Source organism: Centropristis striata, chromosome 15, assembly GCF_030273125.1.
Source record: "Centropristis striata isolate RG_2023a ecotype Rhode Island chromosome 15, C.striata_1.0, whole genome shotgun sequence".
In the NCBI taxonomy this organism is placed as follows: Eukaryota; Metazoa; Chordata; class Actinopteri; order Perciformes; family Serranidae; genus Centropristis; species Centropristis striata.
The window spans coordinates 2,871,103-2,943,191 of NC_081531.1; the positions used below are offsets into that span (position 1 = coordinate 2,871,103).

At 39.6% G+C, this 72,089-nt stretch overlaps 3 protein-coding genes and 1 non-coding gene across 4 annotated transcripts; 2 read left to right on the top strand and 2 right to left on the bottom strand.

Moving 5' to 3' along the window:
• Window positions 1–11,869: 11,869 nt before the first annotated feature.
• Window positions 11,870–11,943, top strand: trnat-agu (transfer RNA threonine (anticodon AGU)). The gene has a single exon. It is a non-coding gene; the product is annotated as a tRNA-Thr (tRNA).
• Window positions 11,944–16,634: 4,691 nt separating this feature from the next.
• On the top strand, window positions 16,635–18,274 carry LOC131986908 (E3 ubiquitin-protein ligase TRIM35-like). Its single transcript, XM_059352049.1, has one exon. The coding sequence runs from the start codon at window positions 16,746–16,748 to the stop codon at window positions 18,138–18,140; it is 1,395 nt and encodes a 464-aa protein (XP_059208032.1). The 5' UTR covers window positions 16,635–16,745; the 3' UTR covers window positions 18,141–18,274.
• A 3,216-nt stretch (window positions 18,275–21,490) lies between these two features.
• Window positions 21,491–29,856, bottom strand: vtnb (vitronectin b). Its single transcript, XM_059351221.1, has 8 exons — window positions 29,666–29,856; window positions 28,394–28,510; window positions 27,472–27,729; window positions 27,148–27,287; window positions 25,353–25,509; window positions 24,087–24,245; window positions 23,692–24,012; window positions 21,491–21,831 (listed from the first exon to the last, which is right to left on the bottom strand). The coding sequence occupies exons 1-8, from the start codon at window positions 29,730–29,732 to the stop codon at window positions 21,695–21,697; spliced, it is 1,356 nt and encodes a 451-aa protein (XP_059207204.1). The 5' UTR covers window positions 29,733–29,856; the 3' UTR covers window positions 21,491–21,694.
• Window positions 29,857–29,992: 136 nt separating this feature from the next.
• LOC131986958 (uncharacterized) lies at window positions 29,993–59,556 on the bottom strand. Its single transcript, XM_059352098.1, has 16 exons — window positions 56,641–59,556; window positions 56,125–56,337; window positions 55,373–55,931; window positions 55,088–55,173; window positions 54,630–54,737; window positions 49,898–50,046; window positions 42,192–42,315; window positions 40,856–40,951; window positions 39,423–39,468; window positions 37,924–38,105; window positions 37,419–37,638; window positions 36,675–37,016; window positions 36,238–36,323; window positions 35,780–35,887; window positions 33,518–33,673; window positions 29,993–33,162 (listed from the first exon to the last, which is right to left on the bottom strand). Exons 1-15 carry the CDS (start codon window positions 56,797–56,799, stop codon window positions 33,614–33,616), a joined length of 2,538 nt encoding a protein of 845 aa, XP_059208081.1. The 5' UTR covers window positions 56,800–59,556; the 3' UTR covers window positions 29,993–33,162; window positions 33,518–33,613.
• Window positions 59,557–72,089: the final 12,533 nt, after the last annotated feature.

The window sequence follows — 72,089 nt, forward strand, 5'->3', positions numbered from 1 at the left end:
TATTATTACATATTTAGACAACTCACTGTCACATTTAGCATAGAATTAGTAAAGTAGGATGTAAATTATATATAAAAGTATATATATCATTTTAAATTCATTTATTTATTGTTTTTGCTATAATTTTTACTTTTATAAGTTCAGTTTTTATTTTAGTACAATTTTTATATATGTTTATGTATATAATGCAATAATAACATGAGTGTAAATAAATAAAAAAACAAAAGTAATAAGAATACTTTAATATGATTTTCTTCTTTGCAAAAGCAATTAAATAAAACAATTTTAAAAATACTTTTCGTTATTTTGAGCGTGAAAAAAATATTTTCTGAAAATATTCTAATACCAAAATTTAGGAACCATTAAAATGACGCTACATGATACAGTAAGGTTATATTTAAACTTTTTCTATTCAAATACTGTAAAAAACATTTTTTAAATCACAAATATGGTGCTGTTAGACAATAATATATTAGTAAAAATGTACTAATAAATGTAGTATATATTCTTATAATTAGTTATGATATAGAAGCTGTCCTACCATATTTCCTCTGTTGCAGATGTTTCCCTCTTTCATCCGATGCCAGAAGTCACACTGAAGCTTTAAAACTCTGCAGCATGTGATACTCTCTGACAGAAGCATCCGCTCTGATATTCCTGGAAATCCTGGAATTACATTTGTGTTCCCTCATCCCTACGGGATCGCCCAAGTCCCTGAGGAGCTGAAAGTTAAAAAGTTAAAGAGTTAAAACCCAAAATAAGACCAGAGGAGTTTATCTATTCGTTTATCTTTGTAAGGTCAGATGGAAGCAGGGGGAAACTGTTAGCCTAGCTTAGCACAAAGACTGGAAGCAGAGGGAAAATGTTAGCATAGCTTAGCATAAAGACTGAAAGCAAAAGGAAACTGTTAGTGTAGCTTAGCACAAAGGCTAGAAGCAAAGGGAAACTGTTAGCATATTTTAGCACAAAGACTGGAAGCAGAGGGAAACTGTTAGCGTAGCTTAGCACAAAGACTGGAAGCAAAGGGAAACTGTTAGCGTAGCTTAGCACAAAGACCAGAAGCAAAGGGAAACTGTTAGTGTAGCTTAGCACAAAGACTGGAAGCAAAGGGAAACTGTTAGCATAGCTTAGCACAAAGACTGGAAGCAGGGGGAAACTGTTAGCGTAGCTTAGCAAAAAGACTGGAAGCAGGGGGAAACTGTTAGCCTAGCTTAGCACAAAGTCTGGAAGTAGAGGGAAACGGTTAGCATAGCTTAGCATAAAGACTGAAAGCAAAAGGAAACTGTTAGTGTAGCTTAGCACAAAGGCTAGAAGCAAAGGGAAACTGTTAGCATATTTTAGCACAAAGACTGGAAGCAGAGGGAAACTGTTAGCGTAGCTTAGCACAAAGACTGGAAGCAAAGGGAAACTGTTAGCGTAGCTAAGCACAAAGACTAGAAGCAAAGGGAAACTGTTAGCATATCTTAGCACAAAGACCAGAAACAAAGGGAAACTGTTAGCGTAGCTTAGCACAAAGACTGGAAGCAAAGGGAAACTGTTAGCATATTTTAGCACAAAGACTGGAAGCAGAGGGAAACTGTTAGCATAGCTTAGCACAAAGACTGGAAGCAAAGGGAAACTGGTAGCGTAGCTTAGCACAAAGACCAGAAGCAAAGGGAAACTGTTAGTGTAGCTTAGCACAAAGACTGGAAGCAAAGGGAAACTGTTAGCATAGCTTAGCACAAAGACTGGAAGCAGGGGGAAACTGTTAGCGTAGCTTAGCAAAAAGACTGGAAGCAGGGGGAAACTGTTAGCCTAACTTAGCACAAAGTCTGGAAGTAGAGGGAAACGGTTAGCATAGCTTAGCATAAAGACTGAAAGCAAAAGGAAACTGTTAGTGTAGCTTAGCACAAGGCTAGAAGCAAAGGGAAACTTTGCATAGCATATTTTAGCACAAAGACTGGAAGCAGAGGGAAACTGTTAGCGTAGCTTAGCACAAAGACTGGAAGCAAAGGGAAACTGTTAGCGTAGCTAAGCACAAAGACTAGAAGCAAAGGGAAACTGTTAGCATATCTTAGCACAAAGACCAGAAGCAAAGGGAAACTGTTAGCGTAGCTTAGCACAAAGACTGGAAGCAAAGGGAAACTGTTAGTGTAGCTTAGCACAAAGACTAGAAGCAAAGGGAAACTGTTAGCATATTTTAGCACAAAGACCAGAAGCAAAGGGAAACTGTTAGTGTAGCTTAGCACAAAGACTGGAAGCAAAGGGAAACTGTTAGCATAGCTTAGCACAAAGACTGGAAGCAGGGGGAAACTGTTAGCATAGCTTAGCAAAAAGACTGGAAGCAGGGGGAAACTGTTAGCCTAGCTTAGCACAAAGACTGGAAGCAGAGGGAAACTGTTAGCATAGCTTAGCATAAAGACTGAAAGCAAAAGGAAACTGTTAGTGTAGCTTAGCACAAAGGCTAGAAGCAAAGGGAAACTTAGCATATTTTAGCACAAAGACTGGAAGCAGAGGGAAACTGTTAGCATAGCTTAGCACAAAGACTGGAAGCAAAGGGAAACTGTTAGCATAGCTTAGCACAAAGACTAGAAGCAAAGGGAAACTGTTAGCATATCTTAGCACAAAGACCAGAAGCAAAGGGAAACTGTTAGCGTAGCTGAGCAAAAAGACTGGAGCAAAATTAAACTGTTAGTGTAGCTTAGCACAAAGACTAGAAGCAAAGGGAAACTGTAAGCATAGCTTAGCATGAAGACTAGAAGCAAAGGTAAACTGTTAGCATAGCTTAGCAAAAAGACTGGAAGCAAAATTAAACTGTTAGCGTAGCTTAGTACAAAGACTAGGAGCAAAGGGAAACTGTTAGCATAGCTTAGCACAAAGACTGGAAGAAGGGGGAAACTGTTAGCATAGCTTAGCATAAAGACTGAAAGCAAAAGGAAACTGTTAGCGTAGCTTAGCACAAAGACTGGAAGCAGGGGGAAACTGTTAGCATAGCTTAGCACAAAGACTGGAAGCAATGGGAAACTGTTAGCATAGCTTAGCACAAAGACTATAGGTAAAGGGAAACTGTTAGCGTCCATAAGGTGAGACAGCTGGTAACTGTAGTTCCGTCTGTTGCCAAACTTTCTGTAAATACTTTAGACTTTAAATGTTATTATCTATGTAATATATATGTAATATATGTAGTTCAACCATATTATTTTCTGTTTATTCAAGTCTTAAACATGAGCCAGCACTGTAATTTAATTTGTTTTGAATGATACATCATTAAATCTGAATGTTTCTGTCTGGAAAATGAATAAATGTAATAGAACAGATTCTTTAAAAGGTGTTTTCTGAGTTCCTGCGGTGTGTGTGTGAGTCACAGCCACCCGTCATCGCTCTGAGGGAATATTTCTGTTTCCTGACCTGTAATATCTGTTTATTCTGTAACGATAGCTGCACTAAATCATGTCTGCAGGATCTTTTATCTGCAGCCGAGCTGGACTCACACCCAGCTGTCTCGGGTTGACAGGAAGTGTGGACACATCAAAGGGCGGGCTGAGGACGGTTTGTGTATTGTGAGGACGCAGGTGAGGAAGAGGACGGCGTCATTCACACCTGAGTGAGGAGCGAGGCAGCGCTGCTCTGTGTGCACACCTGAGAGCTGCACACTGAAGCATTGAGAGGACCGAGGACAGTTTGTGTATTGTGAGTTGATATAAAGAGTCTCTGCAGGGACCTGGTTATAAAACTAACTCTGTCATCTGGGGCTTAATGATGTTTCACTGAAGGTAAACCAAAATGATACGAGAAATATGATTCAAACTCAACGAGACAGGCAGACAGACAGGAGGACAGACAGGAGGACAGAGAGACAGACGGACAGACAGACAGACAGACAGGAGGACAGACAGACAGACAGACAGACAGACAGGAGGACAGACAGACAGACAGACAGACAGACAGACAGAGAGACAGACAGACAGACAGACAGACAGGAGGACAGAGAGACAGACAGACAGGAGGACAGACAGAGACAGACAGACAGACAGACAGACAGGAGGACAGACAGACAGACAGACAGGAGGACAGACAGAGACAGACAGACAGACAGACAGACAGACAGACAGACAGACAGACAGGAGGACAGACAGACAGACAGACAGACAGGAGGACAGACAGACAGACAGACAGACAGGAGGACAGAGAGAGGACACAGAGACAGACAGGAGGACAGAGAGACAGAAAGACAGGCAGGCAGGCAGACAGGCAGGCAGACAGGCAGACAGACAGGAGGACAGACAGACAGACAGACAGACAGACAGACAGACAGACAGGAGGACAGACAGACAGAGAGACAGACAGGTGTAATAACTCTGGTGTGTAACTTTTCTCCTCTGCAGGTTTTTGTCTCCTGAGTGAAGTCGAGTCATGTGACTTGGATCAGTCGAGTCATGTGACTTGGATCAGTCGAGTCATGTGACTTGGATCAGTCGAGTCATGTGACCTGCTCGCTGACTAGTAGTGGAGTTCTGCCACCTGGAGGCTTCTCCTCCTCTCACTCTCTAACCCGAAACATGTTCATTTATTTTAAAAAATAACAATTATATACATATACATTAAAAAGGTTATATATATATATATATATATATATATATAATTTAAAGCACCTATATAATATATATAATTTTTTTTTTATATATAAAAACCTGAAAAATAAACATCAAATAAATTATCTATAATATATATACATACATATAAATGAATAAATAAATAAACTGAAAAATAAACATAAATTAATTCATTTAAAAAACAATAATTATATACATACAAAAAAAATAAAAAATATGATAGTACATATATAAATAAAAGAATAATAGATATTAATAAAAATATAAACAAATGTATTTCTTTAGAAAAATAACAATTATATACATAAATATATATATATGTATATATATATATATATATATATATATATATATACACACATATATATACCTGAAAAATAAAAATGACATTTATATATATAAATATTATATATAAATGTATATATATATATATATATATATATATATATACACACATATATATATACATACATATATATATTTATATTATTTTTTACATAATTTAATTTTTGTTTATTTTCGGATTTCATGAAAAAAAAATGCCAGATTATTAATATATAATAAAATATACATGTATTATTATTTATTATTTAGTTTTATATAACAGTAGATATATTGGTATAGATTAATCTGTCCTGCAGTATATAAAATCAATAATTATAATTACCATTCCCCATAATTTAGTTGTTTGTTTTCTTTTTTTTTACTTTAGTAACATTTTAGTTTCAGGAAAAAAATAAAATAAGATATTCATTCAGGGGTCACATGACCTGCTGAGTCACGTGACTCTGCATCATCAGCTGATCGGTTTCAGTATCGATCTGTTATTGACCTGATGAGTCATGTGACCAGCTGTTAATGTGGACCAATCAGTGCTGCTTATACACGTGACCTCAGGGCAAAGTAACTAAGTACTTTTACTAAAGTACTCTGCTTAACTACAATACTGAGGCTCTTCATTTGAATATTCCCAATTATTTTAATTCATTATTTTACTCTAAAACATATAAGTTGTTTATTTACTGCACTACATTTATTTTAAATAATAAGTATTAATAGAAAGTATATCACCAATCTTTACTCATTTTAATTACATATAAAATATATATTATCCATATAAACCAACCAAACCATTTATTGTGTGTGTGTGTGTGTTTTGCGTTAGAGTGCGTTTTTCCGGTGTTTTGATGTCAGAAAGTGTCCCGGTTTGTCACCTCACACACACACACACACACACACACAATACACGTCCGTGCAGCCGCTGCAGGAGGCGGCGACACACACACACACACACACACAAAATTAACCATTAAATTGACGTTGAAGTCTGTAAATTAATATAATGTTACATGATTTTTTTTTTTTTACAGTATTATTGTTTTTCTAAATCGTCTTGAATGTTAAACTGAATCTACGTAAAAAATACAACAACAGAAAATACACATAACATTTATTTTTGATTACAATAAAACTCCAAAACTTAATTTAATGTTAAAAAAAATATATTAAAAAATAAATCGTAAAAAACGGTTAAAAGTCTGGTAGCAAAATTTGCTATATTAAAATAAAAATACAACAAAAAATACCCATAACATTTATTTTTGATTACAATAAAATAAAAATAAAAACCCTACAATTTAATGTTAAAAAAAACAAAACAAAAAACAAATCATAAAAAAAGATTAAAAGTTTGGCAGCAAAATTTGCCATATCAAAGTAAAAATACAACAGAAAATACATATAAAATATATTACAATAAGATACAATGTAACATATATATATATATATATATATATATATATAACAACAAAAAATATCGTAAAAAATTATTTTTATTACGATAAAACTAAAAAACTTGTTAAAATATATATATATATAAATAAATCGTAAAAAAAAAAAAAAAACGCTAAAAAGTCAGGCAGCAAAAGTTGCTATATTAAAGTAAAAAAAACAACAAAAATAATAAATATAAAATAAAATATACATAATAATGAATAAATAAATGTCCATAACATTTATTTTTGATTACAATGAAACAAAACAAAAATCTACAATTTAATGTTAAAAACAAAAACAAAAAACAAATCATAAAAAAAGATTAACAGTTTGGCAGCAAAATTTGCCATATCAAAGTAAAAATACAACAACAGAAAATACATATAAAATTGATTTTTTTTACAATAACATACAATTATATATATATATATATATATATAAAAACTGTAAAGTCTGGCAGCAAAACTTAACATATTAAAGTAAAAGTACATTAAAAAAATGTCAGTCAAACAAAAAAAAAACTACAATTTAATGTTAAAAAATAAAAAAAACAAACATTAAAGTAATAGTACAAACAACAAAAAATATCGTAAAAAAATATTTTTATTACAATAAAGCTAAAAAACTTGTTAATATTTTATATATATATAAATCGTAAAAAGTCAGGCAGCAAAAGTTGCCATATTAAAGTAAAAAACAACAACACTTTAGTTATTCTACAAATATGTTTTTAAATACAGATATTTCCTGTATATTATCTGTATTTTTAAATAAATGATCTGTTAAATAACCAGACCTTCTTGTCATTTTTTCCCCCATGTTAAACTAATTCCAGTGGTTGTGTGAATGTTTCTCTGCTCCTCTCAGTCTTCAGTGTAAACGGGCTCATTAACGAGTCATCCGGGATCGATCAGACACCGATCAGCGCCACATCAAAGGCACGCGCTGGGAAGCTTCACCTGGCCAGGTATAAAAGCCTCCGCTGCCTCAGGCTCCTCCAGTGTCCAGGTGAAGCCGGAGGAAACTGTCTGCTGCTGGTTTGTGGTTTGAGTAAAAATGTCTTTTGGTTTGGATTTTAGCGGCGTTGACCCGTTTTACTCCGGACACTTGTGGTCCGCTGCGCGCTGCTTGGACACCAGCAGCACCGAGCTTTACGCACAGGACTCCAGCAGCGGTGAGACACTCATTATACATTTATTTTACTGGGATTATTTAAAGTGAAACAGCTCCAAACAGCTTTAGAGAAAAAATATCTACTGTCCTCTTTTATTTTGGTTGCTTAAACATCAGGGAATGTAAAGGGTTAAAGGGCCTTTTCTGTCGTCAGTATCCATGGAAATAATACAATATATCATCAGGAGAAGTGTCCTACACTTAGTCCGGTTTGAAATGTATATACATTTATATATGAAATAAATAAATCACTGTAAAATATGATTTTAGTCAGTAGTAGTCAGGCGGAATTTCCGTCAGAATTTCGGCGGAAATTATGAGATAAAAAGTTAAATTCAAAATTACGTGATAAATAGTTATAGTTATGAGATAAAAAAGTAAAAATTATGATAAAAAGTTTAAAAATGTTTCGATGAAAAGTAAAAAATTATGAGATAAAAAGTAAAAATTTTGAGATAAATTCTTAATTATGAGATAAAAAGTTATAATTATGAGATAAAAAGTTATTATTATGAGATTAAAAGTCATAATTATGAGATAAAAAGGTATTATTATGAGATAAAAAGTCGAAATTATGAGTCACAATTTTCAATTTTAGGAATATACTGAATATACATTTATTATAAGAAACTAAACTACACATTAATATGAAATATAATGATGCCAGTCCTTCAGAAATCTTATATTTTTGTATTCTTCTGACTTTATTTCCAATTTGGACATTTTTTATTGGATATTCATAAATGTGTTAGTAAAAATAAACTGTTTGTTAAACTTCTGCACCCATGTCCAGATTCATTTAGTGTATAAAGCTGATAAACTAACATGTTGTCCTTGTTTCTGCAGCGCACCATGACGCCGGCAGCAGGACGCGCTCCGACACGCTGCGCCGCCGGAAACGCACAACTTTCAGCAAATCGCAGCTGAGCGAGCTGGAGAGGGCTTTCTCCGTCACACAGTACCCCGACATCAGGATGAAGGAGTCTCTGGCATCTAGAACAGGACTGCCCGAGTCCAAAATACAGGTAAGACACGAGTGTTTCACACATTTTTCGTGCGTAAATGTTGGATTTAGACCCCAGAGACTGACAGGAACCTCTGACAGGAAGTAGAACCAATCGGGTATCTGGTACGGATCGGGCGGTTACAGAAGGTGTGTTTCCATCAGGTACTTTTACCTCTAGTGAGCCGCCCAAGAGCCACCCAACTTCACCAGTTAGCGGCTCAGATAGCAGCTCAGAAAGTACCGGCCTCGAGTCGGTACTTTCTGAGCTGCTACTGATACTGACACGCTGATTGGATACGGTTCAGGTGGCGATTTCGCACATACGTGATTCATTGTCAGACTGGTGCAGACTGGACGCTGAGGGGTTAACGTCTCCTGCTCTGACTGCAGCTGGGAGAGACTGCTGCAGGAGGACTGGGCCGCTTGTGAGTGCTTTGGGACGGCGCCTGCTACTCGTTAAGAAGAGTAGGAACGAGTCTCCAAAAGTCTCCAATAACACCAGGAAAAGTCTCTAGATTTGTCACTAGTCGCTTTTTTTGAAAATGAGTCTCTAGAGGGTCTGAATAGTCGCTAAATATAGAAACAAAGTCGCTAAATTCCTGCGTGGGAACAGAGGCCGAGGGGAACTATCTAGTGGGCGGAGCCAAAACACCCAGTACTCAGTGGAAACACACCTTATACTTCAATATGTACAATATGTGGAGAAAACTGTTTTTGTCTCTTTCTGATCATTTTGTGACTTTTTTGGTCATTTTTTTGTTTCTCTTTGAGTCTTTTTCTGATCATTTTGTGTCCCTTTTTTGTCATTTGTAGTGTAATGTAAACAGTTTCACAGCTTTTAAAAGCACCTTCTTCCCTCTATCCTGAATCTCTGATAACGACGTGAAAATAACCACGTCGTTCTTCTCAACAGGTCTGGTTTCAGAATCGACGCGCCCGATATTTCAAGAGCAAGAAACCAACCAGAGAGGTCTCCAGACCCTCCACAGACCCCCACCGTCCGTTCTACTACCCCCCGACCCCCAGCCCCCCCGTTCCTGGCCCCGGCCCCTTCCTTCCCTGCTCCCAGTCTGCCCCAGTCCACCAGGCTCTCGGCCATGCTGGGCACTCAGTCCCTGCCAACACCTACATCACCTATCGCTGCTGACGAAGCTCCACCCGAGCTGGGTCTGGGTCTGGGTCTGGGTCTGCCAGGAGTCCGCCAACACCACCAAACCCCAGATTACCACCGTGATGCGAGTCCACGCGGCGGGCTCGGGGACTGGCACGTGACGGAAGACTTGGAGGCGTTCCTCCGGGACGCACATGGACCCGTTGGGAGCCGCTGCGCCGAAGTGGCACATCCTGGACCGAGGGGGGACGTCCAGAGTCCGCTGGACCACCAGAGCTTCTCCAGCAGCGGGGGGTCCGTGGACCACCTGTCAGACCTGTCAGACCTGTGCTTCCAGGACCTGGGCGACTTCAATCTGTCGGACCTGGACATTTCTGCAGCAATGATTGATTATCTTCTGGGTTAAAAGACCCAACATATTTAGAAGAAAGTTAGATATTTATGACCACTCTGTAAATACATTTAGCCATAATATATGATGCCACTGCCCCGAAGAAAGGACTTTCCTATGTTAAAGAATGTATACAGTTATTTACAGATTGTAGATTTTTTTTATATGAGCTTTACAAATTAAACAAATTTTATTCTACTTGACTGTTTTTTTCCCTCTGCAACTTTGCCGACATGTACGCATCATAATAGTCCGGAAAATCGAGAATATTTGGGTTTGAATACATAAATAATTAAAAACAAAATTAGGATAAACTTCAATATTATACAGCATAGAAATTGGACTGTAAATACGTTTAGCCTTTAATACAGCAGGCTGTTTATGATGAGACTGCCCCGAAGAAAGGACTTTATGTTTAAAAAAATAAATAAATGGTATTCTACTTTGTTTGTCCCCCTGCAAACTTGAGTAAAAAAACAAACATTAAAATATACAAAATTATTGACATGTACTCATAATATTAGTACAGGAAAAATAATAATATATTAGATAATACAAAAAAAGAATAAGGATAAACTTCAATTACAAAAAAAACAAAAAACAGAAAGAAAACGTAATTCACCATACAGTTTTACTTTGTGAGCCTACTTTATATTAGTTTTATACGTTTCAAAGTTTTAAATATAGATTAAAAAACAGTGAAATTGGGGGTAAATTTTGTTATTTTGCATTAATGTATATACAACTTACCAAAAGGCATAAATATTCCAAATTTACAATGAATTCAGTGTTAACTGTTTTATGCTTAAAATGTATAATCGCATTTTTACATTCAATTTTGACAGTTAAAGTTACGTAACGTTAAAAAAGCGTTTGGTTTATCGTCGCAAAGAAGTAAAAATAAAATACAATGCCATTTGTTTTAATATCTACAAGAGAAGTACAGGTTTGCAGCATATATTTTGCTTAACCCTCTGGGCTCTGATATACCACATAATATTTACTATACCCATGTTTGGTATTTGGTATTTTCTTAGCACAACTTCAGCGTGATCTGACAATTATTTATTTATATTATTATTATTTATATTATATTACTTATATTTTCACTTTAACCCACTTTATTAACCCTTTGGAGTTTGGGTTTATTTTGATGGGTTTTGACTATTTTTCATTCTGCCTCTATAAACCACTTAAAATGTTGGTATAATTTTTTTCAACACAACCTCACCTGATTATTATTTTGTCATTTTGACTTACTGGATCAACATTTTGAACACAAAATAACCACACAAAAAATACAAAAACCTCACAAAAAAAAACACAAAACACACAAAAAAAATACAAAAAAACATACATAAAAAACACACAAAAACACAAAAAATGACAAAAAAGCAGAAAAACAGAAAAATACACAAAAACACAAAAAATGGCAAAAAAACAGAGAAAACAAAAAAAAAAAACCACATAAAAAAACACAACAATCACACAAAAAGCATTAAGCACAAACGATTGCATTAAAAATGCTGAATGCACACTGCAAAATTCAATAAAATCCTGCAAAAACTTCAGTAATATCATGTTACACTTGGTCGAGGTGGGTTTTTTTACCTTTGAAAAGAGTTGATGTGCTAAATGTAACATGGAAACTTGTAGAAAAGCCAAAACTTCAGAGCGAAGCTGACAGCAGGGAATCCGGCGCTTTCGTGAACTCCAGAGGGATAAAACGAAGATCTTTCGTCATTTCAAAACTTCTGTAGTCATAACATCACCCTCTGTAGTTTTCTATATATTGTCGGCTGGCTTGCTCGTCATCACGTGGCGCCGTGGCTTAGTTGGTTAAAGCGCCTGTCTAGTAAACAGGAGATCCTGGGTTCGAATCCCAGCGGTGCCTTTTCCTCGATTCTTTCATAACGTTCCGCGCGGCCTGGATGTGTTTTAACAAACTGTAACAGCTGTTTTAAAACCAGAAATAACAAAGATATGTATTGTTTATGTTACTTTAAAACGCTTGGTCTTAAAACGGTAAAAACAACAACAACAACAACAACAAAAACAACCGTCGAACGATAATCCTTAGAACGTTCATGACTACTGTCGTCACTTTACGTTCGATTTAGAACGTGGCTCAGCCAATCAGAAGCCGTCTTCGACAGAAGGCGGCAACCATAGAGATAATATAGATCTTATTATTATTCATATTATTATTATTATTATTATTATTATTATTAATAATAATAATAATAATATGAATAATTATCAATTAACTATTATTATTATAATTCATATTATTATTATTATTATTATTAATAATAATAATAATAATAATAATATGAATTATAATAATAATAATAGTCAGAGAAACTCAGCACGGTGAAGATCTGCTGAAAAGACTTAAAAATTGAAGTACAAACCACAAACAAACAGAGAAAAACAAACAAATGCCAAAGAAAGAACCAACAAAAAGAAGCTTCATTAATAAGTCAACAATTCACGTGTATTGGTAAATATGGAAAATTAGAACAAAAGACTTTTTAAAAAAATACATTGTTCTTCTCACTGGGTCTAAAAAACTAATGCAATAAAAATTGTAATATAAACTGTAGGAGCTTTTCCCCCCCTTGTTAGTATTTAATTTAATAATGAGTCGTATTGTTTGATTATTCTAGATGTTGATTTGATTTTTGATATTTTATTTTGCTAGTTATTTGTGTAGTTTAATTATTATTGTTGTTTTAGTATTATTTAGTTTTACATAATTAGGATTTTATTTTTTTATGGAAATTGGGGTAATTATAGGTAGACAGGAAGAAAACTATGAAGGACGAAAAAATGACATAAGTATAAATAAATAAATAAATGAATGAATGAATACATAAAAAAGTGAATATATTTATGAATAAATAAATGTAGGAATAAATATATTAATAAATGAATAGATGAATACATTTATAAAAAATGAATACATATGGAAATGTAAAAATAAACGTGGGAATAACTAAATAAATACATTAAAAAGTGAATAAATGTAGAAATGAATAAATGTAGGAATAAATATATAAATAAATAAATCAATCAATTTGGAAATAAAAAAAGTGGAAATAACTAAATAAATACATGAAAATGTAGAAATAAATGAATAAATAAATACAGAAATAGCTAAATAAATAATGTATTACGTGTAAAAAAAAAAAAATATGTCTCTCTTTTGCATTTATTTATATATTTATTCACTTTTCTATGTCATTTTTCATCATTCATGGAGATCCAGCATGCACCTGGGTGGGCCTTCGTTTTTGTTTGATTTTACAATTGCAAGAGAGGCATCAGGAGCCGTGTTTTTTTTTTGTTCTTTTGTTTTTGGACAAATAAACAATCAGTAACTCACAGCTTTGCACGGACAATAAGCTTGTTCTGCCTGAATACAGCACATAAACATGGTGCACCAGTGGCACTTTGATTGGGTTTGATTTAACGTTGACTTTGATTGTTTGGACACTAAATAGATTATGATGTGTGCTTTACACATGAGGAGAGAGGTGAAATATTTAAGTCTACATATATGATGGCCTTTGTCCAGCAGAGGGCGCAAAAGAACCACATTTGAAAACAGATGAGGTCATTTTTCAGACATTATAGTGCAGCAGATAACCAAAACAACCGTTCAGTGTGAAATTTGGTACACATATAGCCAAAGGCATACCGAAAAGATTTGGATATGGAGGCATCATGAATTTTCAACATGGCGCCCATGGCAGCCATTTTTCAAAATGGCCACCAGCAACGCCTGTTTTCTTATGAGTGACAGACATAATGTGATATTTTAGACATATTTACCATATATTGTACTTGGTAAATGTCTATAGGATAATTGAAAAGTATCATTTCATATTCAAGATGGCTGCCATTTCCCAAGATGGCAGCCGTCACTTGTATGACGGTCTGATATGTATGATGGGGGAGGTCTCCGACTGGGACAGAAGAGTGATCTGCTTCCATGCCTTTAACAAGTTCACAGTGCATACTCAGAAAGTCCAAAGGTTACCTGTACCTGTAGATGGGGCAGCCATCATCCAGATGCTGAAACCAAGTTCAGTAAAAACCTTCAATGACTATGCCCATGGGATCTTCATTCCATATCTGACCAGAAAACTTGAAAGTGTGTCCAGGCTTGATCTGGTGTGGGACCGCTACTTGTCTGATTCTCTGAAAGCTGCTACAAGAGCAAAGCATGGAACTGGGATTCAGAGACATGTGGTAGGTGATGTAGCCATTCCCAGGAACTGGCCAAACTTTCTCAGAGTTGACAGCAATAAGACAGAATTGTTTGCCTTTCTCTCAAAAGCTCTGCTCACATCGTTACTGCAGGAGGACAGACAGCTTGTTATCACTAGTGACATAGAAGTCCTTAGCAAGCCACCACTCCCAGATAGGTCTTCAATTGCTCCTTGTACACATGAGGAAGCCGATAGTCGCATGTTATTACATGTAGCCCATGCAGCAAGAAATGGCCATCATAAGATCATGATTCAAACAGTTGATACTGATGTTGTGGTGCTAGCTGTGGCAGTGGCTCAGACTCTACAACCAGAAGACGAGCTTTGGTTGGCTTTCGGAACTGGAAAGAGTTTCCGATACTTAGCAGCCCATGAAATTGCAGCAGGGCTAGGACCTGAGAAAGCACGTGCGCTACCACTGTTCCATGCAGTGACCGGTTGCGACACTGTGTCAAGCTTTGTTGGCCATGGGAAAAAGACTGCGTGGGCTGTATGGACTGTGTTTCCTGAACTTACACATGCCCTGTTGAAACTGTCTTCAGCCCCAACTGAGATACCACAAGAGGTAATGGCCACAATTGAGAGGTTTGTTATCCTACTCTATGACCAAACCAGCACATGCACAGAAATAGATACGGCAAGAAGGAAATTATTCGCCAAGAGGCACAATGTAGAATCAATCCCTCCGACCAAGGCTGCCCTGGAAGAGCATGTCAAGAGAGCAGTACACAAGGAGGTCATGTGTGGGGTCAAGTGCTGGTGTCAACACCAGAACTACCTTCACCGTGCAAATGGGGTTGGTCAAAGACATCTGAGGGAGACTATGAACCCTTCTGGACATGCCTACCAGATGCAGGCCAGTCCAGTTATGAACTTGTCTCTTGCAAATGTAAGAAGGGTTGTGTTGGGCATTGCAAGTGCAAAAAAGCTCAGTTGCAATGCACTGCCCTCTGCTTCTGTGAAGGAGAGTGTGAATAGTCTTCCTTGTGATAGACCCTAGATTTGGCCTCACTTAACATATGTCTTGTGAGATAGAGCAAATATTCTCAGAAATTCTACATTTGCTAATTCAAATTATGCATCAAGAAAAATGTATAATTCGACACAGAGTTTATGTGTATCTAACCAGTCTGGAAACAATGGCGGCCATTTTTAATTTTTAATGAAAATGTCTAATCCAAAAAACACATTAGCAAGCACTTATGGTAATTAATTAATCAAATTCTGTGTACAATGTCACATTATATCCATCACTCATAAGAAAACTGTTGTTTCTGGTGGCCATTTTGAAAAATGGCTGCCATGGGCGCCATGTTGAAAATTCATGATGCCTCCATATCCAAATCTTTTCAGTATGCCTTTGGCAATATATGTACCAAATTTCATGCTTTTATCACAAACTGAACGATTCTTATACATATTGGAGTTAAGCTGCTGGACTATTAGTCTGTACCAGGGCTGGTTAACTGATCCATAGAGGCCGGTGTGGCTGCAGGAGCACACCTGGCTCAGCCCAACTTTGGAGGTTTATTTCACCTCCTTCCTGACAAGATCGGATAAAGTGCATAAAGTGGGGATGTCAGGTCTAAAAACAGCCCAAATAGATTTGAATAGTATCATATTAAATATACATATACATATAGTATCATTTAAAACAGAAAAAAACAGCCAGGGGTCCCACACAGATTAGAGACTCAAAAATGTTCACATACTATAGGACAAAAAAACTAAAATCCAAAGAACGAGCATAAAGTGAGTCTGTCTGTTTTTCTTTTGTGAAAATTTAGCCAGACTTTGGAGTTTTATTTCACCCTGTTCCTGACTAAATATAGAGGTTGGATAAAATTGGGCTCATTGAATCCACAAGAGTCTCAGCTTTACACTCAGACCTGATTTATGCAGCTCACAGACTGTATAGGGACCCCAGGATGCACAAAGACAAAGACTGACAGCATGTCAGTAAAGAGACTCGTGGGGAAACATTTTCCTTCAGATATCTGCAGGTCAGTTATTAACCCGTTTGGAATGAGACTCAACCTGATAAACTGTTGTGTTAAAGCTCCGCCCCTCAGCTGAGTCACCCGAGACAAACCAGGAAACAGGCTGTTATTCTGCCAAACGGAGACGAAGAGACACACACACACTCTGAGAGACGGAGGATAAGATCCAGCTTCAGACTAAAACCTCCACTTTGACTGAAAGAGGACGACTTCAGGAGATTGTAGTACTTAAAACAGCAGTTTCAATCCAGATTCAGAGGCGTTCAATGAAAATAGAAAATTACAATCAGCTCCACTTCACCAGCTGCTGAATTCACAAACTGAACGACAGTTTTACAGGAAAGTGAAAGTAACTTTGAGAGAACAGGGAGTGGCTGAGCTGTTTGTCTGCTGTGTTTTCAGCTTCACTCAGAGACTAAATGGCTTCCAGATTAGAGGAGGATCTCTGCTGTTCTGTCTGCCACGACATCTTTAAAGATCCTGTTCTTCTGTCATGCAGCCACAGCTTCTGTAGAGACTGTCTGCAGAGCTGGTGGACGGGGAAACCAACCAGAGAGTGTCCGGTCTGTAAGAGAAGATCCTCAAAGGATCGTCTACCTCCTAACTTGGCGTTAAAGAACCTGTGTGAGAGTTTCTTACAGGAGAGAGATCAGAGAGCTTCAGAGGCTCTCTGCAGTCTGCACTCTGAGAAACTCAAACTCTTCTGTCTGGACCATCAGCAGCCAGTGTGTCACATCTGCAGAGACTCAGAGAAACACTCCAAGCACACAATCAGACCCATCGATGAAGCTGCAGAACAACACAAGAAGGAACTTCAGGAAACTCTGGAGCCTTTAAAGAAGAAGTTAAAGAGTTTTAAAGAAGTTAAAGTGAAGTTTGATCAAACAGCAGAACACATTCAGGTCCAGGCCCGACGCACAGAGACGCAGATTAAGGAGCAGTTTAAGAAGCTTCACCAGTTTCTAGAAGAGGAAGAGGAGGCCAGGATGGCTGCACTGAGGGAGGAAGAGGAGCAGAAGAGTCAGATGATGAAGGAGAAGATGGAGGCTCTGAGCAGAGAGATAGCAGCTCTTTCAGACACAGTCAGAGCCACAGAGGACCAGCTGAGAGCTGAACACGTCTCATTCCTGCAGAACTACAAGGCTGCAGTGGAAAGAGTCCAGCAGCGCCCCCTGCTGGAGGATCCACAGCTGCCCTCAGGAGCTCTGATAGACCAGGCCAAACACCTGGGCAACCTGGCCTTCAACATCTGGAACAAGATGAAGGACCTGGTCTCCTACAGTCCTGTTGTTCTGGACCCAAACACTGCTGGTATAGAACTCATCCTGTCTGAAGATCTGACCAGTCTGAGAGCAGGAGAGAGACAGCAGCTTCCTGATAATCCAGAGAGGATTGATGATTATTCCTGCTCTGTTCTGGGCTCTGAGGGCTTTAACTCAGGGACTCACAGCTGGGAGGTCCAGGTTGGAGACAATACATTCTGGTATCTGGGTGTGTTAGCAGAGTCTCAGAGGAAAGGAGGCATAACGTCTGGATTATGGAGAATACGGTTGTATGGAGATAAATACTACTCAGAGTCACCATCAGATGGACGAACTGTTCTCGTAGTTCAGAAGAAGTCTCAGAGGATCAGAGTGAATCTGGACTGGAACAGAGGAAAGCTGTCGTTCTCTGATGCTGACACTAACACACACATACACACCTTCACACACACTTTCACTGAGACGATGTTTCCATATTTTAAGAATTATGATCTGAAGAATCTGCAGGTTTTACCAGTGAAGGTCTCTGTGGCTGCAGGACAACAGGAATAGACGATCAGCATCGTCTGAAGTCTTTGAGGAACATGTGACCACGTTGTCCTCGGGACGTTTGTTTCTCTGTCAGTGTGAGGAAATGATGTCATGATGATGTCATGATGATGTCACATCACAAAGAGCTGTCAATCACTCTGACTGCCAGGCGTCTCTGTGGTTTCCTGATCGATTATTGATCAAATCTTTAAAGTGAATTCTCTGTAAAAAAAAAAAAATTGTTTTTATCTTTTATTGGCGTTTGAGTGTTATGTATAAAAAATACTGTCAAATAACAGAAAACAAGTTATTTTACTGATAATTTAGTTAAAAATACAGATAATATACAATTAATATCTGTATTTAAATATATACTTCTGTAGAATAACTAAAGTGTTTGTTACTTTAAGTGTTTGACAACTTTTGATGCAAGACTTTTTACAGTTTTCTGATGATTTATTTTTTCATTTTTTTAACATTTAATTTAATGTTTCACTGTAAAAAACAGAAAGTTTCATTAATCTTACACTCAGCAATATGTGTATTTTTTGGTATTTTTACATATAATTTACTGTCATTTAAAATTTGAGACCATAAAGGATTAATTAATATTGTGTAAAAAAAAATCTGTCCTATTATATTTATTAACAGATTTCAACTTTCATGTTCTGCTTCATATTTGAAATTAAACTAATTAACTTTATGGCATTTTCACTGTTCATGCATTATTGGGCTTTTATTGTGAAGGGCGGGTCAGGTTTGTGGGCGTGGCTTAAATGTCAGAAATGTTTGAGTTCTGTAATAAAAACAAAAAAGTCTTAAATGTGGCGTATCAGTGTTTTTTATAAAGAGGACTTAAAATCATAAACAGATCGACTCGATGATGTGAAAATAATGTATTCCTGACTGAACATTTACACAATTAATGATGTAGGTTTTTATATTTTATTCAACTATTTTAAATGTATTTACTTGCTGCATTCAGTAGGTTTCAAATTCATGTCATGGGCACCATTAATGTAGGGAATTATTATTTTTGGGCCCCTAAATGATCTTGTGAGGACCTGAGATTATAGAGACATTATATTTATGCAGATTTGAGCAGCACAAGATGTTTTAGAATAGAAATGTTTAAACTCCTCCAGAATCATTCAGACTCCTTTAGACCTTTAGAGCAGCAGAGAAAAATCTGTGCTGTGATTTAGTGTCAAAGACGTTCAGTAGATTTGTGTATTTTGTGTTCCAGGTCTCTAGTCTGAATGCTCCAGGTCTGTAGTCTGAATGCTCCAGGTCTCTAGTCTGGATGCTCCAGGTCTCTAGTCTGAATGCTCCAGGTCTCTAGTCTTAATGCTCCAGGTCTCTAGTCTGGATGCTCCAGGTCTCTAGTCTGAATGCTCCAGGTCTCTAGTCTGGATGCTCCAGGTCTCTAGTCTGGATGCTCCAGGTCTCTAGTCTAATGCTCCAGGTCTCTAGTCTGGATGCTCCAGGTCTCTAGTCTGGATGCTCCAGGTCTCTAGTCTGAATGCTCCAGGTCTCTAGTCTGAATGCTCCAGGTCTCTAGTCTAATGCTCCAGGTCTCTAGTCTAATGCTCCAGGTCTCTAGTCTTCTATGATACACAAGACAGCGCACTCTAGCGTTTTCTTAATCCATTTTTTCAAAGACCATCTATTGAGGTGTAACAGTCCACTCTAACATTTTCTGCAAAGATCATCAATTAAAGGAACGGTGCCACAACAAAACACATGGGGGAAAAAAAGTTGCTTTTTCCCCACTCTTTTCTCGTAAATCTGCAATTTTTTTGGCGCAGATTTGCTACTTTAAATCTCTGAAATCTGCGACTTTTTTTCTTGTAAATTTGCCACTTTAATCTAGTAAATTTGCAACTTTTTTCTAGAAAAATAACTATTATTTTTATTCATACTTGGCCTTAATATGCCTTCATAGTCAAGTTCTCCTCGACTGTTTCTTGCAGATTTTTCTAAATTTTTCATTTTTACATTGGAGGTCAAGGTAAATAAAGTTAATATTATTATATTATTATCATACTGATTGGTCAGATGTCATGGTGTCACCATATGTGCTGAAGCCTGATCTTTGCTGATTAGATGGAAGAAAAATCCAAAGTTTACAGTGGTAAAAATGTGGGTCCCTCAAGAAAAAGGTTGGGAACCACTGATCTAGAGCAGTAGTTCTCCACCTTTTTGAGTCGCGACCCCCAATTTAATATGCATGTTGTCCGCGACCCCCGCTCACTGAACAGAATCACGGACAGTTCAGATCACCCAAAAAAGAAACAAAATGACCAAAAAACGGAACAAAATGACAAGAAAAGACATAAAATGACCATAAAAGACACAAATTGACCACAAAATGATCAAAAAAGACACAAAATGACCAAAAAAAGACACAAAATAACAAAAAAAAGACACAAAATGACCAAAAAAAGACACAAAATGACCAAAAAAAGACACAAATTGACCACAAAATGATGAAAAAAGACACAAAATGACCAAAAAAAGGAAACAAAATGACCAAAAAAGACACAAAGTGACCAAAAATGACCAAAAAGACTAAAACACATTAACACATGAACACAGACAGAGCTGACTTCCAAAATGATTTGGCGACCCCCAGAAATCATCTCGCGACCCCAATTGGGGTCCCGACCCCAAGGTTGAGAACAGCTGATCTAGAGGACACAACAACACATTTAGTGCAGGAGAAACTCTGCATGTTATCAGTGTGTTGCTGCCTCCTGCTGGCCGACAGACTGAACTGCACCTACAGGGAGTGGACACAATAATGTGAACACCTTTAACCTTGTTATTAGTATTAATAATAACCATTTTTAGCCATTTTGAAATTTGACCATTTTTGACAAAAATCACATGCTCTAGTATGACAACAGACTATAATTGCTGCAACACGTCCTCCGTAAATAATGATATTTTGAAAAATGAATAAAAAAAACATGAAATCTGAGGTCAGTCTGACTAACGGTCAGAGAGATATGAACTACACACACACACTGCAAATTATTTGTTTCTTACCAAGATAAAAAAAAAAAAAGATTTAGAAGTGTTAGATAATTAATCTTATTTTAAGAGTTAATTTCTTATTTTAAGCGTTCAACATGCTTATTTCTAGATTTAATAATCTTAATTTAATAAATCTTGTCAAGTGAAATTATCTGTCCATGCAGCAAGATCATTTCCCTCAGATTCTGTGTTTTTATCTGGTTTTTAGACTAAACACCTTTTCAGCAGTGCAGACAGACACTTCTTAAATGTTCAGGTCAGTACCAAGGCAATGTGTTGGGTGTGTTTTGACTTTTATATTTAGAGTAAAAGAACACTGAGGCACTCAGAACTGAAATCTACATTTTATTAAATCATGCAGAATGTCAGCACATCCACCTAAATCCAGCGGGGACATCAGAGGGAGTTTATCATGAACTAAATGCGTCAACAACAAGAATAACAGACTCTATATTAAAGTCATTGTGTGATTAGGACTTGTTGCTATGAAGGAGAGTGAATCTCTCTTTACGTTCTGCAGACTGGTTTGTCTGTCTTTATCTCTTCTCTGCCCTGGAAGCGTCGGGCGTCTCTTCGGTCTTGCAGCCCAGCCAGTATTTGGCGATGGATCGTGGGTAAGGAGGGACGGCCGAGTCCACACGTTTTTTCTGCAGATCCACGCGGTAGTATTTATCTGATATCATCAAAAGGGAAGAAACCAGAAGGTGTTAAAGGAGGAAGCTCAAAGGGAATCTTTTCCAAAAAGCAAAGCCGTGAAGAACCACTTGTTTTTCTAGGGATTATTAATTATGTGAATGTGAATGGCAAACCCTAATTACTTTTAGTCTTTGAACACACTTTTGATGCCTGGATTTAATTCATTCTGATACTAACATGTACACTACAAATTATTTGGTTCATACCAAGATAAAATAACTCAGATTTAGAAGTGTTAGATAAGTCATCTTGTTTTAAGAGTTCATTTCTTTTGTGTGTCAACATGCTTATTTATAGATTTAATAATCTTAATTCAAGAAATATTGTCAAGGTAAATTATCTGTCCATGCAGCAAGATCATTTCCCTCAGATTTACTGTTTTATCTGGTTTTTAGACTAAACACCTTTTTTGCAGTGTAGGGCTGGGCGATATGGCCCTAAAATAACATCACCATATTTAAGGGAATATTTGCAATAACGATATTCTTTACGATATGACAAAATACTGAAAAATATATAGAAAGTATGATTATTTTTGAGTCTAAATCAATAAAAATCGAACAACAAAATAAAAATCAACCATATATATCTAAAATGTAGCGTAAAGTGCAAATCTCAACAATTGCCAAATACAAAAAAAAATTTACTCTCGACTCTTCAGTGCAAAATGAAATTAGAAAATAATAAAAAATAAGTACTAAGAACATTTATTCAAGAACTGAACTTAAGTACAATTTTGAGGCCATTTTTTGGCAAACAACTGAACTTGTGTACTTCTATTTATGTAACTTTATACTTCTACTTCACAACATTTTAAAGGGAAATATCCACCACATTTAGCTGCCAGCTTTAGTCACCTTTCATCAAGATTTAACATTAAAAGTGATTAAACATTTTTATAAATTAAACCACGTAAAAGTATATTTAGTATTTAAAATGAGCCCTAAAAATGCTGCTTACATAAATGCATCAAAAATAATTATCCAACAATATATAGAGAATATATAAAACAATCTGACTGGGGTCATTCTGCATAATGAGTACTTTTACTTTAATTACTTTAAGTCAGGGGTCTCAAACTCGCGGCCCGCGGGCTAATTGCGGCCCTTGTGACAATATTTTGTGGCCCTCACCTTGATATGAAAGTTTAGTTTGTGTCTTTTTTGGTAATTTTGTGTCTTTTTTTAGTAATTTTGTGTTTTTTTTCCTGGTAATTCTGTGTCTTTTTTTTGTCATTTTGTGTCTTTTTTTGTCATTTTGAGTCTCTTTTAAGTAATTTAGTGTTTTTTTCAGTCATTTTGTGTCTTTTTTTAAAAGTAATTTTGTTTCTTTTTTTTAGTAATTCTGTGTCTTTTTTGGTAATTTTGTGTCATCTTTGGTAATTCTGTGTCTTTTATTGGTCATTTTGTTTCTTCTTTAAGTAATTTAGTTTTTTTTTCTTTTTCATTTTGTGTCTTTTTTTTGTCATTTTGTGTCTTTCTTAAGTAATTTAGTTTTTTTCTGTCACTTTGTGTCTTTTTTTTATTTTTTAAATTTTGTGTCTTTTTTGGATATTTTGATACTGCCTCCAGCGGCCCCCAGGTAATTTGAGTTTGAGACCCCTGCTTTAAGTACATTTTGTTGCTGGTTCCTTTGTACTTTAACTTCAGTAAGTTTTGATTTCACGTCACTACATCAAGAAGTAGGAATGCTGCCATTATCATGATATGTATTTTTCTTTATCATATAAAAAATATACCGGTATTATCGTGAGCGATACGATATGGCACTCTCCTACTAGAACGTTCTGTTGTGTTGAAACCGCTCGATTCAGGGACAGAAATGTAAGTATCTGTACCTTTCTTGAAAAAGTAGACATTTTGAACCGGGGTGGTTTTGGACTCGGTCTTGGTGGTCTCAAACATGTCGCTGTAGTCGCTGTAGTCGAACCAGTCATCGTATCCCCACAGGTCATCAAACACGTGGCGGCTCTGCCTCCGCTGCCCACGCTTCTTGCTGGGCCTCCTCCTCCGGCTGCTGCGCCTCCTCGCCGGTGGAGGAGGCAGCGTGGGTTTGGGACTCAGGTAGACTCGTCCCACCATGGCCGCGTCCACGGGGGGCCGGACGCCCTGCCAGTCCGTGCTGGTGGATCGAGGGCCGGTGTGGCGACCGCTGACCGCTGAGGGAGAATTATGGTCGATTAGAAACACACAAACACATTTAAACTCACGAGGAAACACGGCTGAGGCTTACAGGAGCTCCCAAACAGCTCGGAGAAGAAATCCTCCCACGTCTGATCGCAGAACAGGTCGGTGTATCGGGAGAACAGCATCGACGGAGAGGACCGGCTCATCTGGACGCACTCCTCATGGGACGGCTGGTGCTTGAACTCATACTGGTAGTACTTGTCCTCTGGAGACACGGAGACAACACATTTTGACTCGGACAGCGTGAAAAACATTGCTCTTTCCATTTAGCATAAATGTGTTTAAAGAGTCTGAGATGCATAAATTGGGAGACACAACAAGACAAAAATCTATGTGGCCCTGGCCGCTTTTCTCTGTTTCATATAATACTTTATTCAATATTTGGGCAGTTTTTAGACGTGAAAGGGCCACATAGATTTTTGTCTTGTTGTGTCTCCCAATTTATGCATCTCACAGACTGTTTAAACACATTTATGCTAAATGGAAAGAGCAAGCATAAAGTGGGCATGTCTGTTTTTCCTTTGTGAAAATTTTGCCCAACTTTGGAGTTTTATTTCAACTCCTTCTCCCGGAGAAACACTGCATGGGTTCTGCCCCAAACAGCTTCTGATAAATTGCATAAAGTGGGCATGTCACATCTATGAATCACGTTTATGAAAGTTTAGCCCAATTTCAGAGTTTTATTTCACCCTTTTCCCAACAAGATATGGAGACTGAATAAAATTGGGCTCATTGAATCCACAAGAGACTCAGCTTTCCAGTCAGACCCGATTTATGCAGCTTCAACTGAATGATAGCAGCATAAAGGGGGCATGTCTGTAGAGAGGAGACTTGTGGGTTCAATAGAGCCCATTTTCATTCAGATATCTGGAGGTCAGAGGTCAAGGGACCTGTTTAAAAACTGCCATGTCAGTTTTTCCTCTTGCTAAAGTTCGGCCGAACTTTGGAGCGTTATTTCACCTCCTTCACGACAAGAAATCACAACAAGGTTTGTGTGCTCTATGTGCTAAAGTTCAGCTAAAATTAGATAGAATCATTGCTTTGTAATACATGCAATATATTGAACTATAACCCCTGTATGATACATATTGTATTGCCATAATTTAAACAATATGCGGACCTACTGTAATATTTCTGGGTAGTACAAAAAAACCAGTACCATAAAATAGAATTACTTCAATAAAAGTACAAAACAACTACAAAAACAATATTTTCTGCTGCACATTTTTTGTAAAAATATTACTCATATGCAAGTTGAGCCAAAAAGAACAGAAACTATTGGTTTCGTTGTGTCTCATTGGTACAGAATTACCTTTGAAGAAGTAGGCCTTCTCTTTGCCGCGGTGACTCGGTGCTGGAATGGCGAACGCTGCGTTTACGCCGTCTGGAACGCCATCGAAGCCGACTGAGACGTCCCGTGGATAGTCCTCGTCCAAGACGTCCCCGTCAAACCTCCAGTACTGGTTCCCCTGACGGAGAACACCAAGCAGTGAGGTTTAACCTTCCTGTGCTTCCTCTTTCAAATGGTTTTGTGTCAGAAATAAGGCTCTCTTTCAGCTAATTGGGTGAAAACAGTCAAACCAGTCAGGGTCAGTTTTAACCCGTTAACTTCTCCTGGTGATCAAACAAACGCTTAGACGCTGCACAGAAAACCTTTAATGATCAGGAAAGCCTTTCTAATTATTCTGGCATCGTGTTGGATAAAATGTTGGCGACAAGGTTTGTTCACATAACCAAACACGTGTGATAAAGTTTGACACATGGACATGACCTTGATTCTTTTGCTGAGTTAATTAAGTCGATATTGTAATTACTGAGAAAAAAAACAAATCGAAATACAGCTAATAATAATCACAATAACAGGTTTTATTGTACTGTATTGTTTTATTATGTTTCTGTCCAGGAACCACAGATTCAGATGGCACAACGGTTGTTAAACAAACTAATAACTGAAATGGAACACTGCTTGGGGGAAAAAACACCTTTTAAAATACTTCCTAATAAGACAATATACATTGCAAATATATATTTGTATTTATGTATACCATTTATGTACAGTATGTATGTATACATCTTTTTTTAAATTCTTTATTCTGGTTTTTATGTCTTTTAAACTCCTCAGTCTGTACCCGACGACTAAATTTCCCCACTACGGGATGAATAAAGTCTTATCTTATAACATTCATATCTTCTATTAATGAATCATTATAAAAATGTATGGGAATAGAAGATAAATCTTTTTCATTTTATCTGATAAATATGATACTTTTTTAAAAAATTGTTTGGCCCCATCAGTAATCCAATGGGTACGACACCGTACCCTCCGGGGGAAGGGGGGTAATATTTGGAGAAAAAAGTTGTAGGTTTATGAGATTAAAGTGGCAAATCTGCAAGGAAAAAGTCAAAACACTAGCATATTTTTCCAACTTTTTTCTCATAAATCTGCTACTTTTTTCTCGTGGATTTTCCACTTTCAATCTCATAAAACTGTGACTTTTTTCTCGTAGAGTTGTCTCTTAATTTTATAAATCTGCTACCTTTTTCTTGTAGATTTGCCACTTTTAATCTCATAAATCTGCTACTTTTCCTCCCAGATTTGCCACTTTTAATCTCATAAATCTGCTACTTTTTTTCCCTAGATTTGCCTCTTTTAATTGTATAAATCTGCCATCTTTTTCTCCTAGATCTGCCACTTCAATCTCGTAGATATGCTATTTTTTCTCATAGATTTGCCACTTTTAATCTCATTAATTTGCCACTTTTTTCTCGAAATAAGTGAAGAGTGAAAAAAACCCCCTTCCCCGGGTCCGTATATATATATATATATATATATATATATATATATATATATATATATATATTTTTTTTTTTTTTTCATACTTGGCCCAAATACGCCGTCCTATAGGTGCAATCCGCTTGAAACATTTATTTACATTTATTATTCTTTATTATTATTTATTTATTTATTTTGTTTTTTTAAACATAAAAGTCTGTGACAATTTAAATGTGCATTTCTTGTGTATTTGACAACCCAATAAAGCTACATGTTAAAAAAGAATAACTACATTTTAATAATTAATAAAATAAATAGGTCGGTGAGTTTGTACCTTAAACATGTAGGATTTCCCCTGGCAGTTGATGCGTGTGAACGCAGCGTCGATCGGTCCGGAGATCCCCCAAACATCTTGGATCCGTTTTGGGTAACCGGGCAGGATCGACGTGTCATCCAACTCGAAGAAATATTCACCTGGGAGGAAAAGTACGAGCTGATCAGTGGTATATGCTGAGAGTCAGGACAATCATATCGTATTATGAATTATTCTTATGGCTCGTTTCTGCAGTATTGATAGAGATTGTATTGTACATTTATAAGTATTACCCCAAACCTCTCCACAGTATTGTAAAAATGGTAAAATCAGTTAACAGTTTACCTCTGAACGCGTAAATCGAGCCGTTCTTCAGCTGCAAAAAGGCGTCAAAAGGCCGGCCGCTGCAGGCGGCGGCGTCGGGGTCGACAGGTGGCGTGGGCCCCTGCTGCGTGGCGTCGGCACGCTGTGGAGCGGCGGCCGTGGTGTTGAACGTTGGCGGGAGACTCGTTGGCGGGAGACTCGTTGGCGGGAGACTCGTTGGCGTGACTCCGGCAGCCGTCGTCGTTGAGTCGGCCTCCTCGAAGGTGTCCCCGCGAGCAACTGAAAGGAACAAACCAATGTGAATAAATCATAATTTACAAAAGCAAAGAATTTTGAGTTAAATACTACGACGGAGTATTAGGGCCACATTTAGGAAAAAAGTCGACAATATTTAATTATCTACGAGAATAAAGTCGTAAAAATTGAATTAATGACGAGAATAAAGTTGTAAAAATTTAATTAACGTTGAGAATAAAGTTGGAAATATTTAATTATCTACAAGATTAGTCGTAAAAATTTAATTAATGATGAGAATAAAGTCGTAAAAAATGTAATTATCTACGAGAATAAAGTCTTAAATATTTAATTATCTATGAGAATAAAGTCGTAAAATTTTAATTAATGACTAGAATAAAGTTGAAAATATTTAATTATCTACGAGAATAAACTTGTGAATAGTTTTCAAGTTTATTCTCGTAATTAATTCAATATTTACGACTTTTTTCTCGTAATTAATTAAATATTTTTCCAGGTTATTCTCGTAATTAATTAAATATTTTTCCAGGTTATTTTCGTAATTCAATATTTACTACTTTATTCTCGTAATTAATTCAATATTTACTACTTTATTCTCGTAATTAAATATATATATTTTTCTAAATGTGGCCCAATACTCAGTCATAAAACACAAATAGTTTATTGAGTGAATCGCTGTTGGACTGACTCTTTTTGGGGCAGATGGCGTCGAAGTCGGCGCAGCAGCTCCCGTAGTAAACACACATGGAGTCACACTGACATTTAGTCTGAGAGTTGAAGGAGCCGCAGCGACCCGCACACGACTCTGAGGACACAAAGCGTTGATTAAAGGGGAACTGACTTAAAGTGCAGGAGGAAGTGAAAACACATTGGGTAGACATGCAAAAAGCTTCATTTTAAACAGTCTGTCTGCAGAAAAAGGCCCTTTGACTGATATGTTTTGCAAGGATTCATCAGTGTGTACGGCAACATTTTTTTTTTTTGACAGTCGATCTGAAGTTCATTTATTCATAAAAAATGGATTTAGTCGAGTGGTTGCCAACTCAGAGGTCAGGAACTCTAGTGGGTCACAAGATAGATCTGATAAATTGGGAGATTATTAATGGAGAAAGGAAAAAGTTTGGCGAAACAAATTTGTATTCATTTATGAGCTTTCTGGATGATTAAAATCAGAATTATATTGTTTTCTAAAACATCAATTTTTTGGGTTATTTATTCACTGTATAATTCCTATATTGTTTTGAACTGTTCGAATTATTAATTATTGATGTGCATTTAAAGAAAAAAACCCAAAATGCCCATGAATATATTTGTGAAAACAGATTCTCGTAAATTTGAGTTTTTTTCACGTACATGTGATTTTTTCCCGTAAATTTGTTTTTTTCTTGTACATTTGTGTTTTTTTCTTGTAAATTTGATTTCATTTTCTTAAATTTGAGTTTTTTTCCATAAATGTGACCCCCCCCCGTAAATTTGTGTTTTTTTTCTTGTAAATTTGTGAATGTCAACATCAATATTTTTAGGCTATTTATTCACTGTATAATTCCTTTTATTATTTTGAACCAAATAATTAATTATTGATGTGCATTTAAAGAAAAAAACCCAAAATGCCCATGAATATATTTGTGAAAACAGAAAGATTATTTCTGTTCACACAAATTATTTTTCTTAAAAAGCACCAGTGTAGTCAAGTTTGTTATATATAATAAACATTAGATATTACCTCCCATGTGAACAATACTGGAGTAAAGTAAAAGTACCTCAGTAGTACTTAGTATACTTATTAACCCTTTCAATGCACCAGAGTCAACAAGAACTCACTTTACCTCTAAATGCACAATTTAAATACAGTAATAACACATTTTACAGTTCATAAATGTTACTCCTTTGTAATGTAGATACATAAAAAATAAGTGATATTTCCATCAGCTTTAGGTTTGTTAGAGTAGAAGAGTCTGACCTTCTGCAGCAGAGGAGACGTCGAGCAGCAGCAGGACGAGGAGCAGCAGAGCCACAGCTGGCTTCATGCTGACTCGCTTAAATATTCCGCTTTCAACAACAAACTGACAAAAATGTGGAACTCAGACGACGACAGCAGAGACCCGCAGACAGATCCGTGTCCCAGTTTGTGTGTCGGACGATCAATAGATGTTTCTGTGAGGCTGTTGACCCCCCAGGCGTCCGCTCTCCTGATTGGTCAACGCTCAGCTGTGACAATCATTAAACTGATCTCTGTCCCAGAAACATCAACAACAGCAACACTGAGCCACAGAAGATCCCCGCTGACTTTACACTGGTTTATTTCAACACACTGGCTTACTATGAAAGAATAATAAGAATGTAAAAGTCTCTCTCGTTCGTAGATTGGAAATAAAGTAAGGTCTCAATATTGGCCTTCATTTTGGTCACAGGTAAAATGATGCAGATCTGGTCTCAGAATAACATGATTCTCCCAGGAATTCAGTTAAAGTGAGCCCCGAACACTAAGTTTACCACTTAAATCTGAGAGAATATTCAAGTTTTTTCTCATAAATTTGTGAGTTTCTTCTTATAAATTTGTGAGTGTTTTCTCATAATTTGTGAGTTTTTTCTCGTACATTTGTGAGTTTTTTCTTGTACATTTGTGGGGATTTTCTCTGAAGTTTACAACTTAAATCTCAGAGAATATACAATTTTTTTCTCATTAATTGGTTAGTTTTTTCTTGTCAATTTGTGAGGGGTTTTTTCCGTAAATTTGAGAGCTTTTTTATCGTAAATTTGTGATTTTTGTTGAAAAAACACACACATTTACAAGAAAAAAACTCGTAAATCTGTGGGGATTTTCTCTGAAGTTTACAAGTTAAACCCTAAATCTTTGAGAATATTCAAGTTTTTTCTTGTAAATTTGTGGGGGTTTTTCTAGTAAATTTGTGATTTTTTTTCTTGTAAATTAGTGATTTTTTTCTCGCAAATTTGTGCTGATTTTCCTCTGAACTTTACGACTTAAATCTTAGAGAATATTCAATTTTTTTAATCATACATTTGTGAGTTTTTTTCTAGCAAATTTGTGAGGGTTTTTTTGTACATTCGTGAATTTTTTCTTGTACATTTATGAGTTTTTTCTTGTAAATTTGTGAGTTTTTTTCTCGTACATTTGTGAGTATTTGCTTGTAGATTTGCAAGTATTTTCCTGTACATTAGTGAGTTTTTCTTGTAAATTTGTGAATGTTTTCTCATACATTTGTGAGTTTTTTCTTGCAAATTTGTGAGGTTTTTTGTGAGGTTCAAGAATAAACCTGGCATTAATGCTTGTCTGTTTAGCTTGGATGGCTTTTAATTAAATGCAAAATTACAAACCAGACTAGAAGCTACAAAAGTGTGCTATTGTCTGATAAATCAAACTATATTTGTAGAGCAATTTTATAAGCAATTACTAGAAAAAACAAGTGAAAGACCAGACAACTAAAGACCATTGCAATATTAATTAAAAAATGTAATAATAATAGTAATATAATGAAAGCATTTTGAAGCTATTAGGAGAGTAGATATAGTAAAACTAAGGGATATGAAAGCTAGATTACAAAATTATATAAAAGAATAAACAGAGTATATAATGTTAAAAGTAAAATACTAAAAGAATAATTAAAATCTGATGAAAAGACAAGTGCAATAAAAAAGAGGGAGAAAACAACAAATAAAAATGATAAAAACATTTAAGAGCTGTAAAAAAAAAATAGATTAAATTGATCAAAAAGATTAAACAAAAATGAAATTGAATAAAAAACAAGATAAAACTGATCAAATAAAGTTAAGTTTTACTAATATTTTTCGAACTGAAATAACCCAGTGAACCCATGAAGAAGTATGAACTGTACAAGCAACATTTGGTTGGATTAGTGAATCAGAGCTCAAACATTTTGTAACAGGTCGTTCCCTTTCCTCTTATTGATCCGTGAATCCAGCTCAGATAACCACGGCAACAGTTATCTCATGGATAGAGAACTGGGGGTCTTCAGCGGCCAACAGTAGAACATGGTGCCTGTTTAACAGTAGCAGCATAGTCCGGTAGCTCTGTAATCTTGCTCAATTTTGCAGAATTTTTATGTATTTTTATTGTGTTTTGTCGTATTTTCGATGGACACTTTTGTGGAGAGAAGAGTTTATTCAAGAGAAGAGCTTTTTTCAATGAAACGGAGCAAGTCTGGAGGACACCATCACGTTTCCAGTTGATTTGAAGGTGTTTTCGTGGTTGTCGTGCTGGTGCAAAAGTGAAGGTTCAGAAATGGAGATATCCAGATAAGCCCTTTCTGCCGTCAGTCATCATGGGAAACGTCAACTCTCTGCCCAACAAGATTGATGAACTGGAGATACTGGTGAAGACTCCAACGTGGCTTCACTCTCATAAGATCAGACAAAGATACTAAATCTACTGGAAAGAAAAAAGATGGGGGCTTGGCTTTATTTGTGAACCAGAGATGGTGCAGTCCTAAACATGTTACTGTCAAGGAGAAGGTGTGCTGTCCAGACATTGAATTGTTGGCAGTTAGTATTTAGAAACCAAATTATGTACCAAGAAAGTTCAGTCATATTACAAACATCTGTAGTCACATAAAAAAATTTGTAACTCACCTGTAAATATAACAGAAATCAGCGAAGCAGGACAATTGTTGCTCAAATTCGTTTCAGACCAAAAATAAACATTTCCCTGTTTTCTACAAGTCATGTACCATGACTCTTAAATATTTACACACTTGACGCACTTTTATCTTACGGGCCACATATCACAGGGGATTCATATTATATATTATTATTATTATATACATATTATATACTAGCTACGCTAGTTAACAAACATGTAGTCACATAAAAAAGTTATTAATTCACCTGGAAATGTAACAGAAATAAGCAAAGCAGAACAACAGTTGCTCATTCTCCTCTCATCTGGATTATTTAATTTTTTCATATTCATCTCAACTTCTTCACTGCAATCATGAATTATTTCTGTTATTTTGTCAACATTGAAGCACTGGTGAAACCACATTTGGATAACTTTCACATTAATGTATATTTTTTACACATTTTTTAAGAAAATAAACATGTCAAAATTCGTATCAGACCAAAAATAAACATTTTCCTGTTTTCTACAACCGTCACGTACCATGACTCTTAAATATTTACACACTTGACATTACTTTACTACTTTACTTTACATACTTTTAGCTTCTGAACCACATATCACAGGGGATTCATATTAGTTTACAGACATCTGTAGTCAGGTAAAAAGTGAGGAACTCACCTGTAAATAGAACAGAAACCAGTGAAGCAGGACAACTGTTGCTGCTCCTCCTCTCATCTGGATGATGAGCCCAGCTCCCAGGAGGCATTGCAAGGAGCCCAGTGACGCTGCTGGTCAGTGCTGCCACCCAGCGGCCAGTTCACGCTACAGCAGCTCACTGGGAGCTTCTGTCATTTATCATTCTTAGACAATAAAATCACATAATACAACTGCTATGAACACAACAATAATAAAAAAGAATGTCTCAACAAAACACTTATTTTGTGAGTATCACACACACATTCATGAATATACACACACGTATATGTATATATATTTAAATGAATATAAAGTTCTGAGTGTTACACCATCAAACACAAAAGTCTCAATAAACCCAAAAAGAAGCGAGTTAACGGATTCCCTGTGAGTGACCCGGGACAAACAGACATTACATTATTAATTATCACATAAAAACGTGATCTAAAGGTTTAATTTACCTTTTTAACGCATTTTAAAAGGCGAACGTCTGTCGGTTACATGAAGTGAACGGCTACAAACCTGCTCAGCTCGCTCGTTTTAAAGTTGATCTCGCCGAGTATCTGTCTTTAAAAGCACTTTGATCCAAAAACAGTGGATTTAATGAGTAATAATGAGTCAGATAAACGGTGCCGTGCTGTCCGGAGGTGTTTCTCTGCTCCGGTGTCGCTGCTTTCTCTGCGGAAATCCACAAAAGTGAAATATTAAGTTAGACGGCGGGAAAACATTCTGCTGGGAGACGATTCACGTCACAACACCGAGACGGTTATAAGTCAACGGCAGAGGTGTTGTGGAGAGAAAGGTTGCCTCTGTCTCACAGCTCACTCTCGCGAGATCTGTCAACACAGATAGCGTTACACAAAGTCTCGCGAGACTGTGTTAAACCTTGTCACATAATTGATAAACAGCAGGAACAGGCAGTAAACTATTATAACTCTTAATAAAGCCTAAAATATAAAAAATCAGAGATTATGAAACTTTATATAAGATTATAGATCACAGAGGCCATTTATTGTTAAAATCATCAGTATTATGGAAAGTGTTCTCTATTATCTCCATGAAAAAGAAAATACCAAATAAATCATCACACAAGTAAATTATGACAAATATAAAGAAACAGACAATTTATTTATTTATTTATTGAATTCATTGCAGACATTTTATGTTTTTCCATCATACATTTTCACAGCAACATTACTTTGTTTGATATTTTATTTCATTATAAACTAATTTTTATTTTTAAAAAATGTAAAAGTCTGGTTTTATTTCATGACGGCATTGTTCCAAGTGAAACTTTAATTTATAAACCAAAAAATATGAAGGAACCAAATAGGAAACAAATCTAATTAATATTATCAATGAAATGTTAGAAAATAGTGAAAAATCTCTGTTATAAATCCCCACAGCACACACACATGAATTAAAAAGTCTTGTATAATAAATAATAAACCAACACATTTAAATATGAGTAAATAAAAGTTTATGACCATATATGACTATGAAAAGCATTAAATATTCATATTTGAAAAGCCAGAATTGTTTGGCATGTTTTGATGCGATATATTAACTCAAATGAAGAAAGATGTTTTTACTCATGAAAGTAGATTCGAATGATTCAACACAACATTAAAGTTTAAAGGTGTATTTTCACTGGAGTTGATTCCAGTCAGATCTCATTTATATTATCTTACCTATAAAATGTGAAAAATAATAAAACATTACCTGTTATAGATTCCCACAGCCCAAACAGATCAATTCAAATGTCTTGTTTTAATAAACCGACAGTCTCTCTATGTTTAAATATCAGTAAATATAAGTTAATGACCAACAAACGCATTAAATCGTTAAACTGGAGAAGCTAGAACCAACAGATATTTGACATTTGAGCTTGTAAAATGACTAAAATGATTATTTGATTATAAAAACAGCTGCAAGGAGTCGATTAATCAGCTAATTGTCGCAGCTCTATTCTCACACATCACACAAAGACTCTGACCCCTTTTCCACCAGAGCCGGTTTCAGGCCGGTGCCCAATTGAAAACAGTTCTTTGGTTTTCCACCGCCAAAGAACCAGTTCCCAGCCGGGAAAACTGGTTCCACTATGGCACCAACTGTTGGCTGGTCTTGAACTGTGAACTGCTCATATCAGGGTCTGGGGGCGGGGCTGGGGGCGGGGCTATCTGACCAACAAGACCAACTCGGCCCGTTGAGAGAGACCAACTAAAACGTATTTCAATCATTTATTTCATTTGTTTAACTGCAATGTGATTGATACGGGCCAGCTAGCATGCTAACGTTAACGGGCGATCGCTAGCGTGCTAGCAAGAACAAGACCAACTCGGCCCGTTGAGAGAGACCAACTTAAACATGTATCATTCATTTACTTGATCTGTTTTACTGCAATGTGATTGATACGGGCCAGCTAGCATGCTAACATTAGCTAACAACAAAGTCCAACATTAGCATGTTACGTTCAGTGTTAATCAGAATGTATTGGGCGTCCATAGTGATCTAGATGAGCAGCAGATGTGCTGTAGAGACATGTAGTCTGTTGTTGTTATACTGGCTGAGAGGACGGAGACATACAGACGTTAACAGAGACGTAATGACCAGGCTCTCTGTGGAAAAGAAAACAGGTTCAGAGCTGGTTCACAAGTGGAACCAACTGTGAACCAGCACTAGCACCGGCTCCAAACGCTCCTGAAACTGCTTTGGTCCAAAAGGGGTATCTGAGTAAAGAAACACACTTTTCTGATTCACAGCAAATCTAAATTAAAGCTCCACCTTTCTGGTCTTCTTCTTCTCCTTGTGGAAGGCTTTTCCATCTGCCTGCTTCCTAAAGCTCAGTGTGACGTCGTCATTCACCCCCTGGTCCTTCAGCTTCTGTTTGAACTGAGAAACATTATTACTCACACAGAGAGATTACATTCTGCATTCTTCTTTACATTTCATCCTCTGGAAGCTCTTTTTCACACTTTGTTTCCTCACATGATAGTTGGTGACTTTCCCTGTGTCTTCTCCTGTAAACGCTCGGGCTTTTCTCACATTGCTGGATTGTATTTGGACATTATTAAACTTTATTATTTGAAATGTCTCTTTACCTGTTTCCTCCTCAGACTGTTTCTTTTACTGCTTTAATGGGAATTCACTCTCTGAGGGTCAATAAAGTTTCACCTTGATGCTTCCAACAGTCATTTGTTTACTCAGTTTTTGCATAAAATGTGAATAAAAAGCAGATTTACCTGCTTCAGCATTGCCTCCATCACAGCAGGGTCGTTGGGGTCCACAGAGCTCCTCAGCCTCAGTCTGAACACTTGCTTTGAAGGGACTTTAAAAACATAATCAAACATGATCAGTTGAGAGGTTTCTACTTGGATAATAATCAGCATCCTGTTGATATAAAGTGTCCTCAGTTAGTTTTGTCCTGCCTGTGGTCAGTTTAGAGCTATACTGCAGGCCGCCACCAGGGGGCGTTCAGGGCTTTATCAGTCAGTTAGAAGCAGTTACTTCCTCCATCTGTTGATATTCTCACATTGAAGTCAACACAAACTGATTATCTGCAGTTGGTCACACTGCACGCTAACACCAGCATCCTGAGTGTTCACATTTAGTGTCATTTGATGCTAAAGTAAACCTAAATCAAATATAAATAGTGTTTGAATCAGGGGTTACCACTCACCTGGACTGGAGCAGATGAATGGATACATCCGGCCACAGGGCACATCCACCCATCTTCCAGAGGACCCGAAAACAACTGCTGCACAAGCCTCCGTCCCCCCGTTGTTATTAGGTTCCCCTGGCTGCCAGTGGCTGAACGAGGAGTTACTTCCATCGGACCACTTCCAGGAGTCTCTGAAAAGGCCGATCCAGACTGCTTTCCATGCTGGAATCAGCTCCTGGACCTTCTGGTTCTTTGTCAGGTCTCTCACACTGGCCAGGTCTGTGTGGTGTTCTCTGCAGTAGCTCTGGGCCTCAGTCCAGGTCATGAAGTGGTCAATGAGGACAAAAGTCACATCCAGCCCTGAAAATAGAACAGAGAAGAGCTGTGAAGAGGCAACATAACACACAACATAGATGCAAACTTTATATTTGAGTTTTTCTGCGTCTGAATATTTTTCTCAGCAGTTTGATGTTTCTTAATGAATGTCAGCATGAAGCTGAAGTCACCGTGGAGCTGTTTGCATATCAACTCCTTTTCTTGCAGCCCTGTTGACTGAGACAGTGACGTGGGATAAAGCTGTTAATGATGGAGCTCTTTATATAAACCTGCAGCTTCTCACAGTGAAATGAAGGCAGGACTCACGTCCATCTGCTTTAAATGAGCTTCATGTAACTGGAGACAGAGAGGCAAAGAGCAGCAGAGAAGGGGAGAGGTCAACAAGCTCAACTGGTCTGTTTTACCTTCACTCATCAATATTCTCACCTCTCACATCACAGCAGACCGCCTGTAAGGTGGATGTGCAGCTGCTATCGTGCCATCGTCCATCAAAATACATTGATGTGCAGTGTTCATCACCTCCGTAATTGTTTGGTTCTCCTTCACCCCATCGTCTGAACTCCTCCTCTCCGTGTTTGTAGAAACTTGTGTCTGACAGTGACCACCTCCAGCTGTTCACGTCATCATACAGCCCGATCCAGGTGTTCTGAAACACATATTTGCATTAATAATAATATTCATGTGTCCATATGAACAGTGAAACAGGTTCTGCTTCCCGTAATAATTCCTGCTGTTTATACTGGACATTAAGAGATCCCTTATAATACACGTTCAATGGGGAACTAAATCCTTCGTCCTCCTTCAGAGTAAAAAACAGATTTTAAAGTTCACGGAAGTATCACGGCTCAGATTATAAAGCTTTAAATCCACGTGTCACTGACATGATGTCAAAAACATGTTTGAAAGGAGAGAAAGAGGAAAGTGAACTCACAGAGGAAACTCCTGCTGTTTCTCCCATTCTGTTCAGGGTCTCCACATCCTCCATGCTGTCTATAGTGGCCAGGTCTGTGTATTTCTCTCTGCAGTAACTTTGTGCTTCAGTAAAAGTCTTCGGGTCAGAAATTAAATGGTACTGACGTCCAGCACACAGGCCTGTAGAGACACACATGAATACTGATCACAGTTATGCTGTAAAGAACTTTTGATACATAAAAAACAACAAACTTGTTTTTGGGACTATGGGAGCAACAGTATATTTTTTCAAATCACAACCCATTCAAAGAAAAACTTGTGTGGTGGGGCAGATACATAGACATCATAATCCTATTCTTTTCTGGTTCAGAAGAAGAGCTCGTTGATTTCCATGTCTATGTAAACAATTTGAACATACGTGATTCTGATCAAGATTTTTTAAAACAGTCAACGGACATGCAGCAGCGTTGACTGACACCGGGATTCCACTGGATGTAGGTAGGTATTTTATTTGTTACGCATCCAGTGGAATCCCGGGGTTAGTCGACCAAAGGGCAACTTTCGTAGTGGGAACTGTAAATGTTGTGAAAATATGGTCAAAACGGACACTTTTATGGATGTTTTCAGCAACAAAATCTATTCTATTTCCAGTTTTCATAAATTGTAACACTACTCATGTGTCATTGTGTACCGACTTGAGTGTACCTGTGGCTATTTTTATATAGGCTTAACTAACTAATAACTAATAACTATCCCATGGCCAAACATTATATGGAGGCACAACACATGTAACAGGGTGTTAAAGTAAATTCTGTGATGATGTTAAAATAGATTGTTAAACTAGTAAGACTCATATTGTGGAGAACACAGGCTTGAATGTTGAAAAGGGAGTTTGATTCATGTCTTGATATTGTTATCTGTGATCTGCATTGTGGTCTGGATCTGCGAGATCTGACTCGATTGCTTTGGTCTCCGCCCACTTTTCCCAGGGGAAATTGCGCTAGTTCTCTCATATCAGTAAATGCTGTTATGAAGGAAAACATCGCTCACGCTTTGTGATAATTTCTCCCTGTTTTCAGGTGTGTTGTCAGCGGTTCATGCTGTTGAAATTGTTGTTATAATGTTGTAATATGTTTTGTGTGTTGGGAGACTGTTTATGGAGTATTTTGAATTTAGTTGGGAGTAGTTTTGCTGAGCACGTGCGTGCGTGTGTGTGTAAACAATGTCCCTGCGTTTTTTTGCAGCGTTCAACCGGCAACTGTAACTGTTTCTGTCGCATATTAATTCATATGTACACTTTGTTAAGGGAATGTTTCAAGTTGTTTGTGGATTGTATATATGTGGAAACATATCAGTAAATGCTGTTATGAAGGAAAACATCGCTCACGCTTTGTGATAATTTCTCCCTGTTTTCAGGGGCGCAACATTTTGGAGGCACCGCTGGGATCGGGTGAGACAAGGTTTGACTTCTGCCAGCAACAGACGTCCCCTGCTCTCATTCAGTCCCGTTCAACTTACCCAGGCAGGCAGCATTCAGTGACTTACACGGTGGCAGTTCAAGTGTCTACAACACAGAGCACAAGCAATCTGAGGTGAACTTAAGTCACCAGGAGCGCTATTGCCAAGATTTAGCACACAAACTGCTATTGCTACAGTACACTGAGTTGTTGCCACAGCGACAATGGAGTCAACTGAGACAGATACATTGCAGTTGGAAATAATTGGACTTTTGTGTAAACTGCCAGCAGACAAGCTAAAACTACTATGCGACTCTCTTGCTATTGCTGGAACAGACTTTGAACATGTAGCAGGAAAAAATAGAGCATCATTAATCACAATGATAAGTAACCACCTGCAGAGGGAGGAGTTACAGGAACTTGAGGATATGGGAATGGCAGAGCTCCTTTCCTTCAAAGACGAAATAAGTGAGCTCTGTGATGAGGTAGCTACGGCTCTGCACGTCACTGAGCCTCAAGCATCACTAAATAAAGAGCAAAATAGAGAGGACAAGACACAGGGCAATACATCACCAGGAAGCAGGCCCCCTCAGTTACAGCCACTGCCACCTACAGGAAGTATTAATGGAGGAAATGAACATAAGGCTCAGGTCGCCACACTCCTCCACAGAACGTCAGCCTCAGGTACAGGCCTAGGACAAACCCCTATCCCCTGGCATAAAGAATTTAAAATATCTGGACAAATTGGAGAACCAGGACAAAAAGACCGCCTCACATTTTCCAGCTTAGCCCGGCAGATTGAGCACGGCCTCCTCAAAGGCTTCCCAGAGACTGAAATTGTGGATGCTGTCATAAGAGCCATTGTTCCAGGAATGCAGTTGCGCAGTTACTTAGAAGGGAAAAGTGACCTCACACTACCAACATTGAGAAGGATACTCCGTTGTCATTACCAAGAAAAGAGTGCGACAGAGTTATATAAGCAGCTGTCATCTGAAGCCCAGGGCACAAAAGAGAATCCTCAAAACTTCCTCATCCGTGCTCTGGATCTAAGGCAGAAGATTCTGTTTGCCTCACAAGAGTCAGAGTCAGGCTTAAGGTATGATCCAGTGCTTGTGCAGAATATGTTTCTTCACTCAGTTATGACTGGCTTGCAGAACGATAATATCAAACGGGACCTCCAGCCATATTTAGAGCAAGCTAGTGTTTCTGATGAACTCCTGTTTGAGAAACTGAATACTGCATGTGCCTATGAAAGTGAGAGGCAAGACAAGAAAAAAATGACAACACCACAGCGACCTGTAGCCGTTCACTCTGCTCAGTCTGACCACACTCCAGCTGAAAAGAAGGAGAAAACAAGCAAGTCAAGTTACAGTAATAATCAAACTGATATTCTCACAGAACTGCAGGAGATGAAAGCTAACATGTCCCTCTTAAAAGACCTTAAGGCTGAAGTGGCTTCCATTAAAGAGTCTATGCAGCAGCCCTCTTACTTACCCAGGCAGCACCCAGATTCATCAGCTGCACCAGACTGCTCTCCACATCAGCCAGCACCAGTCCACTATCACCCACCACAGAGACACTGGGCTGCTCCTGTCCCCGCAGCACAACACGGATATCCTCCACTCAACCAAAGGTTTGGCAACCAACATGCTCCTCCCACATCTGCACCACGCCGTAGAGGGAGATGTTATGCTTGTCAGCAGACAAATACTGAAGACTGCAGTCACTGCTTCAAGTGTGGCAGTAGTGAACACTTCTCAGTCGGTTGCAGAATGGGAAGACCAGGCCAATTCAGAGGGAATGGTTTAAACGGGCAAGGGTTACCCCAGCGGGGCAGGGAGTGACCGTCTCATCAACAGTGCCCCAAATTTGTGCATACTGTGGTGCACATGGAAGAAATGTGAGGCTGAGACGATGTGCATCATGTAAAGGTGTGTTATACTGTTCTAAGGCATGTCAACAAGAACAGTGGGAAGTTCACAGGAATCAATGTTCAACAACCTCATGCAATACAGTCCGAACCATACCACAGAAGAGAAAACAAGTCAAAGTTGCTCCGCTAGTTGGAAAGAAATATCTAATTGACTGCCATATTCAAGGCCAGCAGGTTAGAGCTCTGTGGGACTCTGGCTCACAAGTGACTGTAATGAGTGAACAATGGAAAACAGAGCACTTACCACATGTAACATTGAGGGACATATCTTAACTCCTTGAAGCTGATGAAACTTTAAACCTCATTGCAGCAAATGGGGGAGACATGCCATACACAGGATGGATAGAGGTGACATTTAATTTAGCTTCAGATGGAGTCCCCACAGCAGAGGTCATTGTTCCCACTCTAATTATCAAAGGTAACAGTCTGGCTCAACCTATCATTGGCTCAAATGTTATTGGACTGATTGTTGCTACTGAGCTGCAGCAGGATAATGCCACCGATAAACAGCAGCTAATCAAAACTGTCCAAGCAGCTTTTCCTGGCTTTGGGATGGATCAAGCTGAAGTTTTTGTAGAACAAATTACTGCTGAGCAACACCCACATGAGTATGTAGTCAAGACGACCAGAGAGCGAGTGCATGTCCCCAAACACACATCTGTAAAAGTAGAGTGTCGCGTTTTGACAGCACCTTTGCAAGAAGAGGCAACACTGATTTTTGAGCCTAGTGTTGATCCACAGTGGCCAGAGGGCCTTGAGTTCACTGATACTCTTGTGACGCTGAGGAAGGCAGCAAAGCCATTCATAATTGTTGATGTGCAAAATCCAACAGATCATGACATAGTGCTCACTGGCAGAACTGTTATTGGGACAGTACAGCAAGTTCAAGCAGTTTACCCAGCGACAATCTTTGAACGGCCCTGCACCACCCCTCCAGTAACAGTGAGTAATGTGGGAGTAAGGAATGAACAAGCCTCTGGTGAATGGGACCCCCCAGTTGACTTGAACCATCTCAGCCCACCTGAAAAAGAAATAGTGAAACAAATGTTAAAAGAAGAGTCAGACTCCTTCTCTAACTCTGATGATGACATTGGCTGTATTGAGAATCTGCAGCTCGCCATCTCACTGAGAGACACCGAACCTGTGGCCAAGACTTACCTCTCTGTACCAAAACCACTGTATCAAGAGATGAAGAGCTACCTACATGATCTCATCACACAAGGCTGGGTGCGCAAATCAAACTCGCCCTATGCATCTCCAGTTGTGTGTGTTCGGAAAAAGGATGGAAGCTTACGCCTGTGTATAGACTACCGTGAGTTAAACCGCAGGACTGTACCAGACCGTCAGCCCATCCCCAGGGTGCAAGATATCATGGATGGCCTGGGTGGCAACTCATGGTTTTCACTCTTAGACCAGGGGAAAGCCTACCATCAGGGGTTCATGGCAGAAGAGAGCCGCCACCTAACTGCTTTTGTCACCCCCTGGGGCTTGTATGAATGGATTCGAATCCCCTTTGGTCTAATGAACGCACCAGCTGCCTTCCAGCGATGCATGGAAGAATGTCTTGAAGGGGTTCGAGATGAGATTTGTGTACCATATCTTGACGATGTCCTTGTGTTCAGTCAGTCATTTGAAAGCCATGTTGAAAATGTCAGAACTGTGCTGAGGCGATTGAGAGAGCATGGCATAAAGTTGAAACCGGCCAAGTGTGAGATGTTTCGACGGGAGGTTCGCTATCTCGGGCGAGTCGTTTCATCAGAGGGCAGTAAAATTGATCCTGCTGACACCATAGCTGTCAGAGCCTTAAAAGACAAGCCACCAACCACTGTGGGAGAATTAAGAGCCCTCATGGGTCTCCTGAGTTATTATCGTCAGTACATTCGTGATTTCTCTCAAATCGCTGCCCCTCTCTACGACCTCATGAGAACCCCTGCTGATGTGCAAAAGACTGATGAACGTGGTAAAAGAACGAGACAGCTTAAAAGAAAACACAATGGAGCGCCCTCCAACCAGCCCATTGTGTGGACAGAGAAACATCAGCAGTTGCTTGAGGGACTTTTGGACCACTTAGTGGAGCCGCCAATTCTTGCCTTTCCTGATTTTAACAAACCTTTTGTTCTACACACAGACGCTTCTAACCTGGGTCTGGGGGCGGTTTTGTATCAGGAACAGGAAGGAAAACTGCGTGTAATTGCATATGCGTCCCGAGCACTCACCACATCCGAGAAGAACTACCATTTTCATTCTGGAAAATTGGAGTTCCTCGCCCTTAAATGGGCCGTGTGTGAAAAGTTCAGGGACTATTTGATCAGCTCATCATGCACTGTGTACACGGACAATAATCCGCTCACCTATGTCTTGTCCACAGCGAAACTAAATGCAACTGGATGCAGGTGGGTTGCTGAATTAGCGGATTTTCACCTCACCATTCGATACCGGCCGGGAAGAGAAAACATTGATGCTGACACTCTCTCTCGGATGCCAGTGGATATCGACACCATGGTGAAAGACTGCACTGAGGAAATGTCATCTCGTTCAGTACAAGCAGTAGTACAGTCAGTTGAAGACCCAAATCTTAACACAGTGTGGTCCATGGCTCTGTCTGCTCAGTGCAAAGACATCAACAAGTCAGATGATCAGCCTCTCTCGCTGGCAGAGATTTGTCATGCTCAGAAGGAAGATAAAAATATCGGCCCAGTGATTGAGTGTTGTCAGTTGAAAAAGAGACCTGAAAACAAACAGTTAAAATCATTCAGTGTGCAAAGTAAAAGGCTGATGAGTGAATGGGAAAAACTCACCTTGGATGATGATGGCATCCTGCGTCGAAAAACAGCCACACGAACACAGCTAATTTTGCCAGAAAAGTACAAGGCAACTGTTCTAAAGGAGTTGCATGATGATATGGGGCACCAAGGAATTGACCGAACCACTTCACTGGTAAGAGAACGCTTCTTTTGGCCATATATGCAACAGGACATTGAACATTATGTGGCTCGAAGCTGTTCATGTTTGAAACAGAAGAAGCCCAGCCGAGAGATTAGAGCCCCCCTAACCAACATTGTCACAACTCAGCCCTTTGAGTTAGTCTCCATTGATTTTTTACATATTGACCGGTGTGCAGGCGGATATGAGTACATTTTGGTTGTTATTGACCATTTCTCAAGATTTGCCCAAGCTTACGCCACAACCTCCAAGTCAGCAAAAACAGTGGCAGATAAACTTTTCAATGATTATGCATTGAAGTTTGGATTCCCTCAGCGCATCCATCATGATCAAGGTGGCGAATTTCAAAACCAGCTCCTAGCACAGCTGAAGAAGACTTCTGGAGTGCTAGGTTCGCGAACAACACCATACCACCCTGAGGGAAATGGACAAGTTGAACGCTTCAATCGTACACTCATACAGATGCTGAGAACACTGACAGAAAAAGAGAAATCAAGCTGGAAAGACTCATTGAACAAATTGGTTTTTGCCTACAACAGTACAAGATGTGAAGTCACTGGCTTTTCTCCCTTTTATCTTCTTTTTGGGAGGACCCCAAGACTGCCTGTCGACATACTCTTCCGCTTGACGCCAGCAACAGGTACACCTGACCACAGAGAATACATGCGCAAGTGGCGAGAAGAGATGCAGGAAGCCTACGAGATCACAAAGAACAACGCGAGAAAATCAGCCGAAAGAGGCAAAAGAAATCATGATCGCAAAGTGAGGAGCTCAGAGTTAGAACCAGGAGACCGTGTTCTGGTCAGAAACTTGACCCCGAGAGGAGGAACTGGCAAGCTACGCAGCCATTGGGAAGAAATTATCCACAAGGTGGTTCGCAGAGTAAATAAAGATGCTCCAGTTTATGAAGTTGTACCAGAGCAAGGAAAGGGGAGAGATAACAGGATACTACATCGCAATCTCTTGCTCCCGTGCGATCACCTGCCCTTGGAAGTTCCCCTGAAAGTCGCCAGACCACAGAGAAAGAAACAGACAAATGAGGGGACAACCAATACTCAGCAAGAGGATGACAGTGATGAGGACTCAGAGGATGACTGGTTCTATGACCTGCCTCAACAGCCTCCTCACGATGCACAGCCGCAGGCATGTAATGAAGAGGAACATACAGGCCCGTCAGCAGACTCTGAACCTATAAGAGCACATGACAAACAAGGAGAGGAACAGGAAAGACCGCTACAGCTGGAGGAGGATCATAGCAGGATTGATTTGCTTGATGGGGATGAAATACAAGAGGGACTGGAAATTCTTGGAGACGACTCTGTACCGCCACCTCTGTCACCCCCTTCATGTGAAAGCCACAGTGACCACAGACAGGAACAAGAGCGGCCGAGGAGGGAGCGACGACCACCAAAGTTATTCACCTATAATGAGTTTGGTAATCCAGTCTGCTACAGTATGGGCGTCCCGGCCAGATCCATGTATAGGTGTAACCCAATGCAACACTACAGAGCCCGTCAACTAGTGACCATGTGGCCAGATTCTGTTCAGGCCCCCACTTATCAACCTGTGCTTCTGTACGGGTAACCACAGACATTTAATGTACTCTTTTTTTTGAGCTGAATGTACATTTTTATATGCAGTTGTGAGCCTTCTTCATAGACTTTTGAGAAAGCGGAGTGCTCACACATACGTGTACCACTATACACATGGACTTATGAGGAAACAGAGTGTTTATACACACATAAACTCATACTGGACCTGTTACATTCAAGGATTTTGGGTGTGTCTACATACGAACTGCTGAAAATCTGAATTGCATACTGTGTAACTGCCTTACTCATTGAATGTCGAGGACGACATCTATGTTGAGGGGGAGTGTGTAACAGGGTGTTAAAGTAAATTCTGTGATGATGTTAAAATAGATTGTTAAACTAGTAAGACTCATATTGTGGAGAACACAGGCTTGAATGTTGAAAAGGGAGTTTGATTCATGTCTTGATATTGTTATCTGTGATCTGCATTGTGGTCTGGATCTGCGAGATCTGACTCGATTGCTTTGGTCTCCGCCCACTTTTCCCAGGGGAAATTGCGCTAGTTCTCTCATATCAGTAAATGCTGTTATGAAGGAAAACATCGCTCACGCTTTGTGATAATTTCTCCCTGTTTTCAGGTGTGTTGTCAGCGGTTCATGCTGTTGAAATTGTTGTTATAATGTTGTAATATGTTTTGTGTGTTGGGAGACTGTTTATGGAGTATTTTGAATTTAGTTGGGAGTAGTTTTGCTGAGCACGTGCGTGCGTGTGTGTGTAAACAATGTCCCTGCGTTTTTTTGCAGCGTTCAACCGGCAACTGTAACTGTTTCTGTCGCATATTAATTCATATGTACACTTTGTTAAGGGAATGTTTCAAGTTGTTTGTGGATTGTATATATGTGGAAACATATCAGTAAATGCTGTTATGAAGGAAAACATCGCTCACGCTTTGTGATAATTTCTCCCTGTTTTCAGGGGCGCAACACACACAGGTGGTTCTTCTCTACGAGTATCAGGGATTGAGGTTATCAGTGTCGATGCAAGGGGTGAGGACAGAGTCAGGCGCCTAAAGCAGAGAGAGGCGCACTGGATTCATGTCCTTAGGGCCACCAGCTTTCCCAGCCTCAATGAGGATTTTGACCTTTCATCCTTTCTGTGATAGACATTTTTGTGGTATAATGATTTGATTTTTTTTGTTGTACAATGATTGGACTTCTTCCTTTGGGTTTCTATATTTGCATTTATATATATATTGCTCTTCTGTTCTGTGTCATTACTTTTTAGGCCAGTTTTTGGTTTATTGTTATGTTTTGTTATGGGGAGGGGAGATTTTTTCCCCATATATTGAGTTGGATTATTATTTGTAGGGTTTCCATTTTGTCACCCATGATTTATGTTATACTGCTACACTTTTTATCTTAATAATAGTCAAGTGGTATTGTCTGATTGTTCAGGAAGCAGAAAATCTTGGTGCTTCTGCTGGGGCCTCCTGTAGGCCTGGAGGAGCACTGCATAGACCTGAGGAGCCACAGCTAAACTCAATCCCCCTATAATTACATGTGTTTTTGTCTCTTGTCTCCATACACCCTGAGGAAGGTGCATGCTGACACGTGTTGGTGTTTTTTATATGCTAAATAAAGGCTTTTTATCCATCAGAGTGCCTGCATTTTCTTCTTTTGAGTTAACTTTTTATACATGTTCACTTTGTAACTTTACATTTGAATGGATTCAGATGTGTCGTTGTGTGTAATTGTAATAGACGCTGTAGGAGAGATGAATAACGTTGTGGGAGAGACGAAAAATCAGTAAAAAACATCCTAAATATGTTCATAACTGCAAATGCATGCCTTCTGTCACAATTCCAACTCTCCTCCTTTATCCGGCCTCGCAACCGGCAAAGGTGACCTAAAAGAGTCACTGACTGGACGACAGCCAGCAGTGACTTTGCACATGCGTGATTCATTTGCACACTAGACGCGGAGGAGTTAACATGTCCTGCTGACTGCAGCTGGAAGTGACTGCTGCAGGTCTGTGTGTGCTTTAGGATGAGGGAGGGGCCGCCAGCAGCACCCACTGCTCAATAACAAGAGAAGAACGAGTCAAGGTGTGCTTTGGGCATGAAAAGTTTGAAAAACACTGATATAATATAGAATATAATATATTTTAATATAGCTGCACACCGTTTCACACTGAAAGATTGTTCTTTTTACTTATTCTGCATTTAACCCTTGAGGCACCTTAGGGACCAAACGTGTACATTCAGCTAATTTTATGTTTTTGAATCTCAATAGTTTAAAGGCTAATTGTATGAAACTTGGCCAGGGTTTGTTTTTTATTATAATTTTAAAAATTCCAAAATTCCTCATGCAGAGCTAAATCACATACAGTTTCAATGGTTCTCTTACCTTGCAAAATGCATGGCAATGAAAAAGCTGAACACTGTAAAAATGTTCTTGGTGTGTTGGGATTAATATAAAGGAGTCATCAATTATTGACCTAGTTAAGGCTGTAATCACCTCACCCCAAATATTCCACTTTGCACCTTCTTTTTGAAAATACTGCATATTTTGTCATTTTGCCCTTGAGAAAATCAGGGGTTCTTATGACAATAAGGCCATAAAAACATAAAAATTGGGAAAAAAAATATGTATATCTTTGTAAGGTCTGAAGCTGCTTAATGGTTTGATGCGGTGAAAGTGAAAAAAATATATTCATATACCACATTTTTATGACACTTGTATGAGAGGGACCGCTTCGAGACCTTAAGGTGTAAAGTGTAAGGTCATTTTAAAAAGGCCTCGAGGGTTAAGAAACAGGACTAATTTATACAACACAACACATCATCATATTTTAAACCTTTTTGGCTTCTGACTTATAATGTGAATTATAATGTAACTGAAGGCCATCATAAAAGAGTTGTGATAAGAGCTCTGCAGCCACAATGATATATCAATGTAGTGTGAATATAAAAGAAAAGAAAGACTTACCTGGTGCAGCCATGAGGAGCAGAAAAACCACCAACATCTTGATTTGTCTCTCACTTCATGAGAGGGTGACCCTTCAGACTTGCTGCTGCTGTTGAAATCGACAGACTGCGTGCGATCCCTAAGTACTATTCAAACTACATGGCCGGATCAGACGCAGCAATCGTTTGCATTTGCAGGAAGCAATAGGCAAATGACCTGCACAATTACAGGTTGTAAGGTCTTGATCAAAATTAAAATACTTTTAGTTATTGGGGATCAACTTTAACATTGATCCAGCTCTTTTTATTCTGGGAGTACTTTCTGATAATATGACACATGAGGATCTATGTTCTTTCCTGAGAATTTCGCTTTTAATAAGAATAACAATGATCAGAGTTTCTTTGTTAAAGCAGACTGCAGTGGAGAGAAAGGGAGAGAATCACAGCACGATTACAGATGACAACCTGCGGGCCCATCACCTGCAGAGTGAAGCCGAAGGGTTGGGCGCAATGTGAGCTGGGCGGCAGGTAAAGGTGGGTACCTGCGCGTGCTGACCCCCGGCTTCAGCAGCTCTGGGGACGTGGAACGTCACCTTGCTGGCGGGGAAGGATCCAGAGCTTGTAAGGGAGGTGGAGCACTACAAGCTAGCGATCGTTGGGCTCACCTCCACAAATAGCAAAGGCTCGGGGGGAAAAAAATCCTTTTCCAGAGTTGCCCGAGGTGAGAGGTCCTGGGCGGGTGTGGGGATACTCACAAGCCCCCGGCTGAGCGCCACTGTGTTGGAGTTCTCCCCGAGGAACCAGAGGGTCGCCTCAATGCGAGGTCTATGACTGTTGTTAGTGTCTATGCACCGAACAGCAGGTCAGAGTATCCGGCCTTCTTGGAGTCTCTGGGTGGTGTCCTGGAAGGGGAACCACCTGGGGACTCTGTAGTTCTTCTGGGAGACTTCAACGCTCACGTGGGTAACGATGATGGTACCTGGAGGAGGTGATTGGGAGGAACGGCCCGATCTGAACCTGAGTGTTTTGTCATTGGACTTCTGTGCTACTTACGGATTGGCCATAACAAACACCATGTTCAAATATAGAGTTGCTCATAAGTGTTCTTGGTACCAGAGAACTGGGAACATCAGGCCCCTGTCTGCAGGATCTTCAACTCACACCTTTGGAAGAATTTATCCAGCATCCCGGGTGTGGTTGGGAACGTAGAGCCTGAATGGCTCATGTTCAAAGCCTCAATTGTAGGCGCGTCTGGTAGGAGCTTTGGTCTGAAGGTCGTCAGTTGCTGTCGAGGCGGCAACCCAGGAACCAGCTGGTGGACACCAGTGGTGAGGGAAGCCGTCAGTCTGAAGAAGGAGTCCTCTCAGGCTTGGCTGGCCGAGGGGTCTCCGGAAGCAGCAGACAGGTATTGTTCAGCCAGAAGGGCTGCAGCTGCTGCTCAGCCTGCTGCCCCCGCGACCCGGTCCTGGATAAGTGAATGAAAATGGATGGATGGATGGAAGGATGGATGGATGGAGCAACTCTATATTTGAACATGGTGTTTGTTATGGATGGATTACAGATGAGAACAGGCGAGAACCACGAACACAAGCAGCGCTACACCCACCCCTTTTACTTTATTCCATTATTATATTACCAATATTACTATTATTATTCCTGTCATTTTTTCCTTTTTTATGTTTGATTCCTATTTCTATATGTTACTCAGGTTTCTGTATGAAGTAAACCATCACCACAGACCTGTGTAGTATTCCTTTTTCTTTTTTTCTGAGGCATTTTTTTGCTTTATTGGAAAGAGGGGGAGACACAGACAGAAAGGGGGTTAAAAAGGGGGAGACTGAGTGAAAGGGGGAGACAGAGTGAGAAAATAGATGGACTGTGTGCAATTCCTCTGATTTATTCAAAGTTCATGGCCCGATCAGACCCAGCAATCGTTTGCATATCCAGGAAACAACAGGTAAATTCTGCACATTTTCCTAAACAAATGTGATCTGACCTGAGAGGAACACAGCACGTAATCAGAGCCGTCATACTTAATAACCCTTGCTGCCTTAGCTGGAAAATAACCGTTAGCCATTATTAGTTAAATGTGGAAGTTGTTGAATTTAAATCCAGCCAGTGACACGGTTCACATTCTAATGCCACTACTCCATCTGATGGAGTAGTGGCATGTGTGTGTGTGTGTGTGTGTAAATATTATTTACACACACACACACACACACACACACACACATATATACAATATATATCTACACACACATATATAAATGTGAAATCAGTGAAGCAGGACAACTGTTGCCCATTGTCCATTCATCTGGATTATTTCATTTTCATATTCAAGTTTTTTCACTGCAATCGTGAATTACGCTGCATTGAAGCACTGGTCGTTTGGATAACATTCACATTAATGTCTTTTTATAAAAACATATTTCCAAGAAAATAAACTTCAAAACTCTTATCAGACCAAAAATAAACATTTTCCTGTTTTCTACAACAGTCACATACCATGACACTTAAACATTTACACACTTAAGATACTTTTATCACACGAACCACTTCATGTTATATTATTATTATATACATATTATATACTAGCTACGCTAGTTTACAAACATGTAGTCACATAAAAAAGTTAGTTACTCACCTGGAAATATAACAGAAATCAGTTAAGCAGGACAACTGTTGCTGCTTCTTCTCTCATCTGGATTATGTAATTTTTTCACATTCATTTTAACTTCTTCACTGCAATCATGAATTATTTCTGTTGTTTTGTCAACATTGAAGCACTGGTTATAACCACATTTGGATAACTTTCACATGAATGTATATTTTTACACATTTTTTAAGAAAATAAACATATCAAAATTTGTATTAGACCAAAAATAAACATTTTCCTGTTTTCTACAACCAGTCACATACCATGACTCTTAAATATTTACACACTTGACATTACTTTACTACTTTACTTTACATACTTTTAGCTTATGAACCACATATCACAGGGGATTCATATTAGTTTACAGACATCTGTAGTCAGATAAAAAGTGAGGAACTCACCTGTAAATAGAACAGAAACCAGTGAAGCAGGACAACTGTTGCTGCTCCTCCTCTCATCTGGATGATGAGCCCAGCTCCCAGGAGGCATTGCAAGGAGCCCAGTGACGCTGCTGGTCAGTGCTGCCACCCAGCGGCCAGTTCACGCTACAGCAGCTCACTGGGAGCTTCTGTCATTTATCATTCTTGGACAAGAAAATCACATAATACAACTGCTATGAACACAACAATAATAAAAAAGAATGTCTCAACAAAACACTTATTTTGTGAGTATCACACACACACACACACACACATTCATGAATATACACACACGTATATGTATATATATTTAAATGAATATAAAGTTCAGAGTGTTGCACCATCAAACACAAAAGTCTCAATAAACCCAAAAAGAAGCGAGTTAACGGATTCCCTGTGAGTGACCCGGGACAAACAGACATTACATTATTAATTATCACATAAAAACGTGATCTAAAGGTTTAATTTACCTTTTTAACGCATTTCAAAAGGCGAACGTCTGTCGGTTACATGAAGTGAACGGCTACAAACCTGCTCAGCTCGCTCGTTTTAAAGTTGATCTCGCCGAGTATCTGTCTTTAAAAGCACTTTGATCCAAAAACAGTGGATTTAATGAGTAATAATGAGTCAGATAAACGGTGCCGTGCTGTCCGGAGGTGTTTCTCTGCTCCGGTGTCGCTGCTTTCTCTGCGGAAATCCACAAAAGTGAAATATTAAGTTAGACGGCGGGAAAACATTCTGCTGGGAGACGATTCACGTCACAACACCGAGACGGTTATAACTCAACGGCAGAGGTGTTGTGGAGAGAAAGGTTGCCTCTCTGTCTCACAGCTCACTCTCGCGAGATCTGTCAACACACATAGCGTTACACAAAGTCTCGCGAGACTGTGTCAAACCTTGTCACATCATTGATAAACAGCAGGAACAGGCAGTAAACTATTATAACTCTTAATAAAGCCTAAAATATAAAATATCAGAGATGATGAAACTTTATAAAAGATCATAGATAACAGAGGCCATTTATTGTTAAAATCATCAGTATTATGGAAAGTGTTCTCTATTATCTCCATGAAAAAGAAAACACCAAATAAATCCTCACACAAGTAAATTATGACAAATATAAAGAAACAGACAATTTGTGAAATAATAAAAGACATTTATTAAATTCATTGCAGACATTTTATGTTATTTCATCATACATTTTCACAACAATATTACTTAGATATAATTTTATTTAATTAAAAATGATTTTTTATTGAAAAAAGTAAAAGCCTGGCTTTATTTCATGACGGCATTGTTCCCAGTGAAACTTTAATTCATAAACCAAAACATATGAAGTTGAAGGAACCAAATATCTGATCTCATCATAAAGAATATGTTTAATCTAATCTTATTAATATTATCAATGAAATGTCAGAAAATAGTGAAAAATCTCTGTTATAAACCCCCACAGCACACACACATGAATTCAAAAGTCTTGGATAACAATAATAATAATAATAATAATAATAATAATAAACCAACAAGTTTAAATATGAGTAAATATAAGTTTATGACCATATATGACTATGAAAAGCATTAAATATTCATATTTGAAAAGCCAGAACTGTTGGGCATGTTTTGATGCGATATATTAACTCAAATGAAGAAAGATGTTTTTACTCATGAAAGTAGATTTGAATGATTCAACACAACATTAAAGTTTAAAGGTGTATTTTCACTGGAGTTGATTCCAGTCAGATCTCATTTATATTATCTTACCTATAAAATGTGAAAAATAATAAAACATTGCCTGTTATAATTTCCCACAGCCCAAACAGATCAATTTAAATGTCTTGTTTTAATAAACCGACAGTCTCTCTATGTTTAAATATCAGTAAATATAAGTTAATGACCAATAAACGCATTAAATCTTTAAACTGGAGAAGCTGAAACCAACACATATCTGAAATTTGAGCTCGTAAAATGACTAAAATGATTATTTGATTATAAAAACAGCTGCAACGAGTCGCTTAATCAGCTAATTGTTGCAGCTCTATTCTCACACATCACACAAAGACTCTGACCCCTTTTCCACCAGAGCCGGTTTCAGGCCGGTGCCCAATTGAAAACAGTTCTTTGGTTTTCCACTGCCAAAGAACCAGTTCCCAGCCGGGAAAACTGGTTCCACTACGGCACCAACTGTTGGCTGGTCTTGAACTCTGAATTGCTGATATCAGGGGCTGGGGGCGGGGCTATCTGACCAACAAGACCAACTAAAACATGTTTCATCCAATTATTTGATTTGTTTAACTGCAATGTGATTGATACGGGCGAGCTAGCATGCTAACGTTAACGGGCGATAGCTAGCGTGCTAGCAAGAACACGAGCAACCCGGTGCGGTTGAGAAAGACCAACTTAAACATGTATCATTCATTTACTTGATCTGTTTTACTGCAATGTGATTGATACGGGCCAGCTAGCATGCTAACATTAGCTAACAACAAAGTCCAACATTAGCATGTTACGTTCAGTGTTAATCAGAATGTATTGGGCGTCCATAGTGATCTAGATGAGCAGCAGATGTGCTGTAGAGACATGTAGTCTGTTGTTGTTATACTGGCTGAGAGGACGGAGACATACAGACGTGAACAGAGACGTAATGACCAGGCTCTCTGTGGAAAAGAAAACAGGTTCAGAGCTGGTTCACAAGTGGAACCAACTGTGAACCAGCACTAGCACCGGCTCCAAACGCTCCTGAAACTGCTTTGGTCCAAAAGGGGTATCTGAGTAAAGAAACACACTTTTCTGATTCACAGCAAATCTAAATTAAAGCTCCACCTTTCTGGTCTCCTTCTTCTCCTTGTGGAAGGCTTTTCCATCTGCTTGCTTCCTAAAGCTCAGTGTGACGTCGTCATTCACCCCCTGGGCCTTCAGCTTCTGTTTGAACTGAGAAACATTATTGCTCACACAGAGAGATTACATTCTGCATTCTTCTTTACATTTCATCCTCTGGAAGCTCTTTTTCACACTTTGTTTCCTCACATGATAGTTGGTGACTTTCCCTGTTTCTTCTCCTGTAAACGCTCGGGCTTTTCTCACATTGCTGGATTGTATTTGGACATTATTAAACTTTATTATTTGAAATGTCTCTTTATCCGTTTCCTCCTCAGACTGTTTCTTTTACTGTTTTAATGGGAATTCACTCTCTGAGGGTCAATAAAGTTTCACCTTGATGCTTCCAACAGTCATTTGTTTACTAAATTTTTGCTTAAAATGTGACTAAAAAGCAGATTTACCTGCTCCAGCATTGCCTCCATCACAGCAGGGTCGTTGGGGTCCACAGAGCTCCTCAGCCTCAGTCTGAACACTTGCTTTGAAGGGACTTTAAAAAGATAATCAAACATGATCTGTTGAGAGGTTTCTGCTTGGATAATAATCAGCATCCTGTTGATATAAAGTGTCATCAGTTGTCACACTGCACGCTAACACCAGCATCCTGAGTGTTCACATTTAGTGTCATTTGATGCTAAAGTAAACCTAAATCTGATATAAATAGTGTTTGAATCAGGGGTACCACTCACCTGGACCGTAGCAGATGAATGGATACATCCGGCCACAGGGCACATCCACCCATCTTCCAGAGAACCCGAAAACAACTGCTGCACAAGCCTCCGCCCCCCCGTTGTTATTAGGTTCCCCTGGCTGCCAGTGGCTGAACGAGGAGTTACTTCCATCGGACCACTTCCAGGAGTCTCTGAAAAGGCCGATCCAGACTGCTTTCCATGCTGGAATCAGCTCCTGGACCTTCTGGTTCTCTGTCAGGTCTCTCACACTGGCCAGGTCTGTGTGGTGTTCTCTGCAGTAGCTCTGGGCCTCAGTCCAGGTCATGGAGTCGTTAATGAAGACAAAAGTCACATTCAGCCCTGAAAATAGATCCAGAGAAGAGCTGTGCAGAGGCAACATAACACACAACATAGATGCAAACTTTATATTTGAATTTTTCTGCGTCTGAATATTTTTCTCATCAGTTTGATGTTTCTTAATGAATGTCAGCATGAAGCTGAAGTCACCGTGGAGCTGTGTGCATATCAACTCCTTTTCTTGCAGCCCTGTTGACTGAGACAGTGACGTGGGATAAAGCTGTTAATGATGGAGCTCTTTATATAAACCTGCAGCTTCTCACAGTGAAATGAAGGCAGGACTCACGTCCATCTGCTTTAAATGAGCTTCATGTAACTGGAGACAGAGAGGCAAAGAGCAGCAGAGAAGGGGAGAGGTCAACAAGCTCAACTGGTCTGTTTTACCTTCACTCATCAATATTCTCACCTCTCACATCACAGCACACCGCCTGGAAGGTGGATGTGCAGCTGCGATCGTTCCATAGTCCATCAGGAGACATCAGTGTGCAGTGTTCATCATCTCCGTAATTGTTTGGTTCTCCAGACTGCCATCCTCTGAACTCCTCCTCTCCGTGTTTGTAGAAACTTGTGTCTGACAGTGACCACCTCCAGCTGTTCACGTCATCATAAAGCCCGATCCAGGTGTTCTGAAACACATATTTGCATTAATAATAATATTCATGTGTCCATATGAACAGTTAAACAGGTTCTGCTTCCTGTAATAATTCCTGCTGTTTATACTGGATGTTAAGAGATCCCTTATAATACACGTTCAATGGGGAACTAAATCCTTCGTCCTCCTTCAGAGTAAAGAACTGATTTTAAAGTTCACGGAAGTATCATGGCTCAGATTATAAAGCTTTAAATCCACGTGTCACTGACATGATGTCAAAAACATGTTTGAAAGGAGAGAAAGAGGAAAGTGAACTCACAGAGGAAACTCCTGCTGTTTCTGCCATTCTGTTCAGGGTCTCCACATCCTCCATGCTGTCCATAGTGGCCAGGTCTGTGTATTTCTCTCTGCAGTAACTTTGTGCTTCAGTAAAAGTCTTCGGGTCAGAAATTAAATGGTACTGACGTCCAGCACACAGGCCTGTAGAGACACACATGAATACTGATCACAGTTATGCTGTAACTTTACATTTGAATGGATTCAGATGTGTCGTTGTGTGTAATTGTAATAGACGCTGTAGCAAAGAGGAATAACGTCGTGGGAGAGATGAAAAATCAGTAAAAATCATCCTAAATATGTTTCGAACTGCAAATGCATGCCTTCTGTCACAATTCCAACTCTCCTCCTTTATCCGGCCTCGGGACCGGCAAAGGTGACCTAAAAGAGTCACTGACTGGAAGACAGCCAGCAGTGACTTTGCACATGCGTGATTCATTTGCACACTAGACGCGGAGGAGTTAACATGTCCTGCTGACTGCAGCTGGAAGTGACTGCTGCAGGTCTGTGTGTGCTTTAGGATGAGAGAGGGGCCGCCAGCAGCACCCACTGCTCAATAACAAGAGAAGAACGAGTCAAGGTGTGCTTTGGGCATGAAAAGTTTGAAAAACACTGATATAATATAGAATATAATATATTTTAATATAGCTGCACACCGTTTCACACTGAAAGATTGTTCTTTTTACTTATTCTGCATTTAACCCTTGAGGCACCTTAGGGACCAAACGTGTACATTCAGCTAATTTTATGTTTTTGAATCTCAATAGTTTAAAGGCTAATTGTATGAAACTTGGCCAGGGTTTGTTTTTTATTATAATTTTAAAAATTCCAAAATTCCTCATGCAGAGCTAAATCACATACAGTTTCAATGGTTCTCTTACCTTGCAAAATGCATGGCAATGAAAAAGCTGAACACTGTAAAAATGTTCTTGGTGTGTTGGGATTAATATAAAGGAGTCATCAATTATTGACCTAGTCAAGGCTGTAATCACCTCACCCCAAATATTTCACTTTGTACCTTCTTTTTGAAAATACTGCATATTTTGTGTTTTTGCCCTTGAGAAAATCAGGGGTTCTTATGACAATAAGGCCATAAAAACATAAAAATTGAAGAAAAAATGTATATCTTTGTGAGGTCTGAAGCTGCTTAATGGTTTGATGCGGTGAAAGTGAAAAAAATATATTCATATACCACATTTTTATGACACTTGTATGAGAGGGACCGCTTCGAGACCTTAAGGTGTAAAGTGTAAGGTCATTTTAAAAAGGCCTTGAGGGTTAAGAAACAGGACTAATTTATACAACACAACACATCATCATATTTTAAACCTTTTTGGCTTCTGACTTATAATGTGAATTATAATGTAACTGAAGGGCATCATAAAAGAGTTGTAATAAGAGCTCTGCAGCCACAATGATACATCAATGTAGTGTGAATATAAAATAAAAGAAAGACTTGCCTGGTGCAGCCATGAGGAGCAGAAAAACCACCAACATCTTGATTTGTCTCTCACTTCATGAGAGAGTGACCCTTCAGACTTGCTGCTGCTGTTGAAATCGACAGACTGCGTGCGATCCCTAAGTACTATTCAAACTACATGGCCGGCTCAGACGCAGCAATCGTTTGCATTTGCAGGAAGCAATAGGCAAATGACCTGCACAATTACAGGTTGTAAGGTCTTGATCAAAATTAAAATACTTTTAGTTATTGGGGATCAACTTTAACATTGATCCAGCTCTTTTTATTCTGGGAGTACTTTCTGATAATATGACACATGAGGATCTATGTTCTTTCCTGAGAATTTCGCTTTTAATAAGAATAACAATGATCAGAGTTTCTTTGTTAAAGCAGACTGCAGTGGAGAGAAAGGGAGAGTATCACAGCACGATTACAGATGACAACCTGCGGGCCCATCACCTGCAGAGTGAAGCCGAAGGGTCTGGCGCAATGTGAGCTGGGCGGCAGGTAAAGGTGGGTACCTGCGCGTGCTGACCCCCGGCTTCAGCAGCTCTGGGGACGTGGAACGTCACCTTGCTGGCGGGGAAGGATCCAGAGCTTGTAAGGGAGGTGGAGCACTACAAGCTAGAGATCGTTGGGCTCACCTCCACAAATAGCAAAGGCTCGGGGGGAAAAAAATCCTTTTCCAGAGTTGCCCGAGGTGAGAGGTCCTGGGCGGGTGTGGGGATACTCACAAGCCCCCGGCTGAGCGCCGCTGTGTTGGAGTTCTCCCGGAGGAACCAGAGGGTCGCCTCAATGCGAGGTCTATGACTGTTGTTAGTGTCTATGCACCGAACAGCAGGTCAGAGTATCCGGCCTTCTTGGAGTCTCTGGGTGGTGTCCTGGAAGGGGAACCACCTGGGGACTCTGTAGTTCTTCTGGGAGACTTCAACGCTCACGTGGGTAACGATGATGGTACCTGGAGGAGGTGATTGGGAGGAACGGCCCGATCTGAACCTGAGTGTTTTGTCATTGGACTTCTGTGCTACTTACGGATTGGCCATAACAAACACCATGTTCAAATATAGAGTTGCTCATAAGTGTTCTTGGTACCAGAGAACTGGGAACATCAGGCCCCTGTCTGCAGGATCTTCAACTCACACCTTTGGAAGAATTAATCCAGCATCCCGGGTGTGGTTGGGAACGTAGAGCCTGAATGGCTCATGTTCAAAGCCTCAATTGTAGGCGCGTCTGGTAGGAGCTTTGGTCTGAAGGTCGTCAGTTGCTGTCGTGGCGGCAACCCAGGAACCAGCTGGTGGACACCAGCAGTGAGGGAAGCCGTCAGTCTGAAGAAGGAGTCCTCTCAGGCTTGGCTGGCCGAGGGGTCTCCGGAAGCAGCAGACAGGTATTGTTCAGCCAGAAGGGCTGCAGCTGCTGCTCAGCCTGCTGCCCCCGCGACCCGGTCCTGGATAAGTGAATGAAAATGGATGGATGGATGGATGGATGGAGCAACTCTATATTTGAACAAGGTGTTTGTTATGGATGGATTACAGATGAGAACAGGCGAGAACCACAAACACAAGCAGCGCTACACCCACCCCTTTTACTTTATTCCATTATTATATTACCAATATTACTATTATTATTCCTGTCATTTTTTCCGTATTATGTTTGATTCCTATTTCTATATGTTACTCAGGTTTCTGTATGAAGTAAACCATCACCACAGACCTGTGTAGTATTCCTTTTACTTTTTTTCTGAGGCATTTTTTTGCTTTATTGGAAAGAGGGGGAGACACAGACAGAAAGGGGGTTAAAAAGGGGGAGACTGAGTGAAAGGGGGAGACAGAGTGAGAAAATAGATGGACTGTGTGCAATTCCTCTGATTTATTCAAAGTTCATGGCCCGATCAGACCCAGCAATCGTTTGCATATCCAGGAAACAACAGGTAAATTCTGCACATTTTCCTAAACAAATGTGATCTGACCTGAGAGGAACACAGCACGTAATCAGAGCCTTCATACTTCATAACCCTTGCTGCCTTAGCTGGAAAATAACCGTTAGCCATTATTAGTTAAATGTGGAAGTTGTTGAATTTAAATCCAGCCAGTGACGCGGTTCACATTCTAATGCCACTACTCCATCTGATGGAGTAGTGGCATGTGTGTGTGTGTGTGTGTGTGTAAATATTATTTACACACACACACACACACACACATATATACAATATATATCTACACACACATATATAAATGTGAAATCAGTGAAGCAGGACAACTGTTGCCCATTGTCCATTCATCTGGATTATTTCATTTTCATATTCAAGTTTTTTCACTGCAATCGTGAATTACGCTGCATTGAAGCACTGGTCGTTTGGATAACATTCACATTAATGTCTTTTTATAAAAACATATTTCCAAGAAAATAAACTTCAAAACTCTTATCAGACCAAAAATAAACATTTTCCTGTTTTCTACAACAGTCACATACCATGACACTTAAACATTTACACACTAAAGATACTTTTACACACTTTATACTTTTATCTTACGAACCACATATCACAGGGGGTTCATGTTATATTATTATTATATACATATTATATACTAGCTACGCTAGTTTACAAACATGTAGTCACATAAAAAAGTTAGTTACTCACTTGGAAATATAACAGAAATCAGTTAAGCAGGACAACTGTTGCTGCTTCTTCTCTCATCTGGATTATTTAATTTTTCACATTCATTTTAACTTCTTCACTGCAATCATGAATTATTTCTGTTGTTTTGTCAACATTGAAACACTGGTTATAACCACATTTGGATAACTTTCACATGAATGTATATTTTTTACACATTTTTTAAGAAATTAAACATATCAAAATTCGTATCAGACCAAAAATAAACATTTTCCTGTTTTCTACAACCGTCACGTACCATGACTCTTAAATATTTACACACTTGACATTACTTTACGACTTTACTTTACATACTTTTAGCTTCTGAACCACATATCACAGGGGATTCATATTAGTTTACAGACATCTGTAGTCAGATAAAAAGTGAGGAACTCACCTGTAAATAGAACAGAAACCAGTGAAGCAGGACAACTGTTGCTGCTCCTCCTCTCATCTGGATGATGAGCCCAGCTCCCAGGAGGCATTGCAAGGAGCCCAGTGACGCTGCTGGTCAGTGCTGCCACCCAGCGGCCAGTTCACGCTACAGCAGCTCACTGGGAGCTTCTGTCATTTATCATTCTTAGACAATAAAATCACATAATACAACTGCTATGAACACAAAAATAATAAAAAAGAATGTCTCAACAAAACACTTATTTTGTGAGTATCACACACACACACACACACACACACACACATTCATGAATATACACACACGTATATGTATATATTTAAATGAATATAAAGTTCAGAGTTGCACCATCAAACACAAAAGTCTCAATAAACCCAAAAAGAAGCGAGTTAACGGATTCCCTGTGAGTGACCCGGGACAAACAGACATTACATTATTAATTATCACATAAAAACGTGATCTAAAGGTGTAGGAGCTGAATGTGTTTGGTTGAGTGTTTATGTGTAGTGTAATTCACTCAATGTATATGTGGGGTCGCTATGCTGTTACCTGGGGAGCTCAGGTGTATATAGGTGTGATTGTTCACTCTTTGTGCAGGGTTTGACCCGGAAGGGCAAATGGTTTTTTGACCGCCGCTACGCCGCTGCGCCGCTGTAGCGCTTTAGCAGTGTAATGCATCATGCCGGTATTTGTTTGTATGTTTTTTCTTTGTTTACATTGCACGGCAATAAACGGACTATGATGTGCAACAGCGTGAACATTTATTCAATACGGTAGAAGAGCATCAGTCAAGGCGAGGCATGTCAACCAAGTTATTCCGGGACCCAAATACCTCAGTAACTCAGTATAAGACTGAGCTCCTATAATATTAGTCAAAAAACCCGCACCAGTTGGAACTTCGTTTGGACGCCGGCACGTTTGGTACGGACCGGAGGTGAGCGCAAAGACGAGTGGAGCTGCTGGAAGCGGTTTGGAACTGCGAGGAGGTTTGGAGAGCGTCTGGACGTGGGTGTCGGGACGCCGGCGGAGTTACGGGACTGAGGCTGAGCCAGCCGTGGAGCATCGGAGCCACCGGAGCACCGGATCATCTCACGGCGCCCAACGCACCGTCGGAGGTATGTGTAGCGCTACACCGGTGAATGGCCATTTAAATTGTGTGCACACATAGCCGGACATAAATCCAATGCATTGGTCGGCGAAGCCGGGGGGACAATAAACTTTGCGTCGGTTCTTTTGTTTCGCTGTGAACTGGTTATCAGCTGACTATTTATTATGGAGAAGCGCGACGCTGCGTCGGACATAATTAAAACTGCCGGGACTCATGTGCAGACTGTTAATAAATCCAGTAGTGTGGCTGGTAGTGTTAAAACACAAACTGAAAAACGAGTGGTTAAACTCACTGCAAAGGCTCTTGCCAATGAATTAGACAGGTTGCAATCTGGTAGAAAAGCTAAGTTAAATAAAGCAGCCAGCATAAGAAAGTCAATACAAGGTTTGATGTTAAACAATGATAAAACTGAGGTGCAAAATGCTCTTGAGGAATTGTTTGAAGTGTGTTATGAAGTAAAAAATATGCATAATCATTTGTTGGGTCTTTTGCCATGTGAGGAAAAAGAAAAACATGAAATATGGTTTAAGGCCAAAATGTTGCCAATTAATGAGTGTATTGCTGACACAAAAATGTGGGTTTCATGTGATGAAGGTAATGAAAAGGGTTATGTGGTGGATGACATTAATCCTAATGACAGCATTTCAAATGTTAGTAAACGCTCAAGCCATAGGAGCCATGACAGTGCAAAATCAAGTACTGCATCCTGTGCAGCCATGAAGGCTGAGGCAGAAAAGGCAGCACTTGTTGCTCGTGTTGCAGCTTTAAAGGAAAGGCATGCTTTGGAGGAACAGGAACAGCAGCTGAGAAGGAGAAGAGAGCAGCTGGATTTGGAAGCTGAAATTGCTGCTTCCACTGCTAAGCTAGCTGTATTAAATGCTTCAGAGCGGAGAAGTTCTTCTCAATCATCCAATGGCATGAATTCCTATCTGGAAAAGGAGAAAAGGAAAAATCTGGAAAAAGCTGTCAACACATTAAACCCTATGGCAAAGGAGTACAACCCTGAGACATGGAAATCAACACAACAAAATGAATCAACAAAATGGTCACTTCCACCCAACAAAACTCTACCAAAGGATGTGCGACCCAAGGAAACTGAGCAATGGATTCAAGCTGCTTCAGTGCATCAGTTCAGCCAAAATGAACAGCAACAAGTAAATACATCTGGAACAACACTGAATTTTCAACATCAGTCAACAACAACTGCTCAACCTACACACTATCCATACGTCAGTCAAAGTCCACCTGACATACTTACCATCATGCAGAGGCAAAATGAAATAACAGCAGCTCTGGTACAGCAGCAGCATATGATGTCACTGCCCCCACGAGATATTCCCACATTTGAAGGGGACCCTCTCCAGTACAGGGCATTCATTAAAGCCTTTGAGCAAGGAGTGGAGGAAAAGGCAGGAAAAGCAGACTGTTTGTACTATCTGGAACAGTTTACAAGAGGACAGCCACGTGAATTGGTGCGTAGCTGCCAGCACATGGCCCCTGAGCGTGGCTACGCAGTGGCAAAGGAACTCCTCCAGAAACATTTTGGAAATCAGTACAAAATCGCAAGTGCTTACATGGAAAAGGCTCTGGCTTGGCAGACAATAAAATCTGAGGATGTGAAAACACTGCAAGCCTATTCCTTATTCCTGCGTGGATGCTGCAATGTAATGGAAGAGCTTCAGTACATGCAGGAACTGGATATGCCAGTAAATATAAGAGCCATTGTGTCCAAGTTGCCATTCAGAATGAGGGAGCAGTGGAGGACCATAGCTCATGACATAATGGAGACAACCAATCAGCCAGCTTGCTTCATTAATCTGGTCACATTTATCGAGCGTCGTGTCAGCATTCTTTCTGACCCTTTGTTTGGTGAGATACAGGAGTCATCTGGTGTTGCTGGGATAAAGACTGTCTCTTGGTTCAAAGCGCAACCTAGAAATAAAATGAAAGGAAATGTTGTGGCTACCACTGTAACATCTATGGAAGTGCCTGGGAAAATTAAAGAGTTTACATCAGACCCAAGAGAAGCTAAAAGGGCCGAATGCCTTTGCTGTGCTCGTGACCACTCTTTGGAGGACTGCAAGCAGTTCCAGGGAAAGAAGCACAAAGAAAAAATCTTGTTTCTGAGGGGAAAGGGGGTTTGTTTTGCATGTTTAGGTGTAGGACACATGAGCCGTGAGTGTGAAAGCCGCTTGACATGTAAAATTTGTAGTCAAACCCACCCCACTGTGCTTCATATTAAAAGGCAACCAGCTCTGGAACAGTCTGAAACATCTCACCAGCCAACTTCATTCAAAACATGTGGACACACAGGGGCCGGTCAGGACCGATGTGTGTTATCTATCCTGCCTGTGAAGGTTAAAGGTGCAAAGGGAAATCACATCATAGAAACCTATGCTTTTTTGGACCCGGGAAGTTCAGCCACATTCTGCTCAGAATATCTTATGCGAAAGCTGAATGTCCCAGGGAGAAAAACCAGCTTCCTGTTGAGCACAATGGGGCAAAAAACAGTGGTTCCGGCATACTCATTGACTGGTTTGGAGGTATCCAATCTGGACAGCAATGACTTTCATGTTCTCCCAGAGGTTCTCACACAGACAAAAATGCCAGTTGATGTTAATAACATGGTAACAGCTGAGGAACTGGCAAAATGGCCATATTTATCCAAGGTGAACATCCCAAACATAAAAGCAAATGTCGACCTGTTAATTGGAACCAACGCTCCCAGGATATTAGAGCCCTGGGAGGTCATTAACAGTAGCGGGAATGGCCCATATGCTATTAAGACAGTGCTTGGGTGGGTTGTTAATGGACCACTGAATGGAAACAGTGGTGCTTCAGAAGAGGAGCTGCCCTTGGCAATGGTGAACAGGATCTCTGTGTGTAAGCTCGAAGAAATGCTGGTCAAGCAGTATAATCATGAGTTTAATGAGAAAACCACAAAGGAGAATGAAATGTCCAGAGAAGATCTCAAGTTCCTGGAAATCATGGAGCACTCAGCAGTACTTCAGGAGGGAAGGTACTGTTTGAAATTGCCCTATAAGAACAAGGAGATTTGTCTACCTAACAACTTTGCAGTGGCTAAGCAAAGGATCCAGGGTTTGAGGAGAAAATTTCTGAACAACAAACACTTGCACCAGGAGTACAGTGGGTACATGAACACACTCGTCAGTAAGAACTACGCAGAGCAAGTGCCTCAGGAACAGCTGCATGGTGAAAGGGGGAAGGTGTGGTATATCCCTCACCATGGTGTCCATCATCCAAGGAAAGGATCTCTCCGTGTAGTGTTCGACTGTGGAGCCACATTTCAAGGAGCATCTTTGAACAGCGAGTTGTTGCCAGGTCCCAACCTCACCAGCTCTTTGCTTGGAGTTCTTCTTCGTTTCAGGAATGAAGTGGTGGCATTCATGGGTGACATTCAAGCCATGTTCCATCAAGTGAAGGTTGCTGAGGAGGATAGAGATTTTCTCCGCTTTCTTTGGTGGCCAGATGGTGACATCACTCAGGACCTCAGGGAGTATCGGATGACTGTACACCTGTTTGGCGCTGTGTCATCTCCTAGCTGTGCAAGCTATGCACTTAGGAAAACTGCGGATGACAACCAGTCTGAGTTTGTGGACGATGTGGTTCTGTCTGTTAAGCAAAATTTCTATGTAGACGACTGCTTAAAGAGTGCAGCCACTGAAGAAGAAGCTATCCAAATGATAAAAGATCTTACTGCTCTGTGTCAGAAGGGGAGCTTCATTTTGGAAAAGTGGATAAGCAACAGTCGTATTGTGTTGCAGGCCATCAAAGAGGAGCAAAGGGCCAAGGACCTGAAGGAGTTGGATTTGGACCAAGATATTCTGCCGCTGGAAAGGGCTTTGGGTCTACAGTGGTGTGTGGAGACTGACTCTTTCAGGTTTAAGATGGAGATGAAACAACAGTCTCTCACCAGACGTGGTATGCTGTCAGTTACCAGTTCGGTGTACGATCCGTTGGGTTTTCTGGCACCAGTCACATTGCCTGCCAAGATGATGCAGCAGGAGCTCTGTAGGAGAGGCTGTGGCTGGGATGATGATCTGCCCAGGGACATCTTACCTCGTTGGAAAGGGTGGCTGGAGGACTTGAAGCAGCTGTCTGCATTCAGTGTGGGAAGGTGCATCAAGCCAGTGGGGTTTGGAGAGATCAAGCATGCCCAGTTACATCACTTTGCTGATGCCAGTGAAGGAGGATACGGAACTGTAACGTACATCCGTATGTTAAATCAGGAAAATAACATCCAGGTCACCTTTCTGCTCGGCAAAGCCAGGGTGACACCACTGAAGGCTGTGACTATTCCCCGACTGGAGTTGACGGCAGCTGTCCTCGCAGTTAGAGTGGACTTGTTGTTAAAGGCAGAGCTGAATGTCCAGGTGAAGGATTCAGTCTTTTGGACTGACAGCACTTCAGTTTTGAAGTACCTTAACAACGAGGACAGACGATTTCACACGTTCGTGGCCAACAGAATCTCGACCATCAGAGAAACATCTAAACCCTCACAATGGAGGCATGTAGGTTCCAAGGATAATCCAGCCGACGATGCATCGAGGGGAATGAAGGTCTCTGATTTTCTGAACAACCGCAGGTGGCTGGAAGGGCCTTCTTTTCTTTGGAAGCATGAGGAGGACTGGCCTAGAACTGTGTTGGACGTCTCAGTGGACTCTGATGACCAAGAGGTCAGAAAGGAGGTGACGGTGAATACCATCAGTGTGTGTGATGTTTCTAGTCCTACGAACCAGCTCATCGCCTACTTTTCTGACTGGAGGAGACTAAAGACAGCTGTTGCCTGGATCCTGAGGTTAAAGGTCATGTTGTTGACACAGAGTCGCAAGAGGAAGCAATTAGAAGCTTCTGTGTCTAATTGTCTGGAGAAAGGAAGTCAGGGCGGTTCGTTGCAGACGGAAAGAAAGGGAGTCGCATCAACGTCCATAAGTGGCAGTCTGACGCTGGATGAGTTGCTGGGAGCAGAGGGTGCCATAATTCGCTATTGTCAGCGACAGAGGTTTGGTGAAGAGATGTCTGCTTTGTCATCTGGGAAAGTGGCAGTGAGTCGACAGAGTCCCATATACAGGCTGGATCCATGTTTGGAGGATGGATTCCTGAGAGTTGGGGGAAGATTGAGCAGAGGAGCAATGCCCGAGGAAGCCAAGCATCCGCTTATTCTTTCCAAAGACCAGCACATTTCCACGCTCATTCTCAGACATGTGCATCAGAATCTGGGGCATGGTGGACGGACTCACACACTGTCCAAGGTGAGGAGGAGGTTTTGGATAACCAACGGCAATGCAGCTGTCAGAAAAATTGTTGGTGAATGCAGCTTCTGTAGACGCTACAATGGAAGAGCAGTGGAACAAAAAATGGCCGACCTGCCAAAGGTGAGAATCCTTCCTGATCTTCCACCATTTACCAACACAGGAGTGGATTATTTTGGTCCAGTGGAGGTGAGGAGAGGAAGATCAACTTGTAAGCGATATGGCGCTATCTTTACCTGTATGGCGAGCAGGGCAGTCCATCTGGAGGTGGCTGTTTCATTGGACACGGACGCATGCATTAATGCTCTGCGGCGTTTTATCAGCAGAAGAGGGCAGGTGACAAGTCTAACATCAGACAATGGCACTAACTTCATTGGAGCAGACAGAGAGCTGAAGGAGGCGCTTACTGCTTTGAATCAGGACAGGATTCAAGGAGCTCTGTCACAGGTTGGAATTCAGTGGAACTTTAATCCGCCAGCAGGCTCACACCATGGTGGTGTGTGGGAACGGATGATCCGCCTGGTGAGAAGAGTACTCAGTTCTGTTCTGCATCAGCAGAAGTTAGACGATGATGGACTTCATACAGTGTTCTGTGAAGTGGAGGCCATTTTGAACGACCGTCCAATCACCAAGCTCTCAGAGGATGCTAATGACTTGGAACCTCTCACGCCTAATCATCTTCTTCTCTTAAGAGGGAAACCAGCTTTGCCACCTGGAGTGTTTGAACATCATGATCTGTACGTGAGAAGGCGCTGGAGACAAGTACAGTATCTCTCGGACCTTTTCTGGAAGAGATGGATTCGGGAGTATTTGCCCTTGCTCCAGGAGAGGCAAAAGTGGAATGAGAGGAAGAGGAGTTTGACAGCTGGAGATATCGTGGTGATCATGGATTCTTCAGCTCCACGTGGTTCATGGCCACTTGGCAGAGTTCTGGAAGGTTTTCCAGATAAACAAGGGCTTGTGCGTTCTGTGAGGTTACAGACAAAGGCCAACATTATTGAAAGGCCGGTGACAAAACTCTGTTTGGTACATGGAGTGTAGATTGGTCTGTACTGTACTTTAATGTAACTGTATTAACACATGTTGCTCCTTTCATGTTGTATTTTGAATTGTTATGTCGGTCTGTCATTAACAATTAGGGGCCGGTGTGTAGGAGCTGAATGTGTTTGGTTGAGTGTTTATGTGTAGTGTAATTCACTCAATGTATATGTGGGGTCGCTATGCTGTTACCTGGGGAGCTCAGGTGTATATAGGTGTGATTGTTCACTCTTTGTGCAGGGTTTGACCCGGAAGGGCAAATGGTTTTTTGACCGCCGCTACGCCGCTGCGCCGCTGTAGCGCTTTAGCAGTGTAATGCATCATGCCGGTATTTGTTTGTATGTTTTTTCTTTGTTTACATTGCACGGCAATAAACGGACTATGATGTGCAACAGCGTGAACATTTATTCAATACGGTAGAAGAGCATCAGTCAAGGCGAGGCGTGTCAACCAAGTTATTCCGGGACCCAAATACCTCAGTAACTCAGTATAAGACTGAGCTCCTATAATAAAAGGTTTAATTTACCTTTTTAACGCATTTTAAAAGGCGAACGTCTGTCGGTTACATGAAGTGAACGGCTACAAACCTGCTCAGCTCGCTCGTTTTAAAGTTGATCTCGCCGAGTATCTGTCTTTAAAAGCACTTTGATCCAAAAACAGTGGATTTAATGAGTAATAATGAGTCAGATAAACGGTGCCGTGCTGTCCGGAGGTGTTTCTCTGCTCCGGTGTCGCTGCTTTCTCTGCGGAAATCCACAAAAGTGAAATATTAAGTTAGACGGCGGGAAAACATTCTGCTGGGAGACGTTTCACGTCACAACACCTAGACGGTTATAACCATACAGTCTATGGTTATAACTCAACGTCAGAGGTGTTGTGGAGAGAAAGGTTGCCTCTGTCTCACAGCTCACTCTCGCGAGATCTGTCAACACACATAGCGTTACACAAAGTCTCGCGAGACTGTGTCAAACCTTGTCACATCATTGATAAACAGCAGGAACAGGCAGTAAACTATTATAACTCTTAATAAAGCCAAACATATAAATTATCAGAGATGAAACTTTATAAAAGATTATAGATCACAGCGGCCATTTATTGTTAAAATCATCAGTATTATGGAAAGTGTTCTCTATTATCTCCATGAAAAAGAAAACACCAAATAAATCATCATACAAGTAAATTATGACAAATATAAAGAAACAGACAATTTGTGAAATAATTAAAGAAATTTATTAAATTCATTGCAGACATTATTATGTTATTTCATCATACATTTTCACAGCAACATTACTTTGTTTGATATTATTTTATTTCATTATAAACTAATTTTTATTTTTAAAAATGTAAAAGTCTGGTTTTATTTCATGACGGCATTGTTCCCAGTGAAACTTTAATTTATAAACCAAAAAATATGAAGGAACCAAATATCTGATCTCATCATAAAGAATATGTGTCATCTAATCTTAATATTGTCAATTAAATGTTAGAAAATAGGGGAAAATCTCTGTTATAAACACCCACAGTACACACACATGAATTCAAAAGTCTTGTATAATAATAATAATAATAATGAACCAACACATTTAAATATGAGTAAATATAAGTTTATGACCATATATGACTATGAAAAGCATTAAATATTCATATTTGAAAAGCCAGAACTGTTTGGCATGTTTTGATGCGAAATATTAACTCAAATGAAGAAAGATGTTTTTACTCATGAAAGTAGATTTGAATGATTCAACACAACATTTAAGTTTAAAGGTGTATTTTCACTGGAGTTGATTCCAGTCAGATCTCATTTATATTATCTTACCTATAAAATGTGAAAAATAATAAAACATTATCTGTTATAATTTCCCACAGCCCAAACAGATCAATTCAAATGTCTTGTTTTAATAAACAGTCTCTCTATGTTTAAATATGAGTAAATATAAGTTTATGACCAATAAACACATTAAATCTTTAAACTGGAGAAGCTAGAACCAGCAGATATTTGACATTTGAGCTTGTAAAATGACTAAAATGATTATTTGATTATAAAAACAGCTGCAAGGAGTCGATTAATCAGCTAATTGTTGCAGCTCTATTCTCACACATCACACAAAGACTCTGACCCCTTTTCCACCAGAGCCGGTTTCAGGCCGGTGCCCAATTGAAAACAGTTCTTTGGTTTTCCACCGCCAAAGAACCAGTTCCCAGCCGAGAAAACTGGTTCCACTATGGCACCAACTGTCTGCTGGTCTTGAACTGTGAACTGCTTATATCAGGGGCTGGGGGCGGGGCTATCTGACCAACAAGACCAACTCGGCCCGTTGAGAGACACCAACTAAAACGTGTTTCATTCATTTATTTGATTTGTTTAACTGCAATGTGATTGATACGGGCCATCTAGCATGCTAACGTTAATGGGTAATCGCTAGCGTGCTAACATTAGCGTGCTAGCAAGAAAAAGACCAACTCAGTGCCGTTGAAAAAGACCAACTTAAACTAACTGCAATGTGATTGATGCGGGCCAGCTAGCATGCTAACATTAGCTTACAACAAAGTCCCACATTAACATGTTACGTTCAGTGTTAATCAGAATGTATTGGGCGTCCATAGTGATCTAGATGAGCAGCAGATGTGCTGTAGAGACATGTAGTCTGTTGTTGTTATACTGGCTGAGAGGACGGAGACATAAAGACGTTAACAGAGACGTAATGACCAGGCTCTCTGTGGAAAAGAAAACAGGTTCAGAGCTGGTTCACAAGTGGAACCAACTGTGAACCAGCACTAGCACCGGCTCCAAACGCTCCTGAAACTGCTTTGGTCCTAAAGGGGTATCTGAGTAAAGAAACACACTTTTCTGATTCACAGCAAATCTAAATTAAAGCTCCACCTTTCTGGTCTATTTCTTCTCCTTGTGGAAGGCTTTTCCATCTGCCTGCTTCCTAAAGCTCAGTGTGACGTCGTCATTCACCCCCTGGGCCTTCAGCTTCTGTTTGAACTGAGAAACATTATTACTCACACAGAGAGATTACATTCTGCATTCTTCTTTACATTTCATCCTCTGGAAGCTCTTTTTCACACTTTGTTTCCTCACATGACAGTTGGTGACTTTCCCTGTTTCTTCTCCTGTAAACGCTGGATTGTATTTGGACGTTATTAAACTTTATTATTTGAAATGTATCTTTAGCTGTTTCCTCCTCAGACTGTTTCTTTTACTGCTTTAATGTGAATTCACTCTCTGAGGGTCAATAAAGTTTCACCTTGATGCTTCCAACAGTGATTTGTTTGCTCAGTTTTTGCATAAACTTTGAATAAAAAGCAGATTTACCTGCTTCAGCATTGCCTCCATCACAGCAGGGTCGTTGGGGTCCACAGAGCTCCTCAGCCTCAATCTGAACACTTGCTTTGAAGGGACTTTAAAAACATAATCAAACATGATCAGTTGAGAGATTTCTGCTTGGATAATAATCAGCATCCTGTTGATATAAAGTGTCCTCAGTTAGTTTTGTCCTGCCT

Excerpts from the sequence above, each read along its gene's own strand:
- LOC131986958 (XM_059352098.1), bottom strand. The coding sequence starts at position 56,799 with ATGTGTGTCTCTACAGGCCTGTGTGCTGGACGTCAGTACCATTTAATT. Across the intron at positions 55,174-55,372 it reads ATTCATCTGCTACGGTCCAG|TCCCTTCAAAGCAAGTGTTC; the intron begins GTGAGTGGTACC and ends ATCTTTTTAAAG. Across the intron at positions 33,674-35,779 it reads AGAAGAAGAAGACCAGAAAG|AGAAAGCAGCGACACCGGAG; the intron begins GTGGAGCTTTAA and ends GGATTTCCGCAG.
- LOC131986908 (XM_059352049.1), top strand. The coding sequence starts at position 16,746 with ATGGCTTCCAGATTAGAGGAGGATCTCTGCTGTTCTGTCTGCCACGAC.
- vtnb (XM_059351221.1), bottom strand. The coding sequence starts at position 29,732 with ATGAAGCCAGCTGTGGCTCTGCTGCTCCTCGTCCTGCTGCTGCTCGAC. Across the intron at positions 24,246-25,352 it reads GAAGGCCTACTTCTTCAAAG|AGGACAAGTACTACCAGTAT; the intron begins GTAATTCTGTAC and ends CCGTGTCTCCAG. Across the intron at positions 24,013-24,086 it reads CGAGCTGTTTGGGAGCTCCT|CGGTCAGCGGTCGCCACACC; the intron begins GTAAGCCTCAGC and ends ATTCTCCCTCAG.